Genomic DNA, 72,089 nt, shown 5'->3' with positions numbered 1-72,089 from the left:
CTCCCTTGGTTTAATTTTTCCTTCCAAAACCTTGAACTTTTCTCAAAAACCCTAGAATTCTCAAATACTCTCCAATGGCGGCATCTCTGTTCACATACTCCTCAACCTCTCGAAGAGTCGTTCCTGCCCCAAACTCTCCTCCACTTCCAATTCACATCAAGGCAACCAATGTCGTCTTCAACCCTGACATTCCAGAGGTTCATCGAGGTCTTGGACTCGATGATTTCGTCAATTTCTTGGCTTCTTGCCGCCTTCGATATGCAATCAGTGATGTACCATCCGAGTTCTTCCCTGAACAAGTATGTGAGTTCTACTATACTGCCATCGTTAATGAAGAAAACAATGCCATCACCGGAACCATTGGCCATGGAAGACACTCTGTCTTCATCACCGCAGAACTTCTCAGTGCTGCTTTAAGGTTACCAATTTTTGAACCCTTCTCTGAACCTCCAACTATTGAAAGATGTAAACGCATGTTTGATCAACTGGGTTATGATCACTCAAAGGCTGGTTCTCGATCAGCTCTTATTTTGCGTCAGTGCATGACCCCAGGCTGGAAGTTTTTCACTGGTGCTTTATGCAAGTGTGTGGGTCACAAGTCTCGCAGTGGTGATCAATTGAGCAATTATAAGCAACAAGTTGTCTGCTCCCTTCTTCTCAACAAAAGACTAGATTATGGGGCACTATTCTTTGATCAGCTTGTTCAGCTTCTACGTGCCAATGTGCATGCTGATCATGTTCCCTTTCCACGCTGGATTGCCCTGGTGTTCGACAAATTATTCGCTGCTGACTACTTTTCTCACTATGGGAATCCAATCCAATGCCCTCGAATGTCCGTTCGTATGTATCAGGATGATCCTTTGGATACTGACATTGGAATCTCCGATAGGATGAGAGAATGGATTGCCAATCCATACACTGTGCCTTCTCTCACCGCTAACACTGATGAAGGAGGTGCTGATGGTAATCATATGAATCATGTTGATCAAGAGGTGGAACATCATGATGGCGGACATTTCTCCCCTCAACTTTCTCATCACCTCATCTCGGACACTGGCAAAGCCTCCTCAGCACCACAGGATTCCATGCCTCTGGGGGAGCAACCATCTCAGGGGGAGCATCCCTCTCAGGGGGAGCATCCCTCACAGGGGGAGCATCAGTCACAGGGGGAGCATCCGTCACCAGCAGCTCACCACTTCTCTCCAAGGATGCATACTAGCTCTTCAGTTGCCCCAGGTACCTCAATGGTTCAAATTCCCGCTTTAGCATTTTCTGAACTGATGTCACTGACTCGGGACATGAGTCAGCGTCTGCTTCGTATTGAGGCTGATGTTCAACAAATCAAGGAGGTTCTCTTACTTACTCCTCCCTCTAGTCCCAAATCTGATGATGCTCAAAAAGGGGGAGATCCTGATGATGATGCTGATGCTGATGATCATGCTCATGGTGAACCAAATGCTCATGCTGATGGTGAACCAAATGAGAAAGACACAGAACCTGCTGACAACACTATCATTCGGCATGAATCACCCAACCCCATTCCTGAATCTGATTCTGCAGGGCATAATAGTCCAGCAGCTACTGAAAAATTGTTTGAAGACAGTGAGCATGATGAAGAGCATGATGAACCTGATGATGAATGTCAAATTCTTGACATGAACTTCATTGATCCTCTTATTCTGGTCCAACAAGAAAGCTCAGATGACCTTAAAGAATCTCATCCGATATTAGCCGATCCTATTGCTGATCCCATCATTCCGGTCCAAGGAGAGGATTCAGACGTTGCCAGTGAAGAATCTCATCCGCTGTCTCGAAAGCGGAAAGTAGCAGATACTGACTTGGATCATTCTCAAACTGATACTTCTCTGACTGTGAAGAAACCCAAGTCCATTGTCAGTATGTCAAACCTTGCCGCTGAATGGAACATGTCCCCTGATCAAGTCAAGCAAATTCTTGATGAAGCCAATCGAGCTCAGCTTCTAAAGAACATTGCTCAAGCTGATGAATCTCTTATTCAGCACAAACTTCAGGCCAAGGGATCTTTTGAAGCTCAGATGCAGAAGTTCCTGGAATTTCAGTCCAAGGCTCAGTCTTCTCAACCTCCTCCTAGCTCTAGCAAGCCTAAGACTGACAGTGTTCTTGACCGGAATGATCGAAAGAGATTTGAAGATGTTTTTAATCGGCGAATGTGTGGAGATAAGATCATCAAAGTCAAAGCTTCTAAACCTCGAAACGAGAAAATCCTTACGTTGCTGATCACTCGTCAAGGTCCTCAGCACTCATATACTGAAGTTGTGAAGAGGGATGAGCTGATTAGATATGGGTATTCGGAATGGATGGAACTGCTCGATCTTGCATCCAAGCAAACCTCAGCTCACTCTTCAGAACTGACTTGTGCTCTTCATCTGCTGATCAAGAAAGTTCAGCGTTTGGATCTTGTTCCTAAAGAACGACCTCAGCATCAAGGCCAAAGGTCGTCAGTTTCTAGATCTCGAAGAACCAAGTTTCATGTTGATGGTGAAGATGTATTGGTTCTAGACTTTGGTGCTGGTGTAATTAACAATTCACTTCCTCTAGGTGTTGATCCGGTTCAGCATCAATTTATCTAAGCTCCTGAACACGGGATGTTCTATCTCGATAAAAACAGGAGGATGTGCTTTCAACGAACTACTGAGATCCCAAAAGCTCCAACCACTCACCTTGCTGGCTTAAGGCAAATGTGCATGAGTCATCAAGATCTATCCGGAGAATTTCACATTCTTATTGCCATGGAGCTGCTGAACAGAAGACAGGAGTTGCTGGACAGTCCTTACTGGCCAGTCAAAATTGAAGCTGAAGCTGAGTATGAAGAATTTCTTTCCAGAGGCGTCTTAATTTAGTTTGTTTTGAACATCATCGTATTGGGGGAGATTGTAAGGTCAAACCTTGAAATATGATAATGTTTAAAATAGACTCAGCGTCAGCACGTATCTCAGCATCAGCACAAGCGCGTCAGCAGCTCAGTTTGTAATAGTTTAGTTTACTCAGTGCATTGTAACAAATCTTGTATTTATCCTGTTTCCTTAGTTATCTTGATTAATTAGCTAGCGTATCCCTGAATTGTAGGGATTGTCTAGAATAGCAGTATATATTATCTTGTACAGGTTTGTGAATGGTTACGCTTTTCACAAACCCTAATCGTCGCTTTGTGCACACGATAATCTCTTTGTGAGATTATCTTTCTTAGTGAAAGTTTTTCTTCGTGAATTTCTCTTGTTCTTATTTATTGTCATTGTTTGATATATCGATTGATCTAAAGGCCTCTTCAGAGAGAGAGAGAGAGATGTAGGCCCAAATTAGTTATTTATTTTATTTTTCCTTTAAATTAAATAGAAAAAATATAAAAAATTATATCATAAAGGGCATTTTAGTCTTTTCAGTTTTCCAAGGGACCAAAAACGCAATAAAACTAGCTCAAAATGACCACCAATCCAAAAAACTCGTGGCTTGGACCAAAACCCAAAAAAAATGCATACCACAAGGGCTATTTTTGTAATTTTAACTATGTTCTATTTTAATTATTATATTTTGTTTGAGCTATCATTGATCATCCAATTTGTTTATTTTTGTTCATTTTAGTCATTTTAACCGGTGATAACAAATGTATAACATCGAACGATATTGTCAAAGTTATAATTAGTTATTGAATTTTCCTAAGTGTTGTATTTTAGTCATTATATTTTGTTTAAGCTGTCATTGGTCACTGAACTGATTTTTTTTTTCATTTTAGTCACTCCATTTTTTATTATCATTTATAAAAAAAAAAAATTAAAAAACTAATATAATTTTTTCTTTTTCTCCATAACTAAACTTGTTACATCAATTGTTTTAGTGTAAATTATATGAATAATCTTTGTGATTTAGGATAGCATACACACTTACTCTTTAACTTTTTTAACTTCACCACTCTCAATGACTTTAAAAATGCTATTTTTCCCTTATTCACCCCCTCACTCTTATTGTTGGTAGAAACACACCCACTCATCATCATCGCTATGTTTTGTATGAAGCAATTGAAAACATTAAATATGCATGTTACCCTAAATCACAAGAATTATTCATATTATTTACTCTTAAACAGTTGATGTAATAATAAGATTAGTTGTGGAGAATGGGAAAAAATTGTAGTATTTTTTAAATTTTTTTATAAATGATAATAGTAGAGTGATTAAAATGAAAATAAATAAATAAATAATAAGTTCATTGACACATGATAACTTAAATAAAATATAATGACTAAAATAAAACACCAAGAAACATTCAATGACTAATTATAATATTGACTGTGTCGTTTGATGTTATAGACCGGCTACCACCGTTTAGAATGACCAAAATGAACAAAAATAAAAAAGTTTAATGACCAATGATGGCTTAAACAAAATATAATAACCAAAATAAAACATCCAAAAAAATTTAGTAACTAAAAATAACTTAAATAATTTTAAATTTTCCTAAACTTTTAACTTTTAGTTTTTTTTTCTTTTTAAAAGAAAGAAAAACAAAACTTCATTCAAAAGTATGATGTTGTTTAAACGCTTATATTTGAGAGATTTTATCTTTTATCTATAATTTCATTTTATATATATTAAAAGGAAAGTAACTAAATACTTATATATAAATAAAAGGCAGCATTTAGCTTTTATAAGCCTGTTTTGCCAAACAGGTAATTCATGAGAATGTTAATAATACTTCTGTCTCATTTCTATGGACACATTTTTATGAAATCATTTTAGTAATTCCGACGTAATTTGGCAAATAAAAAAGTATTACCTACCCAAATGCAAGTTTATAAGCAAGTAGATAGGGATTGAAGCATTGACACTCAAATGCGTCATTCCATTAGAAAGAGAATAAGATTCAAAGCAAAAAGGTTTAAAAGATGGAAGTTGTGAATAGCGCTTTTGCTTAGACACCAAGGACAAAGGGAATCAAGAACTTTAGTACCCGATGTTTGGTTTATCATAATGAAATTGTGTGCTTGTGTTTTGTCCGTTTTCCACAAAAGACACCATTTATCCGGTTTATATGGAAACAACGTTTTATACAAATTCCATGAATTATGAAATAAATTACCTTTATTTTGTGATATCAAAAAACCTTCATCTCTAGCTTATGGTCGAATTCTCTTCGATTTTATAAAAATAGATGTTGATCTAGGTTTATTACTTTAAAATATTAATAAAATATATTTTATCCACATAAAAATAAATGTTTTAAAAAATATTTATAGATAGTTTAATACTATAAAATATTTAAGATTTCTCCTTGCAAAACTTTGTGTGTGTGTGTGTGTGTATATATATATATATATATATATATATATATATATATATATATATATATATATATATATATATATATATATATATATAAAAGGTTCTAAATGGCGTGAGGCGTGGCGTGGCGGCAAGGCCAAGCCTCAAGCTTAATGAGCCATGGCGTTTTCAAGGCGTGATGTAAGGCGGCGATTTTGTATTAATTTAAAATTATATTACCACATAAATATAAATTTTTATTAAATATAACTACTTCTTAGAAGTGTTAGATCAATAACTAATAACAAAAAGTTAACAAAAACCACAATACTTGTATCTCCAATTTGAAAACACATAACAAAGAGCAAAAAACTGTGTCTCAAACGAAAAAACACGCGCCATAACACGCCATGACGCGCCATATCACGCATTGCCACGCGCCACGCCTAACAGCAACGTTATGAAGCTTTTCATAACGGCGAAGCCACGCCTCACGCCATGGCACGCCTTGGCGCGCGCCATGGCGCGCCTTTTAGAACACTGTATATATATTAATGTGAGACGAACTAATTTTATGAAACCGTGAGACGCAATCCTAGTCACTCATTTTGTAAATAAAAAAAAGTTAAATGTCATTGTAGCCCAACAAACTTACATGTTTTGGTTTAAAATGTCTCTTATCTTATTTTTTTGCATTCTAAGGGTACAATTCATGTTTTTAAGATTTAAAATGTCCTTTTGAAAAAAAATGAAGGGGTCATCCGGTGAACCCCTTCCTAGTCAGCAGGTTTAATATGCAAACTCAATTATTAAAGTCTCCCGTCAATTGGCACGGTACATGACCTACAATAACCCTAAATTCAATAGCGGTGGCCATGAAATCAACGAAGACTCCATATGCTTCTCGTTTTAGAGAAAACCAATAATCACGTATGAATTGCATCACAACAAATCGGAGGCCAATAATCACGTATAAATTACATGGTACATGACCTACAATAAACCTAAATTGAATAGCGGTGGCCATGAAATCAACGAAGACTCCATATGCTTCTCGTTTTAGAGAAAACCAATAATCACGTATGAATTGCATCACAACAAATCGGAGGTTTAAATCAAAAAAAATTGCAGCGGTGTCTCTTTCGATTTCAATCAACATTCTTCACTCTATTCTTCGTCTTCTTTGTTATTGACAGAGTAACCTAATCATGAACATTAAATCTTAATCGACGACGATTCTTCACTCTATTCTCTGCCTTCCAATTTCAACCAACCCTAATCATAAACAACAAATCTGATCGACAACGGTGATGCAATTTACCCATTTAGAAAAAAAAGGAGTATAAAAGTTATAACCATTTTCATCCGGACCACACACTATGATATCACTCTCTTTCTACTCCTTCCCTAATTCTTCACCCACCCTTCTTCTTCTTCCCTATTTCTTTCTCTGAAATAACCAGTGTGTGTGTGTGTGTGTGTGTGAGAGAGAGAAAGAAATTGACCACAAGATGAGGTTCCTCTTCTTCCTCCTGCTATTACAGTGCATTCCCAAATCATTCGCTGCCAAATCAGGTCGTTTTTCGGAATACCAAGCACTAATTTTTGTCAAATCCGCCATCTCCGACGACCCTCAGTCCTCCCTTTCCACCTGGGACCTTTCTACCAGCCACTGTACTTGGTACGGTGTCACCTGCGAACGAACTCACAGGCTTTATCCCTCCCGAAATCGGAAAATTAACAAACCTACAACACTACCAACTATGGTCTCTCCGGTGAAGTTCCTCTGGAAATCGGGAAGCTTCAAAACCTGGACACGTTGTGGTGATTAAAGGCCACCATTGTTAATGGAATTAAGCTTTTTCCATTTCCCAATTTTGGAAAAGATAGAAGAAAAAATATGAAATCTTTTTTTTATAGGTAAGAAAAAGTTTCAGAGTAGTGCTTAGATAAATCCCCAAAGTTGCTAAGAGGCAGAAGTCTACTAGGCTCCAAGTGTTGCTGACGATGCTATATGTCATCATTTTCTAACTTATTTGGCAGATCTAACCGGTTATAATGGGTTGTTTACCCAAATTAGCAGGTAAAACACAAGTTGATGCCCTTAGTGTTGGATTAGTTTCTAAGCCCATAACTATATTTGGTATGTACTTGACCCGGTTGTGCATGGTCATTTTGGGTTGGCTTCACCAAAGCAACTTGTTATGATGATTTAAGGAGAGAGAGAGGTTATTATGATTTACTGATATTGTTGGGTAGCATAGAGTAGCATTTTTGTATATTGCGTCTATTGGGCTCGGTTAATAGTCCATGTTTTGTACTCCGGTTTGGGCCTGTCCAACCGTGAGCTGATAGGGTTTAGTATATAATAATGTGCTTGCATGTATATTAGGTTAACGATTGATAACAATTACGATAGCTTTACAGATCTTCTTCATCGTTCTTGTAAACCCTAAATCCTCTACAGTAGAAGTTCTTTATCGAGCTCTGCTGAGGATTGTTTATTAATCATTCGACATCTTTGATCCATTCTTGTGTTCTTGCTGTTTACTCGTTTATTAATTTACCTATTTTATAGATCTAATCGATCTTCAAGTTTGTTTTTAATTTATCAATTGGTATCAGAGCAGGAGGCTGTGTAAATCATACACTTCTTTTCTGTGAAAAAGGTTTCGATTAGGGTTATTCCGCATTTATTGATATTTATTAAGTCGTCATCTCATAATTGACGTATCTTGATATTTATTGTTTTGCCCTAATTTGATATATTACAAGTCTGATCTTTGAACAGGTTATTCGATCAATTATGGACGAGTCGCAATCCAATATTATTAATATTTCGAACAGTATTGGATCAACAACAAAGATTCCCATCCTGTACACCCATGATTATGAAGTCTGGGCGCATCACTTTGAAGATTACGTTATAGTATCTGAGGATAATGGATACCTCATCTGGGAAGCAATCGTTTCTGGACCCTTTTCTCATTCAGCAACTTCAAGGATTATTAAAACTCAAAAGGAGTACAATGATCTTCTGAAAGATGTTAAAGATATTGCGCAAGACGAAAAAGATAAATTTCAGTGCAATATCAAAGCGTTAAGATTGATCAGATTCGCTCTTCAATCCGATACTTTTAGGCTGGTGAGTTCATGCACGGCTGCAAAAGAGATATGGGACAGGCTACGTGAATTGTACTCTACAGACGAAGATCTTGAACACTCCATTCAAACCTTACTCTTGTCTGAGTTTGGTGAATTCAAGCAAGGAGCCGAAGAAACAGTGACTCAAACGTTCGATCGCTTCAATCATCTTCTTAGCAAGATGATCAAACACGACATTGAAAGGAAGCTTATCGAGCAGAAGGTTATGTTTTTGAACGGACTCAGATCTGAGTGGAGAGCAGTTGTGTCCACAGTTAAAGCGCACGAGCAATTTAAATCCTATTCCTTGGCGAAACTGGTGGGCATTCTAAAATCTCAAGAAAAGATCGTGCTACAGGAGAAAAATGTGGTTTCAAGCCTAGGTTCGTTGGCCCTCCTGTCCAAAAGCAAAGCGGTGATGGAGGAAGAAGACCTCAACTTGGAGGACTATGACCTCACTTCTGAAGACTATGCTATGATGGTGTCAAACCCTAAGAGGTTCATCAAGAAGAGATTCCCCACCAACAAAAACCGAAACTGGCAGGGGAGTTATAGTTCTGAAAAGGTCAAAGATGAACCGAAGGCTGAAGAATCAAAGAAGGAACCGAAGGCTGAAGGAGATTCGGGAGTGAGCTGATTTTATTGTGGAGGAAAGAACCACTATGCAAAGGATTGTGTCCTCAAAAAGATGGCAGAAAAGGATGAGGAAAAGGATGAAGAAGCTTTGTTGCAGAAAAAGCTAGATGAAATCAGGAAGAAGAAATCTACTGCTAACCCTTCTATGAATGCGTTAATTGTGTAGGGTTCGGTAGCTGATGATGAGTTCGGTGGCGTGGAGGTCTGGTCAACCGACTCTGAAGATGATGAAGTGAGGAAGCCTTCTCATGGAAAGGATTATGTGGCGAAAGAAGAGAGCAGTGGAGGAAGATGCTTGATGGTGTCCGACGTATCTCAGATGAGGGGATACAACACTGATGGTGGGAATGATGACACGAAGGAGCAACAGAACTTGTGCTTTACAGCCAAACCGCTCAGTGTGCAGTTCAACGAGCTTGATGAACTGATCAAGAAGGTACAATCAATTTTTGTCTCATTTAAAGTCCCACAATGCTCATATGAAAAAGAATTAAAAAATGTTAATTCAAGAATCTCTCACCTAGATAGTAGTTTAACTCAAACTCGAGTCACCAATTCTAACCTAACTGACCAATTAAGCAGGGTGTCTTCGAAGAGTGAGGAACGGCGGATGTGGATCAAACTGAAGGAGTCGGAATTAATCAAAATAAAAGATGAAAACATTTATTTGCAAAGAGACAATTTAAAGCTTTTGAAACAGCGAAATGTTTTTTGTTTGATTGCCAAACGTCTTTACACTAATATTACTCAGCTTCATTTGGATTGTGAAATAGGACAAAAGATTCATCGCATGATTTTACCCTTCCTTGAGTTTAAGGAGGATGAAATTGATGCTGAAGCGTATAATTGTGAGAGTGTTATTTCATCTGAGGATGTTAATCCGACATATATGTATGGACTGGACAAAATCGAATCTTTTATTAAGTCCAAGGACCATAAGGACATGCTTAAAAACCTTTTGGATGAAAATGATAAACTGAAACTGAGAACCGAAACCATACAAAAATTTGACTCTTTAAACGCCAACTTGAGCTCAGAAAATAAAATTGATGTTGAAAATGCATCTGAGCTTAATGAGGACGACAATATGAGTGAAATTTCTGTAGAGGATACAGTCAACTGTTCAGAATTTGTCAAAAGCGAACCCGAAAACCACAAGAATCTTATTTCAAAAAATTCAGTGGAGTTCGCTCGTATGTCCCAACAAAAGTCCCCGATTCTTGCAGAGAAGGCAGTAGTATATCAAAAAGTAAGAACCACTCCAAATCAGGTGTACAAGGTCACAGGCGTAACCGAACATCAGACTGCTGAACTCACAACTATTGTAAACGAAGACAATGCTGATGGCTGTGACGAGTTCTTCTGGTCAGCTCCCATTGACAATGCTGATGAAACGGTAGGTTTGTCTGAAAGAAATTCATGGAAAAGCAAAGGCAGATATGTGCCAGAACCTTTGAATAAACCTGATAGCTTTGATGTGCCAAGTACTAGTGGTACGAAAGAAGTTCCTCAGGAAAATGAAATTCCTGCAAAAGAAGTCACATCCCCAAGTGAAACTTCATCAGTTCAGAGTGAACCAGCTGAAGAAAAACAAAAACCGAAAGCTAACATCCATCAACAACCGAAGCAGATGAGAAATCAAAAACGTCAAAGGAATCAGAGATACAGGAAGAATCTCTCTGAAAGAAAACAGTTTTGGCAATCTCAGAATGCCTATTTCTCACATCAAGACAAGAACTTAAAGTCAGAGAAAGGTCCTGTTAAATCGCAAGAGAAAAACAACAACCGAAAACAGAGGTTCGGTTCGGAGAAAAACGTCAACCGAAAGCAAAGGTTCGGTTCTGAGAATGATTCCAACTGAAAGAAGAAGTTCGGTTCAGAGAACTACATCAACCGAAAGCAAAGGTTCGGTTCGAAAATCAAAAGAGATCAAAATTCTAAGGTTTGTCCCACTAATGATCAAAAGCAAAAGAGTCACCTAGAATCTCAAGCCAAGAAGTCATCTCAATCTAAGCTCTCTCATTCTAACTCCTCTAATTCTTCAAACTCTTCTATCTCTTCTTCACCTCGTTCTAAATTCCATTCTATTCCCTCTCAAAAATCTCAATCATCAGCTGAACAAAAAGGAAAACAAAAGGTCTCATCAGTTAAACCTGAATCTGAACCGAAAGCATCGAATCCCAATAAAATTAAAGTTTTTACCATCAAAAAGAAAGATGAAACAACACTAATAAAAAGAACATACCTTGTTGACATCTCTCTTACTAAACCTGTTCCTGTGAAAGGCTCACGTGGACCCAAGAAACTTTGGGTTCCTAAATCTGTTTAATTTTTGCAGGTTATCAGTGACGAGCAGTTTGACGAAGAATGGTACATTGACAGTGGCTGCTCGCGTCACATGACAGGAAGGAAGGAAGAGCTAAGGGAATATAGGTCTCTTTCAAATGGTGGAAACGTCAAGTTTGGAAACAACTCCTTCGGCACCATAAAAGGATATGGAATGATTACAAATGGTGATTTCACGATAAGGAAGGTTGCATACGTGGAAGGGCTACAACACAACCTCATCAGTGTATCTCAGCTTGTTGGAGGTACCGGTCTCAAAGTCTCATTCGACGATGAGGGCTCTGAAATAATTGAGAAGAAAACGAAAAGAGTTATTCTCAAATCGGAGCGTAAAGGTGAAATGTTTCCTCTAAACCTCAAACCCATCAAAGGAAACCCAGCTATCTGCCTGTTATCAAAAGCACAATCTGACGAAAGCTGGCTGTGGCACCGAAGGCTCTCTCATCTCAACTTTAAAGATATCAACAAACTTATCACTGGAGGCCATGTTCGAGGTCTTCCATTGCTCAAGTATGATAGAGACCATTTGTGTGCTGCATGTGAAATGGGGAAGCAGAGTCGTCAAAGTCATCCTTCTATAATAAACACTAAAGTTGTTAAACCACTAGAATTACTTCATATTGATTTGTGTGGTTCATCATCTATCGAAAGCATCGGTGGTAGCAAGTATATTCTTGTTATTGTTGATGACTTTTCACGATTTACATGGGTGTTCTTTCTGAAGCTTAAATCTGAAGCGACTCATAAACTAAAGGTGTTCATCAAGCAGATTGAAGTACAACTGAAGAAGGTCGTTCGCAACATCAGGAGCGACAATGGTCTGGAATTTAAAAATAAAGAATTCGAAGAATTCCTGACAGAAAAGGGAATTAGTCACAACTTCTCAGCTCCCTACACACCTCAACAAAACGGAATCGTCGAAAGACGAAACCGATCTTTGTGTGAAGCTGCCCGAACCATGCTAAGTTTCGCTTCCTTACCTTTGTATTTTTGGGCTGATGCTATTTCTGCTGCTTGTTTTACACAGAATAGGTCATATCTTAACAAGCGCTTCACTCTCACTCCTTATGAGATCATCAACAACAGGAAGCCAAACGTGAAGTTTTTCCATGTGTTTGGTTCACGGTGTTTTATCTTCAATTCTAAAGAAAACCGCAACAAGTTCGATGTCAAAGCTGACGAAGGGATATTTCTAGGCTATTCTCTCACTTCTAAAGCGTACAGGGTTTTAAACAAGCGTTCGAGGAAAATAGAAGAAACTTACTACATGACTTTTGATGATAGCTATGTTAAAAAGCTAAAGGCCAACGAAGACACAGCTGGGGAAATCTTTCCTCAAACTGGCCAAGTCACAGCCTCGATCGCTAATCTATTCGAGAAGTTCATGGAGCTATTTGATGAACCAGAGAAGGCCACTCTCTCTGAAGCCAGTGCAGAAGACAACAAGGTAGATCACATGAAGCAAATTGTTGAAGGCGCTGCAAGGAGAATGAATGAAGGAGGATCAAGTTCTGACGAGCCTCAATCACCCAATGCTTCAGTCGAGGGGGAGGATCCGCCATCATCATCCCAGCCGAGCTCACAAGTTGAGGGGGAGCTAAGGTCTCAAACTACTCCCGAAAGCACTTCACCAACCGAAAGTGACTCACCATTCGAAGGTGCATCAACGCCAGAAAGCTCAGCACCACAAGAAACCTCTGTAGCTCAAGATTCTCAAGACATTCCTGTAAGATCATCTATCGAGGGGGAGCAAGCCGATATGTCTTACGACTATGATAGCCAGTCCGAACCAGAAGAAATGATAAACGCTGAATTAGATCCAACCTTTGATCCTAACTACCCTCCTCTTACCAAATGGACCAGAGATCATCCTGTCTCTCAAGTTGTTGGTGATGTATCTGAAAAAGTTCTGACTCGATCACAACTCAAGGTAAAACAGACTTCCTTGTTTTCTAAAGTCGAATTCTGCATGTTTAACTCATTCGTATCAAAAGTTGAACCAAAGACAGTTAACACTGCTCTTGATCACTCCGATTGGGTTCAAGCTATGCAAGATGAACTGAATGAATTCGAAAGGAACAAAGTTTGGCGACTTATTCCAACTCCTCCAGACGCCTCGGTTGTTGGTCTCAAATGGGTCTTCAGGAATAAAATGGACAAGGAAGGGAACGTTATAAGGAACAAAGCACGTCTGGTAGTGAAAGGATATTGTCAGGAGGAAGGTATTGACTACGAAGAGACTTTCGCTCCTGTTGCTAGACTGGAATCTGTTAGAATCTTTCTCGCCTATGCTGCACACAAAAACTTTGAAGTTTACCAAATGGACGTCAAGCTGATGGAGACTAAATTTGAAATGAGCTCAATGGGTCCTATTAACTTTTTCCTTGGTTTAAATATTAGACAGGGACCCGAAGGCATCTTTATTAATCAGGAAGCTTACACGAAGACTCTCCTTGCAAAATTTGGCATGATGGGAGATTCCAAAGTCAAAGTTCCAATGGCGTTCGGCACCAAGCTCACTCCATCCCTGGATAAACCGGCTGTTGATATTACACTTTATCGTCAAATGATAGGCTCTCTAATGTATCTCACTGCTAGCAGGCCTGACATAATGTTTTCTGTTTGTTACTGTGCTAGATTTCAGGCAAACCCACACGAACCTCACATGCTTGCAGTGAAGAACATTCTACGATATCTCAAGCGAACTACCTCTTTAGGTCTATGGTATCCTTCCAACTCAGGATTCTTCATTCAAGCCTACTCAGATGCAGACCTTGGAGGTTGTGGACTCGACAGGAAAAGCACCACTGGTGGCTGCCAATTCCTTGACGGGAAGTTGGTTAGTTGGCAATCAAAGAAACAAACATGTGTGTCCTTATCTACAGCTGAAGCAGAATATATTGCAGTTGCATCCTGCACCTCTCAAGTGATTTGGATCCAGAGTCAACTCAGAGACTATGGACTCAATATGAAAAAGATTCCCCTATATTGTGACTCTGAAAGTGCAATTAGGATCTGTCATAACCCAGTGCAACACTCCAAGACCAAGCACATAGCACTGAGGTATCACTTCATCAAAGATCATGTGGAAGATGGAAACGTTGAAATTCACTTTGTTAGAACCACTGATCAACTGGATGATGTCTTTACCAAAGCTCTTCCTGAAGCGTCATTCAATAAAATTCTACAAGGGCTAGGTATGATGGAATCAGAGTCAGTACCACAAACTACCTCTCGATCTCAAACGTAAGAAGCGAAATAGACCGAACGTTCGGGTTCGGTTGAATCATCTGCACTCGCTCATCATTTCAAAGGTAGTTTTCTTGGTTGTAAATTTCATGTACAAAGTTGTTTATCTTATTGTCAAAAGTCTTTCCTTTTTGAAAGTCCAAATTCCTTGGTTTTCCAAAATTTTTCAAAACCGAAATCAACCGAAGGTTCGGGTTCGGTTTTCCAAAATTTTTCAAAACCGAAATCTACCGAACGCTCGGGTTCGGTTTTTCAAAATTTTTCAAAACCGAAACCAACCGAACGCTCGGGTTCGGTTTTTCAAAATTTTTCTCAACCGAAATCAACCGAACGCTCGGGTTCGGTTCCAAAATTTTCCAAAGTTTTTTTTATGTTTTTCTTTTCTTTTCCAAGTTTTTTTTAATCTTTTTTTATTTTCTTTCTTAGTCTTATTTTTTTATTTTTTTATATATATCAAAACTCCAAAAATATTTTGTTCTTCATTTGCTTTTTGTCTTTAATTTTTCTTTGTGTGTTCGTTCGTTTATGGGGATATAATTGTTGGATTAGTTAAGTGTCCCTAGAAGCATGCTGTTGTATGTGCCCCAAGCCTCATCAGATTATGAATACTAGCCTTAATGACTTGGTATACACAAACCTTGTCTTCCCAATTAGGCTATCACATTTATTCTAATCGTGAGCTACCTAACTCTCTTCTAACATGAAATAAGAGTTTTCTGCTTAGTCCTACTTTTCACAGCAGAGGTACTTTGCTTTCTTACACCATCTCCATTACATTTCTCCATTAAATTTGTTTCACCAAAGTAACCCTTGAGACTCTCAGAATTTACCACTGAGGTTTATGGTTACTCAAAAACTGTGTTCATGATCTTAGTTTCGTGCCACTACGAGCTGAGTGAAACCCAAAATTCAATACCAAATCTGAATTGACGGTGAACAATCAATTTGCTCAAGTTTTCACTAACGAATTGACGGACGTATCCTGATGAAATCTCAAGTTTTTATTTTGTGTGATTCTTATGAAATTGTTAAACACCATAACATTTCTTCCCTTGGGATCCAGTTTTAAATTTTTTTTTGAGATTTTATATTTTCCAAGCCACTTTAAAATTATTTCCTACCTACTTGTTCAACAGACTACACCGGTCTCACAAGTACTTTGTTCACTTTCTATCTTATTTCAAGATTAGGACTGTTGAATCAAAGCTAAATCCACCTTAAGAGGCCTAATTAAAAGAAGCCTTTCAACACTTCTTAATAAGTGTTTGATCGTTATTCAACGGGAAACCACACTAACACTTTAAGGTCTCTCTTGACTTTGAAGGAAGGGATTCGTGCCCGGGATCATTTGTTTCGTGTCATTATTGACATCATAATTATTCCTAAAAAGATTTGCTTTATTTCTTTTCTTTTCACACCCTTAGCACGAAAATCTTTGATTTTCCAACATTCTGGTACTAATAATTACAGGCTTTTTCTTTGGATCGGTGATTAATTATAAAGATGTGGTCAGAATTAATCCACATGGGCGTGTTATTCAAAAGATGCCGTTACACATTAAAGGGATAAGATGAAGAGTTGCTGACCCAGGCGGGAGATTAATTGATTTGATTTCAAACGGCGGAACAGGGAAAGCGTGGTCGATAAACTATTCTCAGACGCCTCTACCCTGTTACAATCATTGCAGGAGAGTGCCACTGCTACCAAGACAACGTTGGAACCAATTGTTCAACAGTTGGCCACGTTTGTCTCCACGGAGTTGAAGTCATTTGCCACACTTCGCCAATCGCTCAGTGATGACAATTCCGCCCTCCGTACTTCCATTGACGAGCGCCTCTCAAAACTCCAAGAGGATCTGGCTGCTGAGAACTCGTTGATGGATGTTCTAGCAAGGAAGACCACTGCCCTAAAGGTCAAGAGTGCTCAACTTTCAAATTCTCAACAACAAATTGACACTCTTCGATCCGAAGGGGAGGTTATCAAGACATGTGTTTCGGATGTACACTCAGCCATATCCAACATCCTCGAAGCGCATGATCCGATCCTGAACCATTCTGTGAGGCGTACCCTTGCAGAGAAACTCGCTCCTGCCCTGGATCTGCTAAGTAAAATTGAAGGGCTACCCAGTTTCGTGTCCACTCCGAAACAAGGGGGAGAAAAGGAGTCCGGATCGCAACCACCTCATTCCTCAAAGGCAACTCACACAACCGAACCTCCTCCTACAGGTCAAGCCTCTGGTTCGGGTGTGGAGGACAAAGGCAAGAAACTTGCTGAGGATGAAGAGGAAGATGATCAAGAAACCATTGCCGACTTGCTGAAACGCAAAAGTCGACGCAATGTTGAAGATGATAACGTTCGTGTGGCGAGAGAAGCTGAAGAAGCTGAGCGCAAACAGAAGGAAGCTCACGACCTTCTCGAGAGTAGGAAGACTCTGTTTCCTGCTTGGACTCTCGAGAGGATGATAAAGGAGGCAATCGATACTTTGAGTATCTTGTGGCTTGAACCGGTAATCTCCTTTGACTGCTACAATTCTGTCGACTCTCAGTTCGACATGCCCTTAACCTGAAAGGCGTTCATCTTTCACGCCTTCGCCAACGTTGCTGAGTTCCCTCATCCTCATCCGGAGGTTGATCGGGAATTGATTGAGTTCTATCTAAAGGCCGCTCAACCCCAGTACCAAACCTGGAGCGCTCAGAAGATCATCAACGTTCGGGTTCTGAAGCCATACACTGAAGGGAGATTTATCAACATTCGGTTCAAAGTGCTCAGAGGGTCTGCAAAAACCGAACATGCCATATCCTTAGCAGATTTACCGAACCTCAACCCCCATGACTGGATCGTTCTGCACAACATCCTATTGACTAATGAAGCTGAATATGGTCCGATTATTGACCATCTCAAGAGGATGTTGGTGTGCTATATCATGGAGGTCGCTCTGATGGATCAGGAGATTGCAAATTTCTTCAAGAAGAAACCGAAGATCTCTCCTGTTGGCTCGGCCAGTGATCTAAACCAGATGAAGATGGGAAAGATTGACCCCAGGCGAAACTCGGTCATGTTCACTAGGAGTGAAGGACAGAAATGTCTCTTTGCCTTAGCGGATAAACATCATTATACCACTGCTTGTCTAGAGCATGTGCTGGGGATCATCCACAGATGCAAAGAAAATACAACGGATGATATCAAATACTTTGACGATATGATACAATGGTATATCCGATTCAGACAGACAATCCTCGCGCTAATCTCTCGTTTGTTTGAGACTGTAAAGAAGAAGGTTCCTGCTGCTGCTGGCCCAAGTAAGAAGACAAAGTGATCTCGCTCCAATTTGACGCAAAGGGGGAGATTGTTGGGTAGCATAGAGTAGCATTTTTGTATATTGCGTCTATTGGGCTCGGTTAATAGTCCATGTTTTGTACTCCGGTTTGGGCCTGTCCAACCGTGAGCTGATAGGGTTTAGTATATAATAATGTGCTTGCATGCATATTAGGTTAACGATTGATAGCAATTACGATAGCTTTACAGATCTTCTTCATCGTTCTTGTAAACCCTAAATCCTCTACAGTAGAAGTTCTTTATCGAGCTCTGCTGAGGATTGTTTATTAATCATTCGACATCTTTGATCCATTCTTGTGTTCTTGCTGTTTACTCGTTTATTAATTTACCTGTTTTATAGATCTAATCGATCTTCAAGTTTGTTTTTAATTTATCAGATATATTATATGAATAATATATTAAAGAAGAAATCATATAGTTTAATTAATATTAGACAATAATTAATTAAGAATTAATTTTGTGGCTAAAAGACATTAATTAAATAAAGGGGACTAGAGCTGTCAAATGTATGATAGTTGACATTGGGCTGATAATCCTCATGGATTAGGGAATTGACATATTCTAGGATGAGTCCATCTTGAATTCGTCCAAGGGGGCCTTATTCTGGAAGGTTCTCAAGTTACTTAGGGCCTAAGTCATCTAATTAGGGTTTTGACTGAAACCCTAGAAGCTCAAGTATATAAGGACCCCTAGGGCTAGCAAAATAGGCCACTTGATCCCTTGGAAGCTTGGAGTCAAATTTTGCCTCTTATCCTCTCTCCTAAACATCATTCTCTTGTTTGTGGTGTTTGTGAACCGTTAGAGGTGTTACACTTGTGACACTAAGCTTCTTAAAGATCAAAGGATTCTTGCAAACATTGAAAGGTATCATCTAAACTAGTTTCTTGTAGTTTTCTATTTCAATATATGCTAGATTAGGGTTTTCAGGTCTTGGATGATATGCATGTACAATAGAGAAGCCTAGATCCAAGCTTTAGGGTTTTTGTATGAGCACATAGGAATGGTCTTTCGTGTAAAACCCATCAGTGGTATCAGAGTCTTGATTGGCTTCTATTGTATTTGATGCTTTGTATTTCATTCTTGCTTAAAAAATTCATTTTTTGGTGTTTTGCCTAACAGACTCGGCGAGTCCCAAAGTGGGCTCGACGAGTCCATAAGGGGACTCGGTCAGACGGGCTGTCAGACAGAAAGATTTTCGGGATTTTGTGCTTATTTTGCTGTGAGATAATTACCAAATCGTTTTTTATTAATAGAATTCGAATTTTATTAATATTAGGTGATTATCCTTGCTAAAATAAAAGATATGTTTAAATTAATTAAATGATTACTTCCTTATATGATAAATGTAAATTATTTGAATTTATCTGATCAATATCTTGCATGAAATTGGATTAGGTCAAAATTAGATAATCACCATAATTAATTGTTTAATTATTTATTTTAATTTGGATCTATTTAGTTTTGAAATGTTTCAAAACTTGCCCTCAAGTTTTGGAATTTAGTTTTTTGGAATTTTAATTTTAAAACTATTAAATTCCAAACCCTAGAATTTTACAAGTTTAAAATTCACCCTATACTATTATAATATTGTAAGAATAGTTATTATATATGTATAACTCAAATGCTAGTCTTATCGTTACTAGGCCTCATTCACGAAGCCGATCTATAAAGGGGGTATAAGGTTATGGCCTATAAAATAGTTGTTTAATGGGTATCCATTCTCACCCACCGCTTCCTTGATTGATGGAGGGTCGTTAGCCGAACCGGTAGGATAGGGAAAATCTTTCCTCATTAAAAGTATAATGAATTTATAAAGTAACTAAATGTTTTTTTACAAAGCTTCCCAATCTTAGTTACTTTAGGCAAAAGTGAATTTGATATAATTCCATGAAATTACACTTTGTACCCTTGCTAAGACGTTAGTGGAGTGTGTTGTCACAACCGGCAATTTAGCTAGGAAGTTCTATGCCCATGTAAACATTAACTATGATAATACTTGTAACCCTAACTTGATAATATGTATGCTTCTCATTCAATTACAACAATTTCCATCAAGATTCACAATTGAAGTTCAAAACTCTATACAAAGTATATAAAATAGTCAATAATGAGTTGAAAACTTTAAAAATCCTGGTTCAAGTTTATGATGAACTAGAATTCTCTTGTTCAGCCTAATGGACCAATAAGTATTCAATTCGACTATTTTGCGCCTAGAAACCTAAATTGCGATCTAAACGGACCCATATTCATAAAACTTAACATATTGGGCCATGTGGACAAAAATGGTTCATGTTAGCCCTAATGGACCATAAACCCCATTACTTTAATTCTAATGGGTCGTGAACCACCTAATGGACTTTCATTGGGCCGTGAACCATCCTAAGGGCCCAATGGGCCAAAAAATATTATTAGGCCTATGAAATTCGATCAAAGCCGAGGATTTGAGTCCAAGGCTATTTCACCTTCATTCATTTAGCCCATTCTTGGCCCAATGTGTTTATATATATATATATATATATATATATATATATATATATATATATATATATATAAAAGAATGAAAATAAGGGGACTAATGAGCATGAGACACATCATTATTGCATGGAGGATCTCCATGCAACATCACTTCACTCTCTCTCTCTCTCTCTCTCTCTCTCTCTCTCTCTCTCTCTTCTCCCCTCTTCTTCTCGGCCGAACCACTCTTCTCACTACCTCATTTCTTTCAAAAATCTCTTAAGAAACTCTCTCTAGAAAACCTCCCTCCTTCTCCAAATTTTCGAAGATTTAGAGTGTGTTCAAGGGGATTTTCACCAAAAATCATCATTCCTTGGTAAGTCCCTACATATCCAAGTTATATAACTTCATTCTTATGTTAGATCACTCCTTCTAAACATTTGTTTGTGATCATATTCTTAGAAATCTCATAAGCTTGAGATCTACTCAAGGATGGCTTGCTAGAGCCAAAACCTCTTTCTTATCTTCACCAAACTGAGAACAAACAAGCAAGGTGAGTTCATACCCCCTTGTTTTCGGTTTTTACATGTTTTGGGGGAGAATACAAGTGTTTATGTGATAGATCTAAGTATTGTGCATGTTATGTGTGTTTCTCTTGTGAAAATATGGCTATACATACTAGATCTCGAAAGATATAGCAAAAATAGTTGAGATTGGTAAACTAAAACACCCTAAACAACATACTTTATGGATGAAAGTATTAAACATACATGATTGACGAATAAACTAACAAAAACCTTGTTTAAGGTCTATATTTGTCAAATAAACAAAAATGTTGGGACTTTTTATGACATATACAGTTTTCATAAGGACAAAAAGGGTCACTATATTTCAAAAATGAACTTTTATGATATTTTGTTATTAGAGGGACCATAAATGCAAATTTTCGCATAATGGGCCTTTAAATGGGCTTTACGGTTTTCTTGGGCCTAAAGTGAAAAATATTGATTTTGATGGACCAAAATGTCATTATATGTAAACTTGAGTCTAAAATGAAAAACCCACGGTTTTTGGGCTAAAAATGATAATTATTTCAAAGTTGGGCCTAAAATGTCAATTTTATGGAAAATAGGCCGAAAATGCCATTTTTATGCAATTAGGGGCTGAAAATGTCATTTTTCTTAAACAAGGGCCGAAAATGTCATTTTTATTAAGTAAGGGCCAAAAATGAAATTTTTATCAAAGGAGGGCCGAAAAGGTCATTTCTATCCAGTTAGGGGTCGAAAATAAAAAAAAATCTTTAAAAATGGGTTGAAAACATCAACATAAGTATTTTGGGCCAAATTTGTCAATTATTAGATAAATAGGCCGAAAATACAATTTTTTTATAAATTAATGGGTTAAAATATTATTTTTAACCAAATGGGCCAAAAAATATCATTTATGAGAAATAAGTCCCTAAACATATAGTTTAGGCCTTAAGGGACCTAAAATGTAGGTTTTACTATAATATGCCCAAATTGTAAAGTTATGATGTAATAGGTTAAGAATATCATGATAATAAAATGTTGGGCTATTTACATTATTTTCGGTAAACACATCACCCTAGCAGCCGAACAAAATGCTGACTCGGGACGGGTACCCTCGCCGTACACCGTAAGTACTCCCCCACTAGGGTCTCGTATCGTTACCAACTGACGTTCGCAATCTATAATAGCTCCAAATTGGCTCAACCAATCCATGCCCACTATGACACATATGCCCCCCATCGCAATCAGGACTAGATCAATCGGGAACCCCACACCGAAGATCTCAAGCCTACATCTTCGAATCACCTCCGTGGCATACACCGCTCGCTCGTTAGCTATAGAAATCCGCAAAGGTCGACTCAGTGCCTTTCGACAAATACTGATATGACGACTAAAAGCTAACGACACAAAAGATCGACTCGCTCCTGAGTCAAATAACACCAAGGCAGGCACAAAATTCACAAGAAAAGTACCTACGCATATCATAATATAAGCATAATATCTCAGATTCAAAATAAATAGAGGGAAGAATACATACCAGCCACAATGTCGGGTGCTGCGCGGACCTCCTCCGTTGTCAACTGGAAGGCTCTCCCGCGAGCCTTCAGCGCCTCGGCCTTTGCTGGCCGAACCTTGGTAGCCCTAGCAACAGGCGCAGATCCCTGCGCTGATCCCTGATGCAGCTGAGGGCATTCGGCCTTCCGACGGCCGGTCTGGTTGCAATGGAGGCAAACCGAAAATCCCTTGGGGCAATCCCTCGCGATATCCCCTCCTTCCCACACTTGTAACATACCCCCGCTCTGCACGTCCCCTCGTGACTCTTGCCGCATTTCCCATAAGCACGACACTTCGCACCCCTAGATCTCGAATCAGCGAGCTTTGCCCGCTTGGCTACCGGCTGAGACTGTGCCGGCCGCCGATCCTTTCCCTAAGACTCCGCCTCCTCCCTGGCCTAAGTCTCCAACTCGATCTCCCTCTTTCGGACATTTTCTTGGAGCTCGGAAAATGTCCGGTAAGTCAAGTTCACCACGAACTCCCGAATATCTCTCCTCAGAACACTCAGATACCGGCTCATGCACGCCTGCTCGGTAGACACCTGCTCAGGGAAAAACATCGCCCTCTCATGAAACTTCCGGGTAATCATAGTAACTGAGTCAGTAACCTGCTTGAAGGTCAAAAGCTCCTGAGCCAGTCGTTCCCTTTCCACATGGGGAACGTACTCATCACGAAACATGGTGGTGAACCTTTCCCAGGTCACCGTAGTAAGCTTAGCTGGGGTGAAATCTGCTAATACAAACTTCTACCAGTCGTTCGCCCCCAGGCGAAGCTAGTTCAGTTTGAACCGCACCCTTAAATGCTCCAGACACGAACAAGTGTAAAAACCCTCAACATCTACAATCCACCTCATCGTAGCGATTGGATCCTGCGTCCCATCGAACTCTGGTGGCTTCGTGTTGCTGAACTCCCGATATAGCAACGAATCACCTCCCTGCGGTCTGGCAGCAGCGACAGCTGCGGTGGCCGTAGCAACATCCGCACTAGTGAGCGCCGCATACCTCTCATCAAAAGTCTCATCAGCGTGGTCTTGATAGACCCAAACATCTCCGGTATCTCAACTCGTATGGCCGCAACCACTTCCTGATGAATCAACCGACGGATCTCCTCGTCGCTGACATTGCTGCTCCTAGGTGTGCGTCGTGTCCCAACCATGGTGTCTCTGAAATACAATATAAAAACATCAGAGACTCGCTCGAGCATACTCGCACTCGATAACGCAACCTTACTCGTCCCCTAGTATCCTCATGATTCTTACTTGGACTGCTCACTGATCCGGTGTCTTAAGTACGGGCCCTATACTACCGACCACACCGCATCAATATTCACCCCAAGTCCTCCTCCTTGGATCCCAGATCACAAGTACTCTACTCTCGCTATGCATCGACTACCCTCCGGTAGACCCCCCCATAAGCTCTTCACTGCTACCTATTCACTTTCAAGGTATCTCATAGCAGCAATATTCTTCTAGGCTAAGGCATCACAAATCAGGCCACTATAGTCATAATATGAACACATGGCCTACTCTAGCATACATACCATAACATATCATATCTCATAACACATAATGTAAGGGTATTTTGGGGATTCACCGTTCTGGAGCTGGCTGACCGTACACACTGCTCCGCTCTGGTTGTGTCAAAACCTCTTGCTGTTTTAGAAAAAAATTAGTGTAACAACCCGAAATTTCCATTTTGTACAAACTATATCACTTCAATAGAAGTTATAGCAGTCACAACTAATTTTCAGACTTTTTCGTGTAAGTTGGAGTAATTCAGGGTTTACACTTCAGGAGATATCAGGAGAGTGGATGCACTAGGGTTAAGTGCAACTCTATTATTCCATCACTCTATTATATTAGAGGTCATTTCAGGAATAAAAATATTTTCTGCCAAAAATATCTCAGGACTATAAATAGAATTCTGAACCAAATTCATTCATTATTCACATTTTCAACTAGAGAAAAGCCATTTTCTCTCTCACGGATCTTCGGGTTTTTATACCAAAACGTGAGTAACTCTTTCTAGTAGTGTTAGAAAGCTTTATATGTAGTTATAACATGATTTAGAAGGCTAAATCACTAGATTTAGGAGTTTACTCCCCAGGGTGTTCTTGGGCGGTAAACTCCCGAAACGAAGCCTAGACTGTCCCCCGTGATATACAACTGCCTTGGACTTGTATAGGAGTGTGTTAGGGACATGAAATCAAGCAAGAGCCACCCAAGTTTGGGAGTTCATGGCCCAAGAGTTTTTTAGGCCGTAAACTCCAAAATCATACTCAAAATGGTGCTTTCAAGGCACCTAAGGCCTTAGGATTTTACCTAGACTTGTTCCCAATAAATCAAGGGCCTTAAACACATCAAAATCACCTTCCAAAGTGAGTTTACGGCCAAGACATGGTTCTTGGGCCGTAAACATGAATGAAGGGCACCAAAGTGTGCCAAATGCCTTCATATGCTTTAGGTAAAAGTCTAGAACCTATCCTTCATATGCAAGAGACTTGAAAACAACAAAAATACCATTCCAAGGAGTGTTTCTATGCCTTAAACCTATCCTTAGGGTCGTAAACTCCTCAAAGGAGTGTTTCTATGCCTTAAACCCTTCCAAGAATTTAACCACCAAGTTGGAATAATTCTAGGAATCATTTGGAACTTCAAAACACACAATACCCCCATGGTTGGGAGTTTACGGCCGTAAAATCAAGAGTTTACAACCGTAAACTCCATGTGTGATGGTATATGGGGAGTAAACTCATACATGGGGTCCTTTGGAACCCTAAACACAAGTGCCTTGTCCCACAATAGCTTAGATGCAATCCTTAGGGCTTAAAACACTTATATAAAGTGTTTATTATGTCTAGGATGTCTTAACATTATCAATTAGTAATTTGAGACTAATTGAGTGCATATATGTGTGATTATATGTTCATTAGGGTCGTAGTGTGTGTACAAGTCCTCGCTTGACACCTAGCAATCCTATACCGTTCAGTTCATCCCAATCACCAACTACAGGTGAGTTCATACCCCTAATCAATGTTTTAAATGATTTTAAATGCTTTAATGGGGGGGGGGGATACAAGTAGAAACAAACATGTTATTAAATCATTGATATGTATTTTATAACTGTGTTTGTCATTTAACAGATTTCACATACTACAAAATGTGATGCGTGAAATGGTTTTAAATCTTAAAAATACTTTGTTATCAAATGTTTTACTTTTGAAATGTTTATTAAAATGACATCAAGTCATTGTTAATTATTGTTCAAAACTAATAAGATGTCTTACAAAACCATTTTACATTCTTGGACTAAACTATGCATATACACTTATATTCTTATATATGTATCGATGTTATAGTTTACACCTTTCATTCAGTTTCCCACACCCTTGAGTAGTAAGAGTGTATAAACCTACTTGATCAATCAATTACATCTCGGTAAATTATCATAGGGTTAATTCGAAGATATCAAACATTATTCCTATTACAAGGAATCACACAAGAGTCAGTTCATTCATGAGTCTATACAGTACCTTACATGATACATGAGTACACTTACTTAGGATTACATGATACATGAATATGTTTACATATACTTACCAGTTACATGAACACACTTACGTGAATACCATACAGGAACACTTTTACATAGGGGCATTATCCTGTACTTATTTACCTGGATACTTATACTTAGAACTACGAGGATGATTTATTAGTACTTTCTGTGTAAATTATCTTTCTTATCCCGGTTCAATGGGATATCTCGACGGGACTTACCGTTCAGAACCCCACTGATTAGCACCAATGGTCGATGAATGTCTACGGATGTCTAAGGTTGTTACTTATTTAGTAGTCAGTGACGGGACTAACCATCCCTCCGTCCAACTGTTGCAACAGTGGATGAGATGTGAATCTTCGGAGGATCATTAGGTTAATGATCTGTATTAGGAGATCGACATCGGGACTAACCCTCCCTCCACCCTACTGCCGCTACAGAGGGTGAGTGGAAAATCTTCGGATGTTCATTAGGGTATACCTTTCGCTTCGGCGATGTCGTGTTAATCCTGGTCACCCAGGGATAACACTTACATGATTATATTTTCCTACTTTACTTAATTTTGTGATATATTCACATAAACGATGAGTTAGACTAAGCACTTTTAGTACTAGTCAATAGAAAGGAAAAAATATCATTTTACTAACAAAACATTCGGGTCTTGGTAGAACACTACATTATCATAACAAAACATTTGGGTCTTGGTAGAAGACTACATTATCATAACAAAACATTCGGGTCTTGGTAGAAGGCTGCATCTCCAACTGATAGAAAATAAGGGATTTTCTAGGGCTTTTCATACTTACATCAACATTTTCATTTAAAGCTTTACATGACTTTTAAAACAGCTTTTAGTAAGCAAGACAATGACACTTCAATACTTATGAATTCACCAGCTTTAAAGCTGATACTCTCTTTCAAAATAACTTGTATTCTCAGGTCAACAGTAGATAGGTACGATGGCCAGGTTTTGAGAAGACGAAGCAGACAAGTCTCGTCTTTTATTTTCATTGTATATTTTTTTGGTGTCTTACTACAATGAAAGAACACACATGTATTAAAACTTTACTTATAATGCAATGGATGATGTTGTTGCTTGTTTATTATATTACACTGTTGTGATACTGTACATGACGTCCTCCACCCCTGAACGTTTCCGCCGTTCGTGGTTTTGGGGTGTGACAATTAGTTTTATTGTTTGACAATTTTCTCAAATCCTCAATTTGAGTTCAGATACGCCCGAAGGTGCATCCGAGTCCCTCAAACCAAGGCTCTGATACCAACTTGTAACGACGTAAATTTTCAAAATAATTTTTTTCATTTTTCAACGACCAAATTTATATTTAAACATTCTCAAATCATATTTTCCACAGTAGTTATCAAAATAATACATATCCTAAGATCACAAATAAAATCTCCCGACTGTGTGTACGGATCACGCCGGCGCCTTTCCACGATCCTCGCTAGTAAAAGACCATTTTACCCCTCGAATGGCTCAAATACCCTGAAGTTGACCAAACCCTAAAATTCAACAAAAGTCAACCCTCCGGGTTACGCTGCATGTACCAAACATGTACGTTGGGCGTACGCGGTGCCTTCACAGAATTGGGGTGCGCGACCCCTTACGCTGCGCGTACTGGGATTACGCCCAGCGTAAGTCCCAGTTTAGCTACTTTATGGATTTTGGTCTTAAACGGTTAAGACATGAACTCATATTCTAGATCTGACTTCTATAGGGTTACTTACTCAATAAAGTTGAAACCTTTAAGCCTTTGCATGGCTGTAAAGGTCACCCATCACTCAAAACACATTTCCTCTTTCCATCTTAAGTCCATAACTCATGCATGACTCAATATCTATGACCAAGATTGGATTTTAATGAACCCTCATCATATAATACACTGGGAAAGGCCAGGTCTAAGCTTATGGAGACTCTTTGCACATAAAGTCTCCACCTTTGAACCAAAAACCCTAAAAATGGGTCCATAAAGCAAGCTCATGAAAGGCAAGGAAAGCTTTGAGCTTTTTACCTCAGAAAGAAGCTCTAACCTCTATAGAACTCGGATCTACTCTTGCTCTCCAACTTCTAGCTCCAACAATGGCTTCCTCTTCTCCTTCTTTACCTTAAAAAGGCACCTTCAAGCTCAAGAACACACACAACAGCTTAATACGGGTTTTCTGCTCTCTTAGGGCTCACTTAATTAATTCTAAATTAATTCTTGATAAAACTAATTAAATAATATTATTAATATATTAGAACTTATAATATATTAATAAACCACAAGTGTTATATCTCTCATTTAGTCTATCCAATTGCATGGTGCCATGCAACCCAAATGGACCATGTCGGGTCGGGTCAAGTACATACCAAAAATAGTTATGGACTTAGACACCTTATTCAACAGTCTCTCACTTGGATAAGTCTAATAACTATAACTGCAAGTATGACTTCAGGAACCGATCGGCTTACGTAGCTCTTTCAAGATCTCTCGAAACTGAGAAGATGATGATATGCCATTTAAGATAAGTGATCACATAATCCTCTGTTCTAGATATCAGCCGGACAAATACATGGAACAATGTCTTACTTATTGTCCAACAGTTTGTTTCCCAATTTCCGATTTGTTTGACAAAGAACTTAATTGAACACATCAACTTAGTTCTGACTGGGCCCGGTACATAGGTCAAAACAAAATCATCAAGGGGCCCATATATCAGCTTCTAATCCAAGAAGGAACAGATAAACTTCGACTCATATGTTTGTTCTACTACTTATTGAATTATACACAAAAGCACGTTTTATAACATCGAGTTAACAATGCGTTTACGTAGAATCAATGCATAACCAACTCATAAGTAACAAATCATATCTCTAGGTTGAAGACTTATATGATATTACCGTCTCACGATCACTCGAGATAAATTCCATGAAGTGATTCCAGTGAGTGTGGGTTGAGTCCAATGCTCAGAACTTATGAGCACTCATGATTGTTGTAGCCATGTCCAACACCTTAGTCCTCTGCAACCAATCATGACAGTCTTGATTCATACCTACTTCCGACATATGACCGATTGTGGAGGTTCGAATAATATGGTATACCAAACATAATTATTCTGGAAGTCAAAACATGCAAAAGAAATTTAGTAAACGATCGACAAGAGATAGCAACACTTTACTCATAAATAAAACACCTTTATTCATAATCTAATGTCAATTACACTTTACAAATTTCAAGGTTATCTAACTACTAAATCTAATATCATCCTTCAGCCCTATGCTCTGAGCATGCTGGAGATGCTTAACCCGAGTCAGTCCCTTCATGAGGGGATCTGCTGGATTCTCATCCGATGATACCTCTTTGCCACGGGGAGTCCTTCTTCTATTCGATGTCTGATGAAATGGTATTTTCTGTCGATGTGTCTGGATCTCCCGTGATCCCTTGGCTCCTTGGCTAAGGCAACTGCACTTTCACTGTCATAGAAAATTTCCATTGGCTCTTTAATAGCTAATCAACTCCAAGGTCTCCAATGAAGTTCTTCAGCCATATCGCCTCCTTTGCTTCCTCGCTAGCTGCAATATACTCTGATTCGCAAGTTGAATCAGCCACTGTCTCTTGCTTGGAACTCTTCCAAGAAATTGCTCCTCCGTTTAAGGTAAAGACCCAGCCTGACTGAGAGCGGAAATTATCCCTATCAGTCTGAAAGCTAGCATCACTATACCCTACAACTCTCAAGTCATCACTCCCACCTAGGGTAAGGACCCAGTCCTTAGTCCTCCATAGGTACTTGAGGATATTCTTTACCGCAGTGCAGTGTGCCTTTCCAGGGTTCCCCTGATACATGCTAACCATGCTCAGGGCAAAATCTACATCAAGTCGAGTACACGTCATAGCATACATGATCGATCCTACAGCCGAAGCATAAGGTATTCGACTCATTTCTGCTATCTCAGCCTCAGTACTAGGGCTTTCTGTCTTACTCAATCTGGCGTTACTCTAGATGGGTAACTCTCCTTTCATGGTGTCCTGCATGCTGAATCTCCTCAGCACCTTATCCAAGTAGGTACCCTGACTAAGTCCAATTAGTCTTTTACTCCGGTCTCTCAAGATCCTTATCCCTAGAATATAGGAAGCTTCTCCTAGGTCCTTTATAGAGAAACACTTCCCAAGCCAGAACCTAACTTCCTGCAGAGTTTGGATGTCATTTCCTATGAGTAGTATGTTATCCACATACAATACCAAAAAGCTAACTATACTCCCACTAGCCTTTACATATACACAAGATTCATCTTCACTCCTAGAAAAGCCAAATTCCCTCACTTTCTCATCAAAGCAAAGCTTCCATCTACGAGGTCCTTTCTTTAACCCATAAATGGATTTCTCAAGCTTACACACTCTATTAGGGTACTCTGTATTGACAAAACCCTCTGGCTGACTCATGTAAACATCCTCAGCCAGCTTTCCATTAAGGAAAGCGGTTTTGACATCCATTTGCCATATTTCATAGTCATGAAATGCAGCTATGGCTAACAGAACCCTAATAGACTTAATCTTGGCCACTGGAGAAAAGGTCTCATCATAATAAACTCCTGGAGTTTGTGAGAAAACCTTTGCAACCAGTCGTGCCTTATAAGTGTGTACCTTACCATCCATGTCGGTCTTCTTCTTGAAGATCCATTTTCACCCTACAGTCTTACGACCTGGTACATTCTCAACCAAGTTCCAAACTTGATTGTCATACATGGACTGTATCTCGCTGTCCATTGCCTCTTTCCACTTGGCTGACCCAGGGCCTGCCATGGCTTCCGCGTAACTGTTAGGTTCATCCAGACCTATCAGTTAGGGGTGCAAACGAGTCAAGCTACTCGCGAGCTACTCGAGATCGGATCGTTAAAAGCTCGACTCGAAACCGATTTTAAACGAGCCCGAGCTGAGCTCGAGCTTAATATTAAGCTTGTTTATTAAACGAGCTCGAGCTCAAGCCTATGTCACAAAGCTCGATTAGGCTCGCGAGCCTAAACGAGCCTTTATATAATATTATTTATTATTATTTATATATATTAAAATAAAAACATATTAGGGGAATTATGAATTTCGGGTATTAGTAAACGAGTTTTTTAACGAGCTTGAGCCGAGCTTAAGCTTATTTAGGCACTCCCGATAAAACGAGTCGAGCCCGAGCCTGAGCCGAGCTTGTATAACTCTTTACGAGCTCGAGCTGAGCTCAGTAAAAGAAAGCTTGAATCGAGCCAAGCTCGAGCTCGAGCCTCATATAACTTAAACGAGCCCGAGTCGAGCCTGGCCAGGCTCGGGCTCGGCTCGGCTCGTTTGCACCCCTACTATCAGTGTCGCATCACTGATAAGTGTATCACCTTCCCCAGTAATATGGAATCCATAGTAATGCTCAGGTGCATTCCTAACCCTTGTGGAGCGCCTCAGAGGTACAAACTTGTCAATTGGCTCAACAAGAGTTTACTCCTCAAGTTGAGTGCTAGGGTTTGAAGTTCCTTCACTGCTTGACTCTTGAATTTCTTCAAGGTCAACTTGCCTCCCACTGTCTCCTTGGCTTATGAACTCTCTCTCTCTCTCGAAAGACAGCCCTCCTAGCTACAAAGACCACATTTTCACTAGGTCTGTAGAAGATGTAACCAAAGGATTGTTGTGGGTAGCTGATGAAAATACACCTCTCGCTTCGAAGTTTGAGCTTATCATGAGTCTCGCGTCTCATGAAAGCCTCGCAACCCCAAATCTTGATGTGGTCTAGTTTGGGTACTTTACCAGTCCACATCTCATGAGGATTTTTGGCAACTTTCTTTGTAGGGACCAGATTATGGATATGGGCAGCAGTCTCTAAGGCATACCCCTCTCACAAGAACCTGTGAAGGGTGACTTTGTAATTTTTCCAAGTAAGCATGATTCGCAACTATCATCTGACTTTAGGTCAAATGACTCCAAGACTCCATCCTTTTGGAGTTGGCCTATGTGTTTCTTGCTTATATGTCCAAGACGACAATGCCATAATGATGCTTTATCCAAGTTATTATTATTAATGGAATCAATACACAATACATTATTTCCTAAGTTATCAACCACAGATACAATTTCATACACACCATCACAAGGTAATGCTTTAAAATAAAGGACATTATTAAAGAAAGCATTAATCGAACCAACTTCATTATCAAAGGAAAATGTGAAACCTTGTTTATACAATGCATGAAAGGAAATAATATTTCTTGCCATTTCTGGCGAATAACAACATTTATTCAAATCTAAATTAAACCCAATACTTAGCGATAAAGTATAAACTCCAAACTTGGTGAAATGTAAAGCTTTCCTATTCCCCATGATTAAGTTTATTCTTCCATGCTCCACATTCTCACTTCTTCTTAGTCCCTGCAAATCAGAACATATATGAATACCACAACCGGTATCAAGTACCCAAGAGTTAGAATGGGGTGAGTTATTAGATAAGATAGTGTAAATACCTGCATGGTTGGGTTTAACTTTCCCATCCTTCACATCTTGCTAGTATTTTGGGTAGTTCCGCTTCCAATGTGACTTTTCATGGCAATAGAAACATTCAGCCTCTTTTGGGTCAGAAGAAGGAGTGACGAAACCTTTCTTGGTTCCACTTGAAGAAGAGCTATCAAGGGTCCTAGCCTTGGTACCCTTCGAAGAGCTCTTCCTCTTCTTCCCTCTACCTTTCCTGATTGCCAAAACCGGGGCAGAGTTTGGAGTAGGAGTGTTAACAACCGACTTACCCTTAAGACCTGTTTCTGCAGTCTTGAGGAGTCCCTGAAGTTTGCTGAGTGTGACCTCTTCCTTATTCATGTGATATGTCATGCGGAATTGATCGTAGCACGATGGTAAGGAGTGCAAAATGATATCTATTGCAAGCTCCTCGGGGAAGTTCACATTAAGCTTCGACAACCGCTCCACATACCTTTGCATTTTATGCATGTGGCTCGTGATGAATTCCCCGTCCTTCATCATAGTTGTTATGATGGAGCAGATGATTTCATACCTTTATTTTCTTGCACTTTAATGGTATCTTTCCATCAGATCTTGGTGCATTTCAAAAGGGTAGAAGTCCTCATTGGACTTTTGGAGTTCCGCTGTCATGGTGGCCAACATGATGCATGCCGCTTTTGTAGCATCCCTTTCATGTGCCCGGAAGTCGCGATCTCCTGGGGAGTTGTAGTGGTCTCATCAATCTCCTTAAGCTCCTTGTCAAGGATATATTCTTTGTCCTCGTAGCGGGTAATCATCTTGATGTTTCTGATCAATTCATTGAAGTTGGATCCATCAAAAGTGACTTTCCCACACAAGTTCATAAGCGTAAAGGAGCCATTAGGATTAGAGCCAGAAGCAGCGTTGTTTGAAGACATCTGAAAGAAGAGGGCAAGATTAGTTTAGATAATAAGAGAGTCTTTAATAAAACACCCAAATGTAATATTAAGGGTAGGATCCAATCACAATATATTATAACTTAGAAGAGGTATGCAGTAATCCAAGCTATAACATATTTGAAAGGTAGGTGAATGACGATTCACCAATTTCCACCATGAAAACGAAATATAAATATTAGGTTTTTAATTGGTTCTTAGAAATTCCTAGATTCTTTTGAGATTCAATGAAATTTTCAAAGGCATGTTTCAATCTCGAGTGTGCCCTCCAAGTTTTGTGACTGGGATACCGAGGATCACAAAACAAGGTGTGAAGTAACCATGCAAATCACTTGGTACCCTTAAAGTTTATCACTCAATCGATGTGCCGGTAAACCACACATGCTCCACCGATACTATGATAAACCTTAAGTTACCCTTTACCTACCTTGTTAAGTCCAAGTTAGTGTGCCGGTTAACCACACACGCTCCACCAAAGACTTAAACAAAGTGTAAAGTGTAATTTCATGGATTAGCACCTTATTCACATTTTTCCTAAAGTAACTAAGATTGGGAATTTAATAAAAGGATTTAGTTACTTTATAATATTCATCATACTTTTAATGAGAATTTATAAGTCCTTGTCTTACCCGTTCGACTAACGACCCTCCACCGATCAAGGAAGCGGTGGGTGAAAGTAGACACCCATTAAGTTGCCATTTTATAGGCAACAACCTTATACCCCCTTATAGACCGGCTTCGTAAATGAGGCGTACTAGCGGTAAGACGACTTGATCTTATACATACATATATATATATATATATATATATATATATATATATATATATATTATTATTATTATTATTATTATTATTATTATTATTAACTTATAATATTATAAAGTATAAGGGTTGAATTTTAACTTTTAAAATTCTAAGGGTTGGAACTAAAGTTTTAATCAAGACTTTACTTGTTCCATAACTTGAGGGCAACTTCTGTAAGCTTCCAAAACTTTTCATTTCTTATAACTTATGAGTTAATTGAGTAATAAAATGAAGACTCTTCATTTTTATAACTCTTGTGTTCTTTTAATGGCTTTAATAAAAGTGTGACTTTTGGTTTTCCATAACTTGAGGACAAGTTATGGACTCCATTAAAACACATTATGATAATGAATTAAACTACCATGAAGGTTACAAGCAATTCCTATGATCATCTAATCTCCATAAGTTCAAGAACATGAATTTGAACACTTTCAAGAATAAAAAATTACACTTAAAAACTTGTAATTTTGATAATTGCCAATGTAAATGGATCAGCATACACATTACACAATCTAAAATAAGTTTTATAACACCAAAATAGTTTAGGGTAATGTTTCTAGTCTATTTCCAGCAGCAAAAGTTGAAAATCTGCATTCTGAGGCTCCTACTCGTCGAGTGCACAAACCTACTCGGCGAGTAGGATGAATTTACACATTAACTCGGCGAATCCCCCCATGGACTCGACGAGTTCAACAGGCAGACATCACAATATCGACTTTTTCCAACAATTTTGCACAAAGAACAAAAAAACAAGCCTAGGCTCTGATACCACTGATGGGTTTTAAGCATTCTAACACTTCCTAAGTGTACATGCAACCCTAATAACCTTGGGTCTATGTTTGTCTAATTATCATGCAAAGTTGAATTCCAAGGTTATATTTCTATCTAGCATACATGGGGAACAATTTTTAACTTGAATGAAAGATAGAATAACTTACCTTGTTGTTGCTTATGATCCTTGAAACCTTGTGAGCCTAACACCCCAAGTGTGATGCCTCAAATGCTTCACACAACACCAAATGCAAAGGAGTAAACTTTGAGAGAATATTACACTTGCAAAAATCGGCCTAGCCCTCACTGTTTCGTGTGTAGCTGATTTTGGTGGAGAATGGGTTTCTTATATAGTGTTGACACATCTAGGGTTATACCATGTAAACCCTAATGTGTCATGACTCTTCATTTCCATGACCCATGGGTTTGTAACTCCCATGGAGCATCCATGGAGCATCCTATGGGTTTAACCCAACTTGATAATCCTTGGAGCCTCTTAGCCCACTATACAAGTTATGGATGATTTTCATAATCAACCCATATATTTAATTAGTTATCTTTTGATCACTTAATTAATTCTTGATCAAACTAATTAAATAATATTATTAATATATTAGAACTTAATATATATTAATAAACCATAAGTGTTATTTCTCTCATTTAGTCTATCCAATTGCATGGTGCCATGCAACCCAAATGGACCATGTCGGGTCGGGTCAAGTACATACCAGAAATAGTTAGGGACTTAGACACCTTATCCAACAGTTACAACCGCACCCAGTCCCGATATCGACGCATCACAATATACCACAAAGTCCTCCATTCCCTCTGGAAGGGCCAACACTGGGGCTGCGCACAATCTCTGGCGAAGTGTCTTGAATGAGGGCTTTGCTCCGGGCCCCAACTGAAAGCCACGCCCTTCCGGGTCATCCTGGTGAGAGGAACCTCAATCCTAGAGAAATCCTGAATGAATCTCCGATAATATCCGACCAACCCCAAGAAACTCCTGATCTCCGAAGGGGATCTCGGCACTTCCTAACTCATCACCGCCTCAATCTTGGCTGGGTCGACCAATATCCCATTCTGCTTGACGAGGTGCCCTAGAAACTGGACCTCTCATAACAAGAAATTACACTTGGAGAATTTGGCGTAAAGCCTCTCTGATCTCAGAACTCCGAGGATCTCCCTCAAATGCTCCTCGTGCTGCTCTCTGGACCTTGAATACACCAATATATCATCAATGAACACAATCACCAAACGATCCAACATCGGTCTGCACACCTTGTTCATGAGATCCATGAACGCTGTCAGTGCATTGGTGAGCCTGAAAGGCATCACCATGAACTCGTAATGCCCATAACGAGTCCTGAACGCTGTCTTCTGGATATCCTCATCACGCACCGTCATCTGATGATATCCAGACCTCAAATAAATCTTGGAGAACCAAGATGCTCCTTGCAACTGATCGAACAAATCGTCGATCCTCGGTAAGGGGTAACAGTTCTGTTGGGTCGTGTTTTGTATGATTGCGTCTATTGGGCTCGTTTATTAGTCTGTTTTTATATCTCCGATATGGGCCTGTCCATCCGTGAGCTTGATAGGGTTTATTATAAATATAGGTGCTTGCATGCATCTTAGGTTAACGATAGTAACGAAAGAATAGATTGCTCAGAGAAGTTTTATTATCGTTCTTGTAACCCTAAATCCTCTACAGCGGAAGTTCTTAGTCGAGCTCTGCTGAGGATAGTTTGAATTAATCATTCGACATATTTTGATCCATACTTGTCTTGTTTATTGTTTTGTGTTCATCATAATTCCTGTTACAAAGATCTAATCGATCTTCAAGTTTATTTAATAACTTATCAATTGGTATCAGAGCAGGAGACTGTGTAATTCATACACATCTTTCTGTGAAAAAGGTTGCGATTAGGTTTATTCCGCATTAACTAATATTTATTGAGCCGTCATCCCATAATTGACGTAAATCAACATTTATTTGTGTTGCCCTAATTCAATTTATTACAAGTCTGATCTTTTAAATAGGTTATTCGATCAAGCATGGACGAGTCACAATCCAATCCCATTAACATCTCAAACAGCATTCGATCAACGACAAAGATTCCCATCCTTTATACCCAGGATTACGAAGTCTGGGCACATCATTTTGAAGATTATGTCATCGGATCTGAGGACAATGGATATCTCATATGGGAAGTAATCGTATCTGGACCATTGGCTCATTCAGCAACTTCAAGAATTATTAAAACTCAGAAGGAGTATAATGATCTTTTGAAAGACGTTAAAGATATTGCTCAAGACGAAAAAGATAAATTTCAGTGCAATATTAAAGCATTGAGATTAATCAGATTCGCTCTTCAATTTGACACTTTCAGGCTGGTGAGTTCATGCACAACTGCCAAAGAAATATGGGATAGGCTACGAGAATTGTATTCTACGGACGAGGATCTTGAGCATTCCATTCAAACCTTGCTTCTATCCGAGTTTGGTGAATTCAAGCAGAGTCCTGAAGAAACTATAACTCAGACATTCGATCGCTTCAATCATCTTCTTAGTAAGATGATTAAACATGATATTGAAAGGAAGTTGATTGAACAAAAGGTCACTTTTTTAAACGGTCTCAGATCTGAGTGTAGAGCGGTTGTGTCCACAGTTAAAGCGCATGAGCAATTCAAATCTTACTCTTTGGTGAAACTGGTAGGCATTTTGAAATCTCAAGAAAAGATTGTGTTACAGGAGAAAAATGTGGTTTCAAGCTTGGGTTCATTGGCCCTTCTGTCCAAAAGCAAAGCTGTGATGGATGATGAAGACCTCAACCTAGAGGATTATGACCTTACCTCTGAAGACTATGCAATGATGGTGTCAAACCCAAAAAGGTTCATCAAGAAAAGGTTCCCCACCAATAAGAACCGAAATTGGCAAGGAAGTTATAGTTCTGAAAAGGTCAGGGAAGAACCGAAGGCAGAAGAACCAAAGAAGGAACCGAAAGCTGAAGGAGATTCGGGAGTGAGCTGCTATTATTGTGGAGGAAAGAACCACTATGCCAAAGATTGTGTGGCAGAAAAGGATGAGGAGAAAGACGAAGAAGTTGTCTTGTTGAAAAAGCTGGAAGAGATCAAGAGAAAGAAATCTACTGTTAACCCTTCAATGAATGCTTTAATTGTGCAGGGTTCAGTAGCAGATGATGAGTTCGGTGGCGTGGAGGTCTGGTCAACCGATTCTGAGGATGATGAAGTCAGGAAGCCATCTCATGGAAAGGCTTATGTGGCGAAAGATGAAGGTAGCGGTGGAAAATGCTTGATGGTGTCTGATGTATCTCAGATGAGGGGATACAACACAGATGGTGGGAATGAAGACATAAAGGAGCGAGAGGACTTGTGCTTCACAGCAAAACCTCTCAGCGTGCAGTTTAACGAGCTTGATGAATTAATCAAGAAGGTACAATCCATTTTTGTTTCATTCAAAGTCCCACAAAGTTCATATGAAAAAGAACTAAAAAATGTTAATTCAAGAATCTCTCATCTAGACAGTAGTTTAACTCAAACACGGGTCACAAATTCTAACATAACTGACCAAATAAGCAGGGTGTCTTCAAAGAGTGAGGAACGGAGGATGTGGATTGAGCTGAAGGAGTCTGAATTAATCAAATCTAAGGACGAGAACATTTATTTGCAAAGAGATAATTTAAAACTTTTAAAACAGAGAAATGTCTTTTGTTTAATTGCTAATCGTCTTTATACTAATATCACTCAACTTCATTTGAACTGTGAAATAGGGGAGAAAATTCATCGCATGATTTTGCCCTTCCTTGAGTTCAAGGAAGATGAAATTGACGCTGAAGCATATAATTGTGAAAGTGTAGTTTCGTCTGAGGATGTTAATCCGACATACATGTATGGTCTAGACAAAATCGAATCTTTCATAAAGTCCAAGGACCATAAGGACATGCTGAAAATCTTTTGGATGAAAATGATAAACTAAAACTTAGAACCGAAACCATACAAAAGTTTGACTCATTGAATGCCAACTTGTCACACCCCAAAACCGATAACGGCGGAATACGTTTCGGGGTGGATGACGTAGTGAACAGTATCATCACAATTGCATAATAGTAGAAACAAGAAACATACAACCATAGCATTACATAGTGAATTTAATTACAAGTGTGTTTTGTAATGTTTAACAATCACCCAAAAGTAAATCAAAAATAAGAGATGGGTCTTGTGTGCTCCACCTTCTCCAAAATGCCGCGTCTGTACCTGTCTATCTTTGACCTGAAGATACAAGTTATTTTGAAAACGATTATCAGCATAAAGTTGGTGAGTTCATAAGAGTTTAGTGTGAGTTTTTTTTTGTATACAAAGCATTAGTGCGAAAAATGTATCATTTATATTCACAAGTAGTAGAAACTTATAAAAATCCCATATTTTTCCAGAAAATACATTTTAAGTGACAATCTGTGAAAAGTATGCATTCTTCATTTCTTTGAAACCGTTTATAGTAAAGTATATTGGCAAATCTCCAAATAATAAATGTGATAGAATAGGTTAAGCCTGAAATCAGTGATAGAGGTGCAAACTTCCTTTAGTGAAAGGTACTTACTTACTTCGGGATGTAGTTTAACATTTAGTGTAGTATTTTAGAGTAGTTGTAGAGTATTCCTTGTATATCACTAATAGTGAGGATAATAGAGGTTCCCATGACCTTCCCAGTCATGCACAGTATAGTGAAGTAGTGGCATCCCTGGGCCTGCACGGCGCGGACTGAGATTATCAGTCGGGATGTAATAGCGTCTGCCCCGTATAGATCTATACATGTAGAGTCGTCTCCCTGCTGGAAAACTCCGGGCGTAGTGGATAGCGAATAGAGTATCTCGTAGCGGGTTAGTGTATTATTGTTTGTTTAGTGTTTTCTCCATTGTTATAGTGTAGTAATCTTTTAGTATTGATCATAGTGTATTCCCTTACTAGTGTATCGTCTAGTAATAGTGAGTGTTATAGTGTAGATAGTAATGACTTTAGCGAGTAGTAGTTGTAGCAACCGTAACCATACCTATTATGGTTATCTTAGTGGGGATGGTTCTTGGCACGTTAGTGACTTTAGCATTAAGTGAAAGCAGTAACATTCGTATCCCATACTGATATACAGATTATATAACTAAGAAATCAACGACAGTCGGACAGATAACTACTACCCTAAGCCCACAATCAAACAAGAACAGGAAATAAGGCGAGATATCGGTCCTAAGTCCTCCAAGTCTTACTTATATAAATATATCAGAGTGGTTACATTTTATAAGTAAATTGATTAAATAAAAGTATTTTTCCAAAAGAACATTTAAAATCTGATTCACTGTTTAAAAATAGTTTGAAAAGGGTGAAACCCGTTTATAAGGCATAGGGACAAATCACATGTGATTTGAACTAAGGGTAGTGAATCTCATGTGATTAATCCTTGTAACTCGGAAATCATTCTGTAAAACTTTACATAAACATTTATAAGCAACTTGTATCTCCCCCCTAAAACATTTAAAACATTTGAAAGGTTCATTAAAGGGGTATGAACTCACCTGAAATCGCGGAAATCGGGTGAATCGGGTAAATCGGGTAAAAGTGTCGATTGAGCGTTTGGTACCAAATAACCACTTGAGCACCTTTTAGGACCCTAATGTCATATGAAATATGTATTTTACAAGAAGTTAATCATCTTATGCTTTTCATTATAGTATTTGGACATTCTAGCATCGTTTTCGGGGTTTTAAGGCCTAGAAAGGGTTCCCGGGAGTGGTACAAGGCCATGAATGATTTAAGGGAGGGTCCATGAGCTCACTCCCTTGGAGTTTATGGCCCAAAGGCCATCCTTTGGGAGTTTACGGCCGTAAGCCCCCTAGGCTTGGCCGTAAACTCTTGTGACACTCCAAAAGGTATGTTTAGGGCCTTATATCACTTCCTTAATTTAATGGTATGTGTTTTGGACTAAGAGGGAGGGATTAAACTCTAAATGTGTGACATTTTTGGGGAGTTTACGGCCAAGACTTGTTCTTGGGCCGTAAACTCCAATAAATCCTTCAAGATGTATGTTTTAATGGTACAACATGGTCTCATACACCTTAGATAAATCCTAGAAGGCCCTATAATGAGTTTTGGGACAATTTGGCATGAACTTTTGGGGAGTTTACGGCCCAAGAACATCCTTGGCCGTAAACTCTTCATTTTGCCTCCAAATGTGAAGTTTAATGGTACAACACACCTCCAAAGGCCTTAGCTAAATTCCTTACATGCATTTGAGTGGTTTAGGGACTTGTTTGACACAACTTTTTGGGTGTTTACGGCCCAAGCTTAAGCTAGGCCGTAAACTCCTCATTTTGTGCTCAAATGGTGTTGTTTGATGTACTTAAACATTTACTAGTGTCAAGGCTAAAATACTAAACACCCTAGATGAGTTTTTGGGACTTAAATCCAAGATTTTTGGGGTGTTTAAGGTGTTTACGGCCTAAGCACAAGCTTGGGCCGTAAACTCCTTTTTAAGCAACAAATCCTTGTGTTTTAGTGTCCAAACTCTTCTAGATATATGCCTTAATTAGTATACTAGCTTGAAAGGAGGAAAAACTTGATCTTTGGCATGATTTTGGGGGTTTACGGCCTAAGGAGCTTCTTAAGCCGTAAACTCCTCTTTGGTCCTTGATTTATATGATTTTGGCCCCCAAATTCAATGAAGCATGACTAGATTAAAATAGAGGATGAGTACTTACGTTTGGAAGTCGGAAATTAGCGGAATCGGGGTCGATTTCGAGTCTAGAGAGAGAAAGTAGAGAGAGAGAGTGGGTGTGTGGTAAAAGAGTATTCAAATGTTGTGTACACTCATTTCATATGTCTCGGGTATCGCACCCGATACACGGCTACCCGATGTTTAAAGTTAACTGGGTTAAAACTTTTTACCCGGGTGAAGTGGTTGGAAAGGTAATACAACTCTATTAGGTTAAACAGGATTAACACATACGAGTTATATTTCTTATGATAATATCAAGCCATGCATAAATTTAGATATTCGGATATTGACGATCCCAAATATTACATAAAATAACGTATAGTGACACGTTCCGTTAGTGAAAATGGGATTTGTAACGGGAATAGATTTGGGGTTGCCACACAACTTGAGCTCAGAAAATAAAATTGATGTTGAAAATGCATCTGAGCTTAATAAGGACGACGATATGAGTGAAATTTCTGTAGAGGACACAGTTGATTGTTCAGAATTTGTCAAGAGCGAATCCGAAAACCACAAGAATCTCATTTCAGAAAATTCAGTGGAGTTTGCTCGTTTGTCCCAACAAAAGTCCCCGATCCTTGAAGAAAAGGCTGTAGTATATCAAAAGGTAAGGACAACTCCAAATCAGGTGTATAAGGTCACAGGCGTAACTGAACATCAGACTGCCGAACTCACAGCCATTGTAAACGAAGATAATGCTGATGGCTGCGATGAATTCTTCTGGTCCGCTCCTATCGACAATGCTGACGAAACAGTTGGTCTGTCTGAAAGGACTTCATGGAAAACCAAAGGCAGATATGTGCCAGAACCTTTGAACAAGCCTGATAGCTTCGACGTACCAAGTACTAGTGGTACAAAAGATGTTCCTGAAGAAAAAGGAGCTCCTGCAAAAGAAGTCACTCCCTCAAGTGAAACATCATCAGTTCAAAGTGAACCAGCTGACAGAAAGCAAAAATAAAAAGCGAATATCCATCGTCAGCCGAAGCAGGTAAGAAATCAAAAACAGCAAAGAAATCAGAGATACAAGAAGAATCTCTCTGAAAGAAAACAGTTTTGGCAGTCTCAAAATGCCCATTTCTCTTATCATGACAGAAATTTAAAATCAGAGAAAAACACTGTAAGGTCACAAGAAAGTCAAAACAACCAAAAGGATACATTCGGTTCTGAAAAATTTGACAACCGAAAGCAAAGGTTCGGTTCAAAGAACATTATCAACCGAAAGCAAAGGTTCGGTTCAGAGAACATTATCAACCGAAAGTAAAGGTTCGGTTCAGAGAACACTATCAACCGAAAGCAAAGGTTCGGTTCAGAGAACACTATCTACCAAAAGCAAAAGTTCGATTCAGAGAGCAAAAGCGACCAAAATTCTAGGTTCGGTCCCACTAATGATCAAAAACAAAAGGGTCACCTAGAATCTCAAGTCAAGAAACCATCTCAGTCTAAGTTCTCTCATTCTAACTCTTCTAATTCTTCTAATTCTTCTAATTCCTCTCAACCACATTCTAAATTCTATTCTGCTCGCTCTCAAAATCCTAAATCTTCAACAGATCTAAAAGGAAAATCGAAGGTTTCATCGGTCGAAACAAATCAAAATCATCCCAAAATCCAAAAACCTAAACTAGAATCCAAACCGAATGCAACAACTCCTAATAAAATTAAGGTTTTCACCATCAAAAAGAAAGATGAAACAACACTAATAAAAAGAACATATCTTGTTGACATCTCTCTTACTATTCCTGTTCCTGTGAAAGGCTCACGTGGACCCACGAAACTTTAGGTTCCTAAATCTGCTTAATTTTTGCAGGTCATCAGTGACGATCAGTTTGATGAAGAATGGTATATTGACAGTGGCTGCTCACGTCACATGACAGGAAAGAAGGAAGAGTTGAGGGAATTTCGGTCTCTTTCAAACGGTGGAAATGTCAAGTTCGGGAACAACTCCTTCGGCACCATAAAAGGCTATGGAATGATTACAAACGGTGATTTCAGGATTAGGAAGGTTGCATACGTAGAAGGACTACAGCATAACCTCATCAGTGTATCTCAGCTTGTTGGAGGTACCAGTCTCAAGGTTTCATTCGACGATGAGGGTTCGGAAATAATTGAGAAGAAGACGAAAAGAGTTATTCTCAAATCGGAACGCAAAGGTGAAATGTTTCCCCTGAACCTTAAACCCATCAAAGGGAATCCAGCTATCTGCCTGTTATCCAAAGCACAATCTGACGAAAGTTGGTTGTGGCACCGAAGGTTTTCACATCTCAACTTTAAGGATATCAACAAACTTGTCACTGGAAGTCATGTTCGAGGTCTTCCATTGCTCAAGTACGATAGAGAACATTTATGTGCTGCGTGTGAAATGGGGAAGCAGAGTCGTCAAAGTCATCCATCTATTATAAACACTAAAGTTGTTGAACCACTAGAGTTAATTCACATTGAATTGTGTGGTCCATCATCTATCGAAAGCATCGGCGGTAGCAAGTACATTCTTGTCATTGTTGATGACTTTTTGCATTTTACATGGGTGTTCTTTCTGAAGCATAAATCTGAAGCGACTCACAAACTAAAGGTGTTCATCAAGCAGGTTGAAGTACAGCTGAAGAAAGTTGTTCGCAACATCAGGAGCGACAATGGACTGGAGTTCAAAAATAAAGAATTCGAAGAATTCTTGGCCGACAAAGGAACTAGTCACAACTTCTCAGCTCCCTACACACCTCAACAAAACGGGATTGTCGAAAGATGAAACTGATCTTTGTGTGAGGCGGCCCGAACCATGCTAAGTTTCGCTTCTTTACCTTTATATTTTTGGGCTGATGCTATCTCTGCAACTTGTTTTACGCAGAACAGGTCATATCTCAATAAGCGATTCACTCTCACTCCATATGAGATCATCAACAACAGGAAGCCAAATGTCAAATTTTTCCATGTGTTCGGTTCACGGTGCTTCATCTTCAATTCTAAAGAACACCGGAACAAGTTTGATGTCAAAGCCGATGAAGGGATATTTCTGGGCTATTCTCTCACTTCTAAAGCGTACAGGGTATTAAACAAGCGATCAAGAAAAATAGAAGAGACTTATTACGTGACTTTTGATGATAGCTATGTCAAAAAGCTAAAGGCCAATAAAGACGTAGTTGGAGAAATCTTTCCTCAAACAGGTCAAGTCACAGCCTCAATCGCAAATCTATTCGAGAAGTTTATCGAGTTATTTGATGAACCAGAAAAGGCTACTCTCTCAGAAGTAAGTGCAGCAGACAATAAAGTAGATCATTTGAAGCAACTCATCGAAGATGCTGCCAAACAAATGAATGAAGGAGAATCAAGTTCCAACGAATCTCCACAACATAATACTTCAGTTGAGGGGGAGGATCCATCTTCTTCATCGCAGTCAAGTTCACATGTTGAGGGGCAGGACAACTCTCAAGCTACTCCCAAAGGATCAGCAGTACCCGAAAGTGCCACACCACCCGAAAGTGCTACACCACCCGAAGGTGCGTCAACACCCGAAAGCTCGACACCACCCGAAACCCCTGTAGCTCCAGAAACTCAAGGCACACCAGCAAGCTTATCTGTCGAGGGGGAGAATGTTGATATACTTGATGACGATGACAGTCAATCCGAACTAGAAGAGATGGTAAACGCTGAATTGGATCCATCCTATGATCCAAATTACCCTCCTCTTGTCAAATGGACCAGAAATCATCCTGTCTCCTAGGTTGTTGGTAATGTCTCTGAAAAGGTTCTGACCCGATCTCAACTCAAGGCAAAACAAATTTCCTTATTTTCAAAAGTAGAATTTTGTATGTTCAACTCCTTCGTCTCAAAAGTTGAACCAAAGACAGTTAACACTGCTCTTGATCACTCCGATTGGGTTCAAGCTATGCAAGACGAACTGAATGAATTCGAAAGGAACAAAGTTTGGCGCCTCATTCCAACTCCTCAAGATGCCTCAATTTTTGGTCTCAAATGGTATTCAGAAACAAAATGGACAAGGAAGGGAACGTGATACGAAACAAAGCACGTCTGGTGGTGAAAGGATACTGTCAGGAGGAAGGAATTGACTATGAAGAAACTTTTGCTCCTGTAGCTAGGCTGGAAGCCGTTAGAATATTTATTGCCTATGCTGCACACAAAAACTTTGAAGTCTACCAAATGGATGTCAAGTGTGCATTTATAAATGGAGAACTTGAAGAAACCGTGTACATGGAGCAACCTCCTGGATTCGTAAATGAAAGGTACCCCAATCATTGTTACATTTTGGACAAAGCCGTATATGGACTGAAAAAAGCTCCGAGAGCCTGGTATGAAACGCTTACCAAATTTTTAAAGATGTCTAAATTCAAGCAAGGTTCGGTTGACCCAACCTTCTTTCGTAAGAAGGAAGGTAACCACCTTATGATTGTTCAAATTTACGTCGATGATATCATCTTTGGCTCAACGAATCCTAGCTTAACGGCGGAATTCAGAAAGCTGATGGAGACTAAATTTGAAATGAGCTCAATGGGTCCAATTAACTTTTTCCTTGGTTTAAATATTAGACAGGGACCCGAAGGCATCTTTATTAATCAGGAAGCTTACACAAAGACTCTCCTTGCAAAATTTGGCATGATGGGAGATTCGAAGGTTAAAGTTCCAATGGCGTTCGACACCAAGCTCACTCCATCCTTGGATAAGCCAGCAGTTGATATTACGCTATATCGCCAGATAATCGGTTCTCTGATGTATCTTACCGCTAGCAGGCCTGATATAATGTTCTCTGTATGTTACTGTGCTCGATTTCAGGCGAATCCACGTGAACCTCATATGCTTGCAGTGAAGAACATACTCCGTTATCTTAAGCGAACGACCTCTTTAGGCCTATGGTATCCATCCAACTCAGGCTTCTTCGTTCAAGCCTACTCAGATGCAGACCTTGGAGGTTGTGGACTAGACAGGAAAAGCACCACGGGAGGCTGTCAATTCCTCGACGGGAAGTTGGTTAGCTGGCAATCAAAGAAACAAACTAGTGTGTCTCTATCTACAGCTGAAGCAGAATACATTGCAGCTGCCTCCTGTACTTCTCAAGTGATTTGGATCCAAAGTCAACTCCGGGACTATGGACTCAATATGAAAAAGATCCCTCTATATTGTGACTCTAAAAGTGCAATTAGGATCTGTCATAACCCAGTGCAACACTCCAAGACCAAGCACATAGCACTGAGGTATCACTTCATTAAATATCATGTGGAAGATGGGAACGTTGAAATTCATTTTGTTAGAACCACTGATCAACTGGCTGACGTCTTCACCAAAGCCCTTCCTGAAGCGTCATTCAACAAAATTCTACAAGGGCTAGGCATGATGGAATCAGAGTCAGTACCACACACTACCTCTCAAACCCAAAAGTTAGAAGCGAAATAGACCGAACGTTCGGGTTTGGGTCTTGAACTAATGCACCGAAATAAACCGAACGCTCGGGTTCGGTTGGATAATCTGCTTTTCGCTCATCAATTAAAGGTAGTTTTCTTGGTTGTAAATTTTATGTATAATTGTTCCAAATTCATTTATCTTATTGTCAAAAGTATTCTCTTCTTGAAAATCTATTTTCTTTGGTAACCGAAATAGACCGAACGTTCGGGTTCGGTTTCAAAATTTTTCTCACCCGAAATAGACCGAACGCTCGGGTTCGGTTCCAAAGTTTTTCCCAACCGAAATAGACCGAACGCTCGGGTTCGGTTCCAAATTTTTTTTTAGTCTTATTTTTTATTTATTTCTTTCAATTTTATTTCTCAAAAAATCCAAAAATATTTTTTTGTTGTTTTGTTTTATTTTTATTATTTTATTCAAAAACACCAAAAATATTTTGTTATTTGTTTTCTTTTTGGCTTTACGTTTATTTGTGTGTTCGTTTATGAGGAATTGTTGAAGTAGCTAAGTGTCCCTAGAAGCATGCTGCTGTATGTGTCCAAAGCCTCACCTGATTCTGAATAACAGCCTTAATGACTTGGTATACACAAACATTGTCTTCCCAATTAGGCTATCACATTTATTCTAATCATTAGCTACCTAACTCTCTTCTCACATGAGATAAGAGTTTTCTGCTTGGTCCTCGTTCTCTCAGCAGAGGTACTTTGATTTCTTACACCATCTACATTACATTTCTCCATCCCATTCGCTTCACAAACGTAACCCTTGAGACTCGCAGAAATTACCACTAAGGTTTATGGTTACCCAATAACTGCGTTCATGATCTTAGTTTCGTGCCACTACGAGCTAAGTGAAACCCAAAATTCAATACCCAAAAAGCATTGACGGTGAACAATTAATTTGCTCTAGTTTTCACTATTGAATTGACGGATGTATCTTTGTGAAATCTCAAATTTTTCTTTTGTGCGATTCCTATGAAATTGTTAAAACCAATAACATTTCTACCCCTGGGATCCAGTTTTTTTTTTTTTGAGATTTTATATTCCTACCCAATTTACATAATTCCCAACCTACTTGTTCAACAGACTACACCGGTCTCACAAGTACTTTGTTCACTTTCTATCTTATTTCAAGATTAGGAATGTTGAATCGAAGCGAAAGCCACCCTAAGAAGCCTAATTAAAAGAAGCCTTTCAACACTTCTTAATAAGTGTTTGATCGTTATTTCAACGGGAAACCAAACAAACACTTTAAGGTCTCTCTTGACTTTGAAGAAAGCGATTCGTGCCCGGGATCATTTGTTTCGTGTCTTTATTGACATCACAATTTTTCCTAACAAATATTGCTTTATTTCTTATCTTTTACACTCTTAGCACGAAAATCTTTGATTTTCCAAAATTCAGGTTCTATTCATTAAAGGCATTTTTATTGGATTGATGATTAATTAAAAGTTGTGGTTACTTTTAATCCACGTGGGAGAATTTTTCAGAAGATGTTGTTTCAATTTAAACGGATAAGGTGAAAACATACTGACTCAGGCGGGAGTCTAATCGATTTGATTTCAAACGGGAAAAAGGGAAAGCGTGCGAATTGGAAACGTCTTATCTCTAAATGGCACAGAAGAAGCGCGTGTGAATCTGAAACGGTTCATTTTCAAACGACGCTTGCTGGAAGGCGTGTTCTTAGGAGTCTGACACTCTCTCTCATACATGATCATCGGCTACTCCAACTGTCACACATCAGTCAACTCCGAAAAACCCTTCACTTTTCAATCGAAGATTTGGGAAGATCTTTCTCTCTCCTAAAGCCCCGGTATAAAAGGCAACATAATCCTTCATTTACCTCTTTACCGCAATTAAAATTCTCAGAAAGCAAAAATTCCTTGATTCTTCCCTGTTCATCATCTTCTCCACTCTCTTCAAGCAATGGCAGACTCATCTTCTGTTGACGCAACATCCCACATACTACCCATTCGCCCACAACAAAGCCTCATCATTGATTTAACTCCTCATGCTTACGACGCCTTCATGTTTCCCATTATCGAGTGCTTGAAGTTTTCTCCAATCGCTCCTGCTCTTACAAGAGCTAAATCTGTTCCGATGGAGTTCCTGTCGCAAATTTTTGCAACTGCTCATTACGACAAAGCGGTTGACAGAATCTTCTTTGACGTTTTTCAGCACAAAGCATCAATTTCCAAGCAACGATTTTGCTCCCTGTTAGGGTTTGAAGCTGATTCTATGAGAGTTAACCCTGAGACGATTCCGCTGGGGCACTTGTTCAACATGTTTTACAACATGGGTTATACGGAGGTGCTTACTTCAGTTGCTAAATTCAAGAAGTCGTGCCTCCACAGTGGAACGGGATGTTCACTGTTTTATTCAAAGGCCTTTCTGAAAGAAGTGCTGGCTCTGATGGTGCCAGTCGACTATTTCTGTCAATCATGTATGGTATCTACAATGGCATCAATGTAGATTATGGGTCTGTTCTATGGCAACAACTCATCCATAGTCTCTCCTCTTCTTCAAGGCATTCAGAGGTTTCTTACGCTAGGTTCTGGACCTTAATCACGAAATGGGTGATGGACAAGTACCACGTCCCCATTGTCGCTGGAGCTCCAATGTCTTCGATTGGTACATTCCATACCACGAAGATCATTGTCTCAGATGCTTCCAAGTTTCCATTCAACGGTTCAATTCCGAAAACTATGTATGGTGACGTTCCAGCTGATAGCCGGATTATCAGAACTTACAAAGAATTTAAGCATTCTGGTCCGAGGGATCTCACTCCGGAGATGTTGAAGTCTATTCATGACGCCGACAAGCCTGCTCCAAGAGGCAAGAAGGCTGATAAAGGGTAACAGGTGGCGAAAGGGGCTAAAGGTCTTTCTCCAAAGAAGAGGAAATCAACCAAGACTGCTCAGTCTCCGCAGCAAAAGCGCCGAAAAACTCAGCCCAAGCGAAAGCTGATCATCGCTTTTTCCTCAAGCGAGTCTGAGGGTGAGAGTTCGGATTCTGACGACTCTCCAATAGGCAACACTCCACCCAGATCTCTTAACCCAGAAGTTCATGTCTCTCCTTCTCCCATTTATTCTCCACCAAGAACCATTCCTTTTTCTATTCCCCCCATAACTTCCACTACTTCAATACCATCCACTTCCATCCCTATACCAATACCCATCTTCACTGAAGCAACCACGACATCCACTGTAGATGTTAGAGCCAACGTATCTGATACGGGGGTTCATACTGATGCAATCGAACCTACACCAGCACCCGAAACCACAAACACAACCGAAACCCCAAAAGCACCCGAACCAACACCAACACCCGAAACAACCCAACCTGAACCTACTCACACTTCACAACCACAAACTTCTCCTGATCATGCTTCAGAAGGCAAAGAACCACTCCTCAGCGGAGAGGATATGACATTTGACTCGGTCTACTTTAGTCCGTTTCAAGTGCAGAGTGATGACGATGATGACGCTCCCGTAACCAAGCGACATCTCAAGGAGCTCACTGATAAGATTGACTTGCTCATCGCCTCCTCTTCTACTACTCAGTCATCCTTTTCTGAAGATGCAGTTCAGAAGATTGTTGATGCTTTCTCTAAGGCTCAGCAAGATTCCATTGCTTCTGCAACCTCCGCCATCGATGCCTCCACAAAAGCTTGTCAGGATGCGACCGAAAAAGTTGATAAACTATTTTCTGATGCCTCTGTCCTATTACAGTCTTTACATGAGAATGCAAGTGTTGCTAAGACTACGTTGGAACCAATTGTCCAACAATTGACAACGTCTGTCTCTACTGAGTTGAAGTCCTTTGCTTCATTTCGTCAAACGCTCTCAGACGACAACTCAGCATTTCGTGCTACTATTGACGAGCGTCTCTCAAAGCTCCAAGCAGATTTGGCTGCTGAGAACTCTTTGATGGATGTTCTAGCCAAGAAGACCACTGCTCTGAAGATCAAGAGTGTTCAACTCTCCCATTCTCAACAAGAGATTGACTCTCTTCGGTCCGAAAGGGAGGTAATCAAGACGTGTGTTTCGGATGTCCACTCTGCCATATCCAACATCCTCGAAGCACATGATCCCATCCTTAACTACACTATGAGGCGTGACCTTGCAGAGAAACTCGCTCCGGCCCTTGCCCTGCTAAGCAAACTTGAAGGGTTACTTGATTTCGTGTAAATTCCGAAACAAGGGGGAGAGAAGGAGTCCATGTCTCAACCACCTCCATCCTCAAAGGCAACTCACACAACCGAACCTCCTCCAGTAGGCCAAGCCTCCGGTTCTGGTGTGAAAGATAAAGGCAAGAATATTGTTGAGGATGAAGATGAAGATCAAGAGACTATCATTGATCTTTTAAAGCGAAAACGTCTAGTTGATGATGCTGATATCAGTGCTCGTGTGGCTAAAGAAGCTGAAGAAGCAGAAAGAAAACAGAAGGAAGCCCACGACCTTCTTGAGAGTACGAAAGCTCTTTTTCCTACTTGGACTCTCGAGAGGAGGATAAAAGAAGCCATCGACACTCCAAGTATCTTGTGGTGGAACCTGTTATATCGCTTGATTGTTCCAAAACTGTCGACTCTCAATTCGACATGCCTCTGACCCGAAAGGCGTTCATCTTTCACGCCTTCGCCAACGTTTCAGAGTTCCCTCATCCTCATCCACAGGTTGATCGGGACTTGATTAATTTCTATCTGAAGGCTGCTCATCCTCAGTATTAGACTTGGAGCGCTCAGAAAGTTATAAACGTTCGGGTCTTGAAGCCGTACAGTGAAGGGAACTTCATCAACGTTTGGTTCAAGGTATTTCGGGGATCTGCCAAAACCGAACACGCCATTTCTCTTGCAGATCTACCGAACCTCAATCCCCATGATTGGATAATCTTGCACAACATCCTTCTGACCAATGAAGCTGAATACGGTCCGATCATCGACCATATCAAGAGGATGCTCGTGTGCTACATCATGGAAGTTGCACTGACGGATCAGGAGATAGCGAGCGTTTTTAAGAAGAAACCAACAATATCTCCTGTTGGCTCGGCCAGTGATCTAAACCAAATGCAGATGGGCAAAATTGACTCGAGACAGAATTCGGTCATGTTCACTAGGAACGAAGGATAGAAATGTCTTTTTGCCTTGGCTGATAAACATCTGTATACCACTGCTTGCCTAGAGCATGTGTTGGGGATCATCCATAGATGCAAGCAAAACTTACGGGACGATGTAAAGTACTTTGATGACATGATACATTGGTACATTCGGTTCAGACAGACGATCCTTGCGCTAATCTCTCGTTTGTTTGATACCACGAAGAAAGTTCCCGCTGCTGGCCCAAGCAAGAAGAAGAAGTAGTCTCGCTCCAATTTGACGCAAAGGGGGAGATTGTTGGGTCGTGTTTTGTATGATTGCGTCTATTGGGCTCGTTTATTAGTCCGTTTTTATATCTCCGGTATGGGCCTGTCCATCCGTGAGCTTGATAGGGTTTATTATAAATATAGGTGCTTGCATGTATCTTAGGTTAACGATAGTAATGGAAGAATAGATTGATCAGAGAAGTTTTATTATCGTTCTTGTAACCCTAAATCCTCTACAGCGGAAGTTCTTAGTCGAGCTCTGCTGAGGATAGTTTGAATTAATCATTCGACATATTTTGATCCATAATTGTCTTGTTTATTGTTTTGTGTTCATCATAATTCCTGTTACAAAGATCTAATCGATCTTCAAGTTTATTTAATAACTTATCAGGTTCTTGACCTTCAGCTTGTTCAAATCCCAATAATCAATGCACATCCGGTGTGAACCATCCTTTTTCTTGACAAAAAGGATCGGTGCTCCCCACGGCGAGCTACTCGGCCGTATAAACCCCTTTCCCAGCAGCTCCTGGAGCTGCGAGGATAACTCATGCATCTCTGGAGGTGCAGGACGATAGGGCGCCTTGGCGATAGGCGCATCCCCCGGAACCAAATCGATACGAAATTACACTTGCCTCTCGGGAGGCACACCAGGAAACTCCTCGGGGAAAACATCCGGGAACTCACGAACTATCGGGACCTCATCGACCGACCTCGGTATCTCTGTACCTACCCTCGTATCCATCACATAAGCCACATACCCACTACAGCCCTGTTGTAGACTCTGCCTCGCCCTCGCGGCTGAACAAAACGCCGACCCAGGACGGGTACCCTCGCCATGAACCGTAAGAACTCCCCCACTAGGGTGTCGTATGATGACCAGCTGCTGCTAGAAGTCGATAACCGCTCCAAATCGGCTCAACCAGTCTATACCCACGATGATACAGACATCTCCCATAGCAATCGGGACCAAATCAATCGGAAACCCCACACTGAATATCTCAAGTACACATCCTTGAATCATATCAGTGGCATACACTGCTCTCTCGTCAGCTATGGAAACTTGCAAAGGTCGACTCAACACCTCACGACAAATACTGATGTGCTGACTAAAGGTTAACGACATAAAAGATCGACTCGCACCCGAGTCAAATAACACCAAAGCAGGCACAGAACACACAAGAAATGTACCTATGCATATCACAATATAAGCATAACACCACAAAATCAAAATAAACATAAGAAAGAATACATACCAACCACAACATCGGGTGCTGCGCGGACCTCCTCCACTGTCAACTGCAAGGCTCTCCCGCGAGCCTTCGGGACCTCACCGACCGACTCTCTGTAGCTCGAACAGCAGCAGGGACAGACCCCTGAAAAGCTCCCTGAGCTGACCCTTGCAACTGCGGACACTCGGCCTTCCAGTTTCCAGTCTGGTTGCAGTGAAAACATACTACAAACCCCTTGGGGCAATCCTTGGCCATATGCCCCTCGTTGCCACACTTGTAGCAAGACCCTGCTCTGCACACCCCTCATGTCTCTTGCTACACTTGCCACAAGTGTGGCCCTTCTGGTTCCCAGATCTCGAATCAGCGGGCTTAGCCCGCTTGGCGGCCGACTGGGACTACGCCGGTCGCCGATCCCTCTCTTGAGACTCCGCCTCCTCCCTGGCCTGAGTCTCTAGCTCAATCTCCCTCTTCTGGGCATTTGCCTGAAGCTCGGAAAATGTCTGGTATGTCGAGTTCGCCATGAACTAGCAAATATCTCTCCTAAAAATGCTCAAATACTGGCTCATACGTGCCTGCTCAGAAGACACGTGCTCAGGGCAGAACATCGCCCTCTCATGAAACATCCTGGTGATCACAGTAACAAACTCCATACCCTACTTGAGGGTCAAGAACTCCTGGGCCAATCGCTCCCTTTCCACCGGGGGAACGTACTCATCACGAAACATAGCGGTGAACCTCTCCCAGGTCACCGCAGCAAGCTCTGCAGAAGAATAGTGCGCTGTCACAGACTTCAACCAGTCCTTCGCCCCCAAGCGAAGCTGGTTCAGCGCGAACTGAACCCTCAGATGCTCTGGACATGAACATGTGTAGAAGCACCCCTCAATGTCAGAGATCCACCTCATCGTAGCTATCGTATCCTGAGTCCCATCAAACCCTAGTGGCTTCGTGTTGCTGAACTCCCGGTACAGCAACGCGTCACCCCCTACGGCCTGGCAGCAGCAACAGCCGTAGTGGCTGCAACAACAGCAGCATCAGTAAGAGCAACATAACGCTCATCAAAAGTCTCGATCAGGGTGGTCTTGATAGACCCGAAGATCACTGGAATCTCAGTGCGGATGCCAGCAGCCACCTCATCATGAATCATCTGGCGGAGCTCCTCATCGCTCACACCCCCTCACTAGACCCTGATTTGTGGCGTGTCCCCACCATGATGTCTCTCTGAAATACAACACAAAATATCAGAGGCTCGCTCGAGTGGACACACACTTGATATCCCAATCCTACTTGATCCCTGGTACCCTAAGGATTTTTACTTGGGCTGCGCACTGATCTGTTGCTTTCAGTAGTACGGGCCCAATACTACCGTCCACACCGCATCAATATTCACCCCAAGTCCTCCTCCTAGGATCCCAACTCCCAAGTACTCTACTCTCTCTATGCACAGTCTACTCTCAAGCAGATCTCTCATAAGCTCCGTGTTGCTATCTATTCACTCTCAAGCCTCTCCTAGTAGAAAAATCCCTAGGCTAAGGCATCACAAATCAGGCCACTCTAGTCCTAATAAGAATACCCAGCCTACTCTAGCATGCATATCATATCATAACATATCTCATAACTCATAATGTAAGGGTATTTTGGGAAATCACCGTTCGGGCGCTGGTTGATCGTACACACTGCTTTGCTCTGCTCTTTCAAAAACTTTTTACTCTTGAGAAAACTTTGTAAATTTTTATTTTGAAAATCTCCCAAATCCTCAATTTGAGTTCAGACACGCCTGAAGGTGTACCCAAATCCCTCAAACCAAGGCTCTGATACCAACTTGTAACACCCAAAATTTTCAAAATAAGTTTTCACATTTTATAAAACACATTTTCATTCATAATTGTTATAAAAACACCATTGTATCACATAGTCAAAACATAACATCACATCCCAAGATCAAAATATAAAAAATCCTCGTGTGTGTAACGATCAAGCTGGCGCCTTCCCGTGATCCTCACTGGTACCTTAAACATATAACACAACACTGTAAGCATAAATGCTTAGTGAGTTCCCCAAAATACCACACACAACACATATTAACCACTCGAGGCTATAACTCTGTTTGACCCTCTGGTCAATGTGTCTCAATGGGACCCTTCAGTCCCATAACTCTGTGGGCCCTCTGGCCCTAACTCTGTGGACCTTCCGGTTCTAACTCTATAAACTCTGTAACATGCATAGCATAAAGCACATAGAAATCAAATCATGCAAGAACATACAAATGCTCTGTCTCATAACTCTAATTACCACTCTAGGTAAAGTATAGTGAGAAGACTCACGTCGGGTAACTCGGTAAACCTCGAACTCTGAAATACTGCACTAGCCTTCGCCTATTCACAAAATAGTTACTCTAATTAATACAAATTCTAAAGGCTAGGCTAGCCCCTCTCTATAAATCCTCTAAGAAGGCTAAAAGACCATCTTACCCCGTTAGTGACTCATAAGTCAACCCTATACTCCCCGGGTCATCACAGGTCGCGAGTCTCAGGGCAACCCGACTCGACTCGTCAAGTCTCTAATGGACTCGACGAGTTTCTCCCATGAAAACTCTCAAAAGGTCTCTTGAGGCTAGATCTGCTTCACTAAACAGTAGATACATCCTTCTAACACTCAAAAGTCACGTAAAGGTGCAACCTTTACATGCATGCAACCCATATCAAGCCTCAAATGGAGAAATAACTCTAGAAATGGCAACCTAGTCTCCAATTGCTTACTTGCTTGCAAAAAGCTAGAGGGTAGTGACTCTATGGACCTCTCAAGGCCCATATCTGATATCATCACACAAAGGAGACCTCATACTCCCTAGATCTCATAAAAAAGGGGGAGATAAAAATCCTAAAATCATGGAATCTATCAAATCAACACGAAATAGAAGGAATTTTACCTCCAAAGGTGAACTCTCAAGATGAACAGCTCCAAACCAAGCTCCCTTCTTGCTTTAGATGGATCATATCTTCTTTCTCAAGCGAAATCACCCCAAAATGAAGATTATAAGCCCTTTCTTGCACTCAAGCCTATCCTCTCTCTCTCTCTCTCTCTAGGGTTTCTCTGGAACAAGGTGGCTGCAAAGGACCGCCATAAGGGCCTTTAAATAGGGCACAAGCCCCGAAAATTATGGCTTTATTTAATAGCGCGGACTCGCCGAGTCCACGCATGGACTCGCCGAGTCCACGCATGGACTCGCCGATTCCACTCATTAATCCAGGCTGGCAATGCGCGATTCCACTCGGTGAGTCTGAGCGCCTACTCGCCGAGTCCCTCTTTAAAACAAGATACCTGGGAATCCGGATGTTTCATCCATACTAAAACCTTTTAGTACCTTTTCCAAGTAAGTATTATGAATAATTCCTATTAGCCTTTTACTCCTGTTTCTCACTATCCTTATTCCTAAAATATAGGTAGCCTCTCCGAGGTCCTTCATAGCGAAGTACTTCCCAAGCCAGGACTTAACCTCCTGCAGGGTTGGGATGTCGTTTCCTATGAGCAGTATGTCATCGACAAACAATACGAGGAAGCTAACTATACTCCCAATGGCTTTGACGTATACACAAGACTCATCCTTGCTTCGCAGGAAGCCAAACTCTTTGACTTTCTCATCAAAACCAAGATTCCATCTACGAGATGCTTTTTTTAATCCATAAATGGATTTCTCAAACTTACACACTCTATTAGGGTGTTTCACATCGACAAAACTTTTAGCTTACTCATGTAAGCATCCTCAGCCAACTTCCCATTGAGGAAAGTGGTTTTGACGTCCATCTGTCATATTTCATAATCATGAAACGCAACTATGGCAAGCATGACCCTTATAGACTTTATCTTCGCAAATGGTGAGAAGGTCTCATCATAATCAACTCCGAGAGTTTGAGTAAAGCCTTTCGCAACCAATCGCTCATTATAAGTGTGCACTTTCCCATCCATTTCGGTCTTCTTCTTGAAAATCCACTTGCACCCGACCGTCTTACGACCCGACACATTATCAACCAAATTCCAAACTTGGTTGTCATAAATGGACTGAATCTTGCTGTCCATAGCCTTTTTCCACTTCATAGACTTCGGGCCTACCATGGCTTCCTTGTAGCTGTTAGGTTCATCCAAATATACTAGTGTACTATCACTAATATACGTATCATCTTCGGTAGTAATATGAAAACCATAAAACTCCGGTGGAACACTAACTGTACTGGAACGTCTAAGAGGTAGGGACTCGTCAACGGTTCAACAGGAGTTTCCTCCTCAGGTTGAGCGCCAGTGTTATAGGTTCCTTCATCACTTGATTCTTGAAGCTCTTCAAGATCAATTTGCCTCCCACTGTCCCCTTGTTTTATGAGTTCTCGCTCTCAGAAAACTCCTCTCCTCACAATGAAGACAACATTGTCACTCGGTCTATAGAAGAGATATCCAAAGGAATTCTGCGGGTAGCCGATGAAAATACACCGCTCACTGCGAGGTTTGACCTTGTCATGAGTCTCTCATCTTACGAAAGACTCGGAACCCCAAACCTTTATATGTGCCAATGAGGGAGCTTTCCCTGTCCACATCTCATGAGGTGTTTTGGCAACCTTCTTTGTAAGGACTAAGTTAATGATATGGGCGGCAGTCTCTAAGGCATACCCCCAGGATGAGATAGGTAATGAAGCACGGCTGATCATGGAACGAACCATGTCTAACAAGGTTCGATTACACCTCTCAGCCACACCGTTCAACTACGGTGTCCTAGGTGGCGTCAATTGTGAAACGATTCTGCATTCCTTGAGGTAGTCGTGGAATTCAAGACTAAGGTACTCTCCACCTCGATCGGATCGAAGCATCTTGATTTTCCTACCCAACTAATTCTCCACTTCTTTCTTAAACTCTTTGAACTTCTCACAAGTTTATGACTTGTGCTTGATTAAGTAGATATACCCATACCTGCTATAATCATCGGTGAAAGTCACATAGAAGCGGCTTGCATCCCTTGTGGTGGATCTAAAGGGACCACACACATCGGTGTGTATGAGATCCAATAAACCCTCACCCCTTTCACAAGTACCAGTGAAGGGTGACTTGGTCATCTTTCCAATTAAACAAGACCCGCACACATCATCGTACCTAAGGTCGAATGACTCCAACACCCTATCCTTTTGGAGTTGGGCTATGCCTTTCTTGTTGACATGTCCAAGACGACAATGCCACAAGCATGCTTTGTCCAAACTATTGGAAGAGTCGATATGCAACACATCATTCCTAAGTTGTCTACAACCATCTCAGTTTCATATATTCCATTACAAGGCAATGCTTCAAAATAGAAAACACCATTAAGGAAAGCATTAATGGAACCTTTTTCATTATCAAACAAAAATCTAAATCCTTGTTTATATAAACCATGAAAATAAATGATGTTTCTTTCCATTTCTAGAGGAACAACAACAATTATTCAACTCTAGTCCTAACCCACTACTAAGCACTAAAGAGTAAACTCCAATCTTGGTGACAGGCGACGATCTTCTGTTCCCCATGATCAAGTTTATAGTTCCATGCTCCACATCCCTATTTCTTCTTAGGCCCTGCAAATCAGAACAAATGTGAAAACTCTTAGATTAGTGTCTAAGCCCGTAACCATATTTGGTAAGTACTTGACCCGGTTGTGCATGGTCCTTTTGGGTTGCCTTCACCAAAGCAACTTGACTGGAGAAATAATAGAGAAAGAGGTTATCATGATTTATTAATATATTATAAGAATGATATATTAAAAGGGAAATCATATTTGTTTAATTAATATTGGTCAATAATTAATTGAGAATTAATTATGTGATCAAAAGTAATTAATTAAACAGAGGGGCTGAATTGTAATTATGTGATAATTGCAAATTAGGGAAATGGATGCCCTATGGATATGGTGGACGAATTCAATGGGATAAGGCCCTAGAATTCGTCCAAGGATAAGGCTTCTAGACTTATCTTATGAGCTGCTTGGTGGGAAAGCAACCAGATAAGGATAAGGACTGAAACCCTAATCTCCAACCTATTTAAGGACCCCTTGGGTAAGGGAAATCGATCACTTGATCCCTAGAAGACCTAGAGCCGATTTTCTACCTCTTCCCTCCCTCCCTCTCTCTCTCTCTCTTGCCTCTCCATTTGCTCTTGGTGTTTATGAGCTATTAGAGGTACTACACTTGTGGTACTTGCTTTCATAGACAAGGAGATTGAAGATTTGAGTTGTTACTACAATATAACAGCAAGAGGTATGTAATTCTTTCTACCATATAAATTTCGAAATACCTAGATGCATGATAGGGTTCTTCTTATGTTTATAATGTTGTGTATCTAATAGTGAAAACATAGATCCAAATCTAGGGTTGAATGCATACATAAGATTGTTTGTATAAAACCCATCAAAAACCACATCCTGTATCAAGAACCGAAGAAAAAGCATGCGATGAGTTATTAGATTGAATAGTATAAATACCTACAAAGGATAGCTTGATCTTCCTATCCTTGATATCTTGAAAATATTTCGGTCAGCTTCGTTTCCAATGCCCCTTCTCATGGCAGTAGTAGCACTCTGCATCCTTCGGGTTGGAGGAGCGTGCATCGGGACCAGCCTTGGTTCCACTAGAAGAGGTGCCATCATGGGACTTTCCCTTATGTTGGCTCTTGGAAGGAGCCTTCCTCTTCTTACCCTTCCCTTGACCAATAGCCAAGACGGGGGCAATAGTAGCTGGAGTCAATGCAACAGATTTGTCTTTGAGGTTGCTCTCAGCAGTCCTTAACAAGCCTTGAAGCTTGCTCAAGATTGTAACAACCCGAAGTTGTTCTTCGCCGAAAACCCGTTCTACCCGAATAACTCGTCGGAAATCGAAATGTCCCGTTATCGCTTTTGGGCTTAGTTATCTAAAATTATATATTTATTTTCATTCAATGAGGGTTCAAATCATTTAGGAACTCATGAATTTAGCCCAAAACATTTATTTCATAAGTTTTAGAAATATCCTCGTCGGGTGACGAAAACTCAATCGGGTGCGACCCAAAGCATCATTTGAGGCCAGTATCGGGTAGAATTCCACCGTGTCCAAGTTTTAGGAACTATATAAACATGTTTAAGCACTCATTTGAAGCTTTTTCCTTCTCTCTCTACTCTCTCTCTAACCTCTCTCCTAAATCCAAGGATTAAGTGTCCAAAACTCAAATTTAAGGCTTCAAATCCTTAAGGTACCTTCCTAGCCTTAATCTATAGCATGTTTAGCTTCCAAATTAGACACTTAATCATGAAATTGGACAATATATGTGAGTTTGCGGCCCAGGAGGCAGCCTAGGCCGTAAACACCATTTTGAAGGGTTTTTAGCCCTTAAACTTCTTCCTAGACTCAATTGGACTTTAGATATGGCTAAGGGACTTCAAGATATGGACTTAGAACATTTAAAACTATGATTTTGAGGACTTTGAAGGAGTTTACGGACAAGGCATAAGGTTGGGCCGTAAACTCATGTTAATGGTGTTTTTCATACCTTTAAACCCTTCCAAATCACCTCTATGGCTTAGATATGAATTATAGGACCTTGGTATTAGCATTTGGACACTTGAAACATAATTTTTGAGGGACTTAGATGAGTTTACGGCCAAGGATAGTGCTTGGGCCGTAAACTCCCCAAAACTTGACATAAATCCAATTCTAAGGTGTTAGAAAGCCATCCAACACCACCAAAAGCCCTGGAATAAATCAAGGGACCAACCAAAAATACTTTAAAGGCCTTAAACACATCTTTTATGGGATTTCTAAGATTTTACGGCCAAGACCTGTTCTTGGGCCGTAAACTCCAAAATCTTTGGTGTTAGAATGCAAACTAAACACCCCTACAGCCTTTAGATGAATTTTAGAAGCCATTCTATGCTAGTTTCAGGCCTTGAAACACATTGTAGCTTGTCATATTAGAGTTTACGGCCATGAAGGGGGTTTCATGGGCCATAAACTCCATAAATCCCTTATATGTCACTTGCAAACTCATTTCTAGGCTTGTGGGAATTTTTAGAATCACATGTGATTGGTTTTAACAACATTTAGAATCATTTTCATAAGGATTAAGGAGTTTACAGGCAGGAGCCTATGCTAGGCCGTAAACTCCCATAAATTCATCATTTTGGTGATTTTAATCCATTCCATGCATTTAGATCAAAGCCTAGAATCATTTCCCATGTCCATGTAAGCCATTTAAGCAATTTAAACACCCAAAACCACACCCACATGAGTTTACGGCCATAAACTCATGTATGTGTGTGTTTTGTGGTTGTAAACTCATTTAAAAGTTTACTCATGGGGAGCAAACTCAATTCCCAAGTCCCTAGTGTCATTTCCCATCCCTAAACGCCACCCGAGTCCCTCCAAACCCTCGTATCGGAGTGTTTTCGCGACTAGAAACAATTGTCCCTATCCAACAATCAATCTAAGTCCTAATTAGATACAAATGTATATCTTTACATTATAATTAGGAACCTCGTGTATTTACAAGCCCCGGATCAACTCTTAGCATCCAAATCGTCATACTTCTCGTCCGGTGAGTTCATACCCCTACGCCTTTTTCACTGTTTTTAACTGTTTTCAGGGGGGGGGGGGGGGAATACAAGCAAACCATAACTGTTTTCAAATCATAACATTTATGTGTTTCAAATAATATCTGGCAATCTTATAAACTCTTTTACTCCTTATGTATTATGTTGAGCATAAGGAATGGTTTATCGATTTCAACTAAATGGATTTTAGTTAAGAAAATAACCAAACTAATCAAATTATTATGGGAATAATTTGGGGTTCTATGTTTCTCTTTATATCATGTACTAATATCTGTATTAAGTTATTAGATAAACTATGTCTGATTCAGTTTATCTCCGTATCATTCGAATGTTTTGCCAGATAGTTTCATTGTATGTATCTATTTTTCACTGTATCATGTCTTAAAGTCTTTGTATGTTTGTTATCGTATGAGAATCATGTGAATAGTTTAATACTAGCTTGTGAGATAGTCACTACCCTTTATGGATGATCAAGTAAATCCTCTCCGGAAGTGTAACCAGAGTCTCCTGGAGGGAGAGCGAGGAATTTGTGAATAGATCTATTCGGGACTGAGAATCCCACACCTTAACTGCTAGCTACAGTTAGGCGGGCACGCCTGGGGTGACAAATTCTGGATATCATTCGACGTCTGACTAACGTCAAGGAGGTCTCGTTGTCATATCAGCATGGTTACCCGACTCACAATACGTATTAATATAAACTTATTCACAACTAGGATCTGTTTAGAATCTATATCTTGTTCGGGATGGTAATCCCATGGTCTTGTAATCTATATCTCGTTCGGGATGGTAATCCCATGGTTTTATGTCTATATCTCGTTCGGGATATTAATCCCATGATCTTGAGTCTATATTTCGTTCGGGATGGCAATCCCATGGTTTTGAAACTAAATCTTATACGGGATGATAATCCCATGATTTTATCAAACTATCTTATATCTAGTTTCGGGATAGTGATCCCATGGTTTATCAGGTTATCTTATATCTAGTTTCGGGTTAGTGATCCCATGAGTTTTATCGAATTATCTTATAACTGTTTCGGGATGTAGTCCCAAGGTTTTCAAAATACTTTCTATTACAGTTCGTCTAAATTATAATTTTGTGTATTAAACTATACTATGTGTTATTCAATCAATCTTACAATTAGGAAAATATGGGATTTTCCTGGGGTTAACTTATATCTGTAACAGAACTGTAATGAAAGATAACTTAACTACTTTACATAAGAAAATATGGGATTTTCTTGGATATCAAATCTTTTCAGAAAACTAAAGGAAACCGATACATTTTCACAAAACAAAACCACTTATGAACTCACCAGCTTTATGCTGATTTTCAAACTGCTTGTATTCTCAGCTCCAAGTTAGATAGGTACCCGGCGATATCTTTTGGTGAAGATGGAGTGCTCCGAAGACTCGTCTCGTTTTGTTCATATGATATATGTATAACTTTTGTACAATTTACTTTTGAATCAAATGTAAACTTTCACATATATGTAATGTAATGGTTGTTTACTGTGATTACTATGTACATTGGATTTGATACACAACATGGAGTCAACCCCGGGAACGTTTCTGCCTTTGGTTTTCGGGGTGTGACAGATTGGTATCAGAGCCCTTGTTTATAGTGAACAGAGTATACCAAACCTTACATGGTATAAAACTATAAACATTAAGGGGCCTAAGTGCTCTGAACTAAAAGTATCCTACAAAATATAAGTATTTTCAAAAAGTATTTAAGTATGCCGAGCCGTCAAAATCCGTAACTATAAGTAAAACAAAACATAAGTAAATGGGTGTTGTACGTTGCGGTTAAACCCGGGCAGTTATGTAGTCGTGTCTAGGGTCAATATAGCCTGGCCAACTATATTCATTCGAGACACGGCCAACATGTGTTTGGGAGTGACTACGGAATGCGGCATACCTAAAACTTACCTAATATCCCAAACAACGAATCGTCGCTGCAGTGAACCATGAAATACTATGGGAGTATTTCTCGAGCCGATCCTTTGTAGAAAATCCTCGTATACGCGTTATTCCTTGATTATTTCTCTAGCGATAAAATGTTCTATCTTTATAACTCCTTTCTGCTTTATCGCTTTGTATGATGCTATATTTGCCTTGATGAGATATCTCCTGTCCCATATCTCTTGATTCAATTCAGAGGACTTATGATCCTCTCTTTCCTGATCTTGTTAGATCACGATGCCTCCAAGAAAGAGACCCAGCTCAACGAACAACAACAATCCTCCTCCGCCACCACCTCCTATTCAAATCGATTTGGAAACACTTCAAGCAACCATTTCTGCTACCATATCAGCTCTCTTACCTCAACTGAACTCGAGGGGTTCAGGAGGTGGAACCCAGAACCCAAATGATAATCAAGGATACCAATAAGGGGGTTCCTATAAGGACTTCATGAACGCAAAACCGACATTCTTCGATGGCACAGGGGGTGTCATTACCTTAACCCGATGGTTCGAGAGAATCGAATCAATCTTTGAAATATGTGGCTGTTCGGAGTCTGATAGAGTCAAGTTTGCCGCCTATACCTTCCTAGACAAAGCCCTGACTTGGTGGAATAGCCGAGTCAAATCCTTAACTTTACCTGTTGTTGGGCTGAAAAGAGTTTTGATGTTGCGTCCTTTGGGCTCGTTAGATTAGCCTTTTGTTCTCCGGTTTGGGCCTGTCCAACCGAGAGCCTTTTATGTATTGTATATAAGTTAAATGCTTGCATGCATATTAGGTTAAGATTCTAGAGGTTATCGATACAGCGATTGATCAAGAGTATTATATTTTTCTGTAATCGTTCTTGTAATCTTCTAATCCTTTACAGTTGATGTTCTTAATCGAGCTCTTCTAAGGATTTTATTTAATCATTCGACACGTTTGATTCAAGCTGTTTGTTCTTATTATTGCGCTTTTGCTGTTTTAAATTCATATACTTGTTCAAGATCTAATCGATCTTCTTAGATTAAAAGTTGTTTTAATCCCATCAATTGGTATCAGAGCAGGAGGCTGTGTAATCGATACACATCTTTTCTGTGAAAAAGATTTCCATTAGGGTTTTCCGCAATCATCGATATTTATTGAGCCGTCATCTTAATTGACGTATCTTAGTATTTATTGTTTTGCCCTAATCTGCTTTATTACAAGTCTGATCTTTGAACAGGTTTTTACGATCATTATGGACGCAACGCAATCAAACCCTATTAATATTTCCAACAGCATCGGTTCGATGACAAAGATTCCTATCTTGTACACCCATGACTATGAAGTATGGGCGCATCATTTCGAAGATTATGTGATTGGATCGGAGGACAATGGTTATCTCATATGGGAAGCCATCATCAGTGGACTGTTTTCTCATTCTACGACGTCCAGAATCATTAAGACGCAAAAAGAGTACAATGATCTGCTCAAGGACGTGACGAATATCGCGCAAGATGAAAAAGACAAACTCCAGTGCAATATTAAGGCACTTAGGTTGATCAGATTCGCCCTTCAGTCCGACACTTTCAGGCTGGTCAGCTCATGCACTACGGCGAAGGAAGTGTGGGATAGACTTCGCGAACTGTATTCCACAGACGAAGATCTTGAACATTCCATCCAAACCTTACTTCTATCTGAATTTGGTGAATTCAGGCAAGGGGCCGAAGAAACTGTGACCCAGACGTTTGATCGCTTCAATCATCTTCTCAGCAAGATGATCAAACACGACATTGAAAGGAAGCTTATCGAACAAAAGGTTACTTTCTTGAACGGACTGCGATCTGAATGGAGAGCAGTTGTTTCCACAGTCAAAGCCCATGAACAGTTTAAATCATATTCTTTGGCGAAACTGGTGGGTATTCTAAAGTCCCAAGAGAAGATTGTGGTTCAAGAGAAGAATGTTGTCTCCAGTCTTGGTTCGTTGGCCCTCCTATCTAAAAGTAAAGCTGTGGTGGAGGATGAAGAGCTCAACTTGGATGAATATGACCTCTCAACTGAGGATTATGCCATGATGGTATCCAATCCTAAGAGGTTCATAAAGAAGAGATTCCCCAGCAACAAAAACCGAAACTGGCAGGGGAGTTACAGCTCAGAAAAGGCGAACAATGAACCGAAAGCTGAGGAGCCCAAAAAGGAACCGAAAGCAGATGGCGATTCCGGAGTAAGCTGTTTCTATTGTGGTGGCAAGAACCACTACGCTAAGGACCGTGTTCTTAAGAAGATGGCTGAAAAGGACAATGGAAATGATGAGGAAGCTGTGCTGCAGAAGAGATTGGATGAGTTAAGAAAGAAGAAGTCTACCGCTAACCCTTCTATTAATGCTCTTATTGTGCAGGGTTCGGTCAATGACGATGAGTTCGGTAGCACTGAAGTTTGGTCTACTGACTCAGAAGACGAAGAAGTGAGAAAGCCTACTCATGGAAAGGCATATGTGGCTAAGGAGGAAAGCAGTGGTGGAAAATGCTTCATGGTGACTGAGGTGTCTCAAATGAGGGGATACAACACCGATGGAGGAAGCAATGGACCGAAGGTGCAGGAGGATATGTGCTTTACGGCCAAACCACTCAGCCAGCAGTTCAATGAACTCGATGAACTGATAAAGAAGGTACAATCTGCTTTTATTTCATCTAAAGTACCACCATCCTCTTACGAGAAAGAACTAAAAAATATCAATACAAGAATTTCTCATTTAGATAGTAGCCTAACTCAAACTCGAGTCACCAATTCTAACCTGACTGATCAATTAAGCAGGGCGGCGTCGAAGAGTGAGGAGCGGCGAATGTGGATTGAGTTAAAAGAGTCGGAATTAATTAAAGTTAAAGACGAAAACATCTATTTGCAGAGAGACAATTTGAAATTGTTAAAACAACGAAATGTTTTTTGTTTAATAGCTAAACGTTTATATTCCAATATTACTCAACTTCACTTGGACTGTGAGATAGGTCAAAAGATCCATCGCATGATTTTGCCCTTTCTAGAATTTAAGGAGGATGAAATCGATGCCGAAGCTTACAATTGTGAAAGTGTGATATCGTCTGATGATGTCAATCCAACCTATATGTATGGACTGGACAAAATTGAGTCCTTCATTAAGTCCAAAGACCACAAGGACATGCTCAAAAACCTTTTGGACGAAAATGACCGACTTAAACTGAGAACCGAAACCATGCAAAAATTTGACTCTCTTAACGCCAACGTAAGCTCAGAAAACAAAATCGATGTTGAAAATTCATCTGAGCTTAACGAGGACGAAAACATGAGTGAAATTTCTGTGGAGGATACGGTTGACTGCTCAGAATTTGTTAAAAGCGAAAGTGAAAACCACAAAAACCTTATTTCTGAAAATTCTGTGGAATTCGCTAGATTGTCCCAACAAATGTCCCCGAAATTAGTAGAAAAAGCTGTTGTGTATCAAAAGGTCAGGACCACTCCAAATCAAGTATACAAGGTGACTGGAGTAACCGAACATCAAACAGCTGAACTCACAGCTATTGTTAACGAAGACAATGCTGATGGCTGTGATGAGTATTTCTGGGAAGCTCCTATTGATAATGGAAACGAAACCGTTGGTCTTTCTGAAAGGACCTCCTGGATGAAGAAAGGGAGGTACATACCTGAACCCTTGAACAAGCCTGATAATTTCAGTGAACCAAGTACAAGTGGTACCAAAGAAATTCCTCAAGAGGATGATTGTTTAGCAAAAGAAGACATTCCTTCAACACCTACAGCTCGAAGCGAAACTTCATCAGATACTCCTTCCACTTCCTCAGGGCAAACTGAATCTTCTTCAGATATTCCATCTGTTCCTTCTGCACAAAGAAAAACTCCTGAAGTTCAAAAGGAATCAGTCAAAGTTACAGCAAAAACAAGAGCGAACGTTCATCATCAACCTAAGCATATGAGGGATAAGAAGATAGAGAGGAACCAAAGATACAGGAAAAATCTTTCTGAAAGGAAACAATTCTGGCACTCCCAGAACGCATACTATACACACAAGGACAAGAATCTGAAGTATGAAAACAATCCTGTACGAAAGCCTGAAAGTTCCACTAACCGAAAGCCAAGGTTCGGTTCACAAGAAGATACTAACCGAAAGCCAAGGTTCGGTTCGCAAGAAGATACTAACCGAAAGCCAAGGTTCGGATCGCAAGAAGATACTAACCGAAAGCCAAGGTTCGGTTCCAAGAACAAACCCAACCGAACACAGAGGTTCGGCTCCAAAATGAAAAAGGAACAAGACTCAAAGGTTAACCCCACCAACGATCAAAAGCAAAAGGGTCACCCAGAGTCATCAGCAAGGAAGACATCTCCATCCAAATCCTCTCTTCCTAATTCTTCTCGTTCTTTTACTTCCACTCATTCATCTCCATCTAGTTCCAAAACTAATCCCGCTTGCCCTCAAAAACCTCATTCTTCAGCTGAACAAAAGGGAAAGCAAAAGGTCGATGAATCCAAACCTGAGTCCAAAACGAACATCCCTAATGTTCATAAAATAAAACTCTTTACCATTAAAAAGAAAGATGAAACAACTCTAATAAAACGAACATATCTAGTTGACATCTCTCTTACTATTCCTATTCCCATGAAAAGCTCACATGGACCCAAGAAACTTTGGGTTCCTAAATCTGCTTAATTTTTGCAGGTTATAAGTGACGAGCAGTTTGACGAAGAATGGTACATCGACAGTGGCTGCTCGCGTCACATGACAGGGAGGAAAGAGGAGCTCAGGGAATACAGATCCCTTGCAAATGGTGGCAACGTTAAGTTTGGAAATAACTCTTTCGGCACCATAAAGGGATATGGGATGATAACGAATGGTGATTTTACCATAAGGAAGGTGGCATATGTGGAAGGACTTCAACACAACCTCATCAGTGTATCTCAACTTGTCGGAGGTACAGGTCTCAAAGTTTCATTCGATGATGAAGGTTCTGAGATCATAGAGAAAAAGACAAAGAAAGTGATTCTGAAGTCAGATCGAAAGGGTGAAATGTTTCCTCTGAACATGAAACCCATCAAAGGAAACCCAGCCATATGTCTACTATCAAAAGCTCAATCCGACGAAAGCTGGTTGTGGCACCGAAGACTCTCTCATCTCAATTTCAAAGATATCAATCGACTTGTCACTGGAGGTCACGTTAGGGGTCTTCCATTGCTCAAGTTTGACAGAGAGCATTTATGTGCTGCATGCGAAATGGGAAAGCAGACTCGTCAAAGTCACCCATCCATAATTAACACAAAAGTTGTTGAACCACTCGAATTGCTTCATATCGATTTGTGTGGTCCTTCATCTATTGAAAGCATCGGTGGTAGCAAGTACATTCTTGTTATCGTTGATGACTTCTCTCGATTTACATGGGTGTTCTTTCCAAAGCTCAAATATGAAGCGACTCAAAAGCTAAAAGTGTATATCAACCAAATTGAAGTCCAGCTCAAGAAGGTCGTTCGAAACATCAGGAGCGACAATGGTCTCGAATTCAAGAACAGGGAGTTTGAAGAGTTTCTTGCAGAAAAGGGAATTAGTCATAATTTCTCAGCTCCCTACACACCCCAGCATAACGGGATAGTCGAAAGACGAAACCGATCTCTGTGTGAAGCTGCCCGAACTATGTTAAGTTTCGCTTCCTTACCTCTTTATTTTTGGGCTGACGCTATTTCTGCTGCTTGTTATACACAAAACAGGTCCTATCTCAACAAGCGATTCACGCTCACACCATATGAGATATTAAACAACAGGAAGCCCAACGTGAAATTTTTCCATGTGTTTGGCTCAAGGTGTTTCATCTTTAACTCTAAAGAACACCGCAACAAGTTTGATGTCAAAGCCGACGAGGGAATTTTTCTAGGGTACTCACTCACATCCAAGGCGTACAGGGTCCTAAACAAACGATCAAGACGGATTGAAGAGACATACTATGTGACCTTCGACGATAACTATGTCAAGAAGCTACAGGCCATAGATGACACTGCCGGGGAAATATTTCCTCAAACTGGCCAAGTCACAGTCTCAATCGCCAATTTGTACGAGAAATTTCTGGAACTCTTTGACGAACCGGAAAAAGCTTCTCTCTCCGAAGCAAGTGCAGCTGACAACAAGATAGATCATATGAAGCAGATTGTCGAAGATGCTGCAAGCAGAATGCATGAAGGAGAATCGCCCACTGATGACTCTCCAACCAACAATGCTTCAGTCGAGGGGGAGCCAAGTTCTCATGTCGAGGGGGAGCAAAGCTCTACCACTTCACCCGAAGGTGCCCCTCCAAACGAAGGTGCTTCAATGCCTGAAACTCCAGCACCACAAGAAACCCCTGAAACTCATGTTTCTCAAGACTCATCAATTGAGGGGGAGCATGATGATATGACGCTTGATGACGATAGCCAATCTGAGCCCGAAGAGATGATCAATGTTGAACCAGATCCAATCTACGACCCGAATTACCCTCCTCTTACCAAATGGACCAGAGATCATCCTATCTCTCAAGTAGTTGGTGATGTATCTGATAAGGTCTTGACCCGATCTCAACTGAAGGCAAAACAGACATCTCTATTCTCAAAGGTAGAGTTTTGTATGTTTAACTCATTCGTATCAAAAGTTAAACCGAAGACAGTGAACACTGCCCTCGATCACTCTGATTGGGTTCAAGCAATGCAAGACGAACTGAACGAGTTTGAAAGGAACAAAGTCTGGCGCCTGATTCCAACTCCTCCAGATGCTTCGGTTGTTGGACTTAAATGGGTTTTCAGAAACAAAATGGACAAGGAAGGTAATTTCATACGGAACAAGGCTCGTCTGGTTGTCAAGGGATACTGTCAGGAGGAAGGGATAGATTACGAAGAGACATTCGCTCCAGTAGCTAGGCTAGAATCGGTTAGAATATTTCTGGCCTATGCTGCTCACAAAAACTTTGAGGTCTTCCAAATGGACGTCAAGTGTGCATTTCTCAATGGAGAACTTGAAGAAACTGTGTATGTGGAGCAACCTCCTGGGTTCGTGAACGAAAAATATCCAAATCATTGCTATATTCTGGATAAAGCTGTGTACGGCCTCAAACAAGCTCCGAGAGCCTGGTATGAAACGCTTACAAAATTTTTAAAGATGTCCAAATTCAAACAAGGTTCGGTTGACCCAACCTTCTTTCGCAAAAAGGAAGGTAACCACCTTATGATAGTTCAAATTTATGTCGATGACATCATCTTTGGCTCTACGAATCCCAGCTTAACAGCTGAATTCAGAAAGTTGATGGAGACTAAGTTTGAAATGAGCTCAATGAGTCCTATTAACTTTTTCCTTGGTTTAAATATAAGACAGGGACCCGAAGGCATCTTTATCAATCAGGAAGCTTACACAAAGACTCTCCTAGCAAAGTTTGGCATGATGGGAGACTCAAAAGTCAAAGTCCCAATGGCATTCGGCACCAAGCTTACCCTTTCTCTAGACAAACCGGCTGTTGACATCACGCTCTATCGTCAAATGATAGGCTCACTGATGTATCTAACTGCTAGCAGGCCTGATATCATGTTTCCTGTGTGTTATTGTGCTCGATTTCAGGCTAACCCACGCGAACCTCACATGCTGGCAGTGAAGAACATCCTACGCTATCTCAAGCGAACCACCTCCTTAGGTCTATGGTATCCATCCAATTCAGGCTT

The sequence above is a fragment of the Lactuca serriola genome, chromosome 8 (genome assembly GCF_051521515.1).
Source record: "Lactuca serriola cultivar US96UC23 chromosome 8, Lser_US96UC23_V15, whole genome shotgun sequence".
NCBI classification, from domain to species: Eukaryota; Viridiplantae; Streptophyta; class Magnoliopsida; order Asterales; family Asteraceae; genus Lactuca; species Lactuca serriola.
Note: the sequence above shows the minus strand (reverse complement) of the source record.